At 34.8% G+C, this 72,089-nt stretch overlaps 1 protein-coding gene across 34 annotated transcripts; it reads left to right on the forward strand.

Moving 5' to 3' along the window:
* The first annotated feature begins 15,450 nt into the window (after positions 1–15,450).
* On the forward strand, positions 15,451–40,223 carry LOC131076247 (disease resistance protein RPV1). 34 transcript variants are annotated; one of them, XM_059213357.1, is made up of 20 exons: positions 15,451–16,189; positions 27,023–29,646; positions 29,778–29,837; positions 32,490–32,584; positions 34,763–34,859; positions 35,114–35,208; positions 35,474–35,541; positions 36,139–36,223; positions 36,330–36,464; positions 36,582–36,645; positions 36,901–37,012; positions 37,275–37,380; positions 37,691–37,822; positions 37,925–38,016; positions 38,133–38,237; positions 38,377–38,433; positions 38,682–38,756; positions 39,049–39,296; positions 39,440–39,643; positions 39,742–40,223. In XM_059213357.1, the coding sequence occupies exons 1-2, from the start codon at positions 15,678–15,680 to the stop codon at positions 29,511–29,513; spliced, it is 3,003 nt and encodes a 1,000-aa protein (XP_059069340.1). In that variant the 5' UTR covers positions 15,451–15,677; the 3' UTR covers positions 29,514–29,646; positions 29,778–29,837; positions 32,490–32,584; positions 34,763–34,859; positions 35,114–35,208; positions 35,474–35,541; positions 36,139–36,223; positions 36,330–36,464; positions 36,582–36,645; positions 36,901–37,012; positions 37,275–37,380; positions 37,691–37,822; positions 37,925–38,016; positions 38,133–38,237; positions 38,377–38,433; positions 38,682–38,756; positions 39,049–39,296; positions 39,440–39,643; positions 39,742–40,223. The 34 variants fall into 34 exon arrangements, with proteins under 34 accessions (XP_059069340.1, XP_059069343.1, XP_059069338.1 ...); XM_059213360.1 differs by having other exon boundaries at positions 34,781–34,859; XM_059213355.1 differs by having other exon boundaries at positions 32,490–32,579; positions 34,781–34,859.
* Positions 40,224–72,089: the final 31,866 nt, after the last annotated feature.

The following is a 72,089-nucleotide window of genomic DNA, read 5'->3' on the forward strand; positions in this document are numbered from 1 at the left end:
TTGAATGTAAAGTTCCTGAGTGAAAATTAAGCTTAGCTAATTCCCTCTTTCTTCAAGTAGTGAATTGGCTAAAGCCTTCCAATTTTCCACTTTACAACTAGCCTAACAGTATTGTGCATTTCCTTCATATGTATAAGAAGAATGAAAAGCATGTTTACGTGTTAGTGCATGATCCATGGAAAGATTCTTTAAAAAAGGTGGCAGAATACCATACTTATAGGTGTGTTTAATTTTAATAATTGCACAACTTTCCCCATACAATGACAATGTTATTTCCACAATAAACATTGAAAAAAACCACAAAAACGTACAAAAGTATGCAGAGGAGCTACATCCGGAGTCCTTTCAAACCCTGGGCTAGCCCACATTGGAAGTAATTTTTTTGCAGAGTACGTAAATTGCTTCGCGTGTGCAAATTGGAAGGATGCAACCTCTAATAACATTTTTTTCCCCACAAATAACAAAGATCATTATGTTTTTTTCCCCACAGTCTTGAAATCAAAACTTTGAGTAAGAAGGTATGCAACATTTGCAACATTTGTGGACCATCTAGGAAACACAAGTAGGGAAAAAAATAGTTTTCCATTGTATCATGGTGATATCAATGGCAAACACACTAAAACATGCACATCAGAATTCTAGAAACTAAATAACACAACACATTAAAATCAATATAATTGATCTCTAAAAACTTGACCTGCAAACTTAACATGCATACATGTTCAAAATAAACATAGGAAATTATATATATGCAAATACATACATACATGTGAATCTCCCACGTAGCTTACAACTAGACTGACATAAACTATACATACATCATATTCTTTTTCATAGTTTGAAATCAAAAGTTTGTGCAAGAAGGTACGCAACAATTGCAACATCAACAGAGCATATAGGAAATAGAACTAGGGAAGACAACAATTTTCCAGCGTAACATGGTGGCATTAATGGCAATCATAGTAAAACATGCACATCAGATTTGTAGCAAGCAAATAACAGAAAGCACACAAAAAATTAATAAAGTTGGGCAATACAAACCTAACCTTGCAAACTTAGCAACCATACATACAGAGTAGACAGACAACATTAATTCATTTTTTTTTGCAGACTTCATGTGTGGGCACGTGCTGTAAATGCATATAAACATTGTTCATTTTACAAGCCATTAACTCAACCTACATAGAATCAATGCAATAATGTGGCAGTAACAAGCTGAACACAACACACACATGTATGTATGTATGTATGTATTTATGTATGTATGTATGTATGTATGTGTGTGTGTGTGTGTGTATGTGCACACACACACACACACACACACACATATATATATACATCTGCAGTGTATGTATGCACCTATATCTATACACATATATACATGCACACACACACACACACACACACACACACACACACACACACACACATGTGTGTGTGTGTGTGTGTGTGTGTGTGTGTGTTGTGTTCAACTTGTTACTGCCACATTATTGCATTGATTCTATGTAGGTTGAGTTAATGGCTTGTAAAATGAACAATGTTAATATGCATTTACAGCACGTGCCCACACATGAAGTCTGCAAAAAAAAAAGAGTTAATGTTGTTTGTCTACTTTGTATGTATGGTTTCTAAGTTTGCAAGGTTAGGTTTGTATTGCCCAACTTTATTAATTTTTTATGTTAGGCCCAATATGGAAAGCTAATGTACTGAGAGGGGAGGGGTGAATCAGTACTCCAAAACTTTTCTTTAATAATAACCTTACTGTTATGCATAAATAAAATAGTGCAGTAACATAAAATAAAGTTAAAACAAATAAGTAACAATCATACATGATTCACTCCATAACACATATATTTTGGTTACGCAGAAACTCTTGGTTAGAGAGAAAAACTGCAGTGGGGATGACACCCACAACTTCACTACTGCAATAATAAAGATTGCTCGGTTAGAGCTACATTTAGCTATTTTTGATAGCTTACCCTGTTAGGAGTAACAAGATCTGTTAGATCTACCTTGCTAAAGGATTTTACAACATTAATCTGAATGTTGCACCTGGTTAGAGGATTTACAATTTATAGACTTGGTTAGAGTCTTTTACCCTGTTAAAGGTTTCTCTTTCAACTTCACAATATTACAATAAGATCATTACAAATATCTGCAACTTTACATCTGAAATGTTATAGCAGATTCTATGTGCTCAGAATAAGATTACCTTGCTTATAGCATACCTCGGTAACCCGTATTGTAACTCGGTAAACCCATCTGTTTACTCTGTTCTTCAACTGTTCTCTGATAACCTTCTCGGTGACCTCTCAATGTCTCTGTAACAGTCTTCCTTCACACACATATATTTTACTCTCTTCTCATGCTGTATAAATAGATCTCTTAAAGCGGCGATCTAATTCATTGCTTCGATCTTACAAACAAGATTCCTCGAATGAATAACTAAACAAAATATTTCATTGGTTAGATTGACCTTGCAATCATACACAATCTTCTAGTGCAATTTCCAATGTAATAACAGTTAGATGTGCCTCGATCTTGTAACACGTTTTCATGTGCATGTCTAGGTTCAATGTATCTAGTAACACGTTTCACTCGGTGAATATCAACTCGGTGTGTTAACTTTACTGCTCGGCAGCCGTAAAAAGATACTCGGTAAACAGCTCGGTGAATACTGCGTTCTGTGACTGCTTTCTTCTGTAACCGACTAGACTGTTCATACTGACTTCTCTGTGTACCGACTGCATGATTCGGTAATGCTAACCAACTAGAATATATAGTATGACTTTGAATATAAAAACTAATGGCAATTTGATAAGTAGTAACAATCTCCCCTTTTGACATTAGTTGAGATGTTTGACAAAAACTACTTTCAAAGTCATAACTCAAAAATCTAAATACTTTGCAAAATGACTACACTTGACAATATATACAATAGTCAATGAAATAGTATATGCAGATATACTCCCCTTATCATTATTCTATACATAACACTAAATTTTGTATGCTCGGTTCTGTTCTGTTCTTGTGTGCTCTGATTGCTCTGTATATTCTGCTCGGTATACTCCCCTTGTATACAATACTCAAAACTGTGTTACCAAAACTGTGTCACTCTCCAAATGTAGTATTACTCCCCCTTTGTCTGGTATTACTCCCTCTATGTAGTATTATAGTATTACTCCCCCTTTTTGACAAACATCAAAAAACTTAATTTCCATCCGGGGGCGGTAACTGATCAAAAATAGATTTATACTTGTTCCGGGCGTCAGTGAGGGCGACTGAGAGTGAATCCTTTACACTTTCCATTAATGAATTTTGTGCTTGAATATCAACTAATAGTGATATTAAGCCATCAAGAGTGCTTCCCTCTTGTGTAGTTGATAGGCGTGTAGCTCTATTGATCTGTTCCTATACTGATGAGAGATGAGGAAGGAATAATGTCTGAAGGGTCATTATATCCATCTTGATTTTATGCTCTTCATTCCTGAGTTCTAACTGTTGAGCCATGAGCTGTTGAAGCTTGGTATAAAAATGCTGAATTGAATTAGGCTCGGTGGTCAACTTAGTGGAGAGATTGGTGATCTCCTTCTTAATTGCATCAGTTTTATTCTTGATATCTTTAATGAATAAGGAAAATGTACAAAGTTTATGAAATAAATAAAGAATATGCTTGAGTTGAGGGGACAACTCAGCAATGAATTTGACAAGCTTTACTTTCCCTATAGCTAGAGCTTTTTGTACCTCTTCAATCATTTTTGTTGTAAGCTCTTTATCTTTTAGCTTGCTTAAGTACTCATATGCGTCAACTCCAAATGTTTCTATTTGAGTAAGGAGTTCATCCAGTTGAATGTAGATGGTTGCATCGGTTGACACTATTGCTGAAGTAGCATTTTTGTTAATAGTGTCTTGACCTTCTGAAGTACTTTATTCTTCTTTTGAATAGCCAATTGTTTTTCCTGTTCGGCCTTTGCTTTGCATAGTTCACCGAAATCAATAAGTGCTTGCCCTTTTAATTTTGAGATATCAACATTGGGCAACACTATCGGTTTAGTCAAATCAATTTTGTGACTATGCTTTCTCACCTTCTCTTTTCCTTTGGTCGATTGCACTAAGACAAGTGCTTGTGAGGCTTGCTAACCCTCGGTAGGTTGCTCGGTAGATGCAACACTTTGGTCGGTTCCTGTAGCTGTTGTAGTGTCCTTGGGTGTCTCGGTGCTAGGGGTCTCAGCTGTGACATTTGCAGTGCTTGACGATGCTTGAGACGCCTGATCTTTGGTTGTATCTTCTGCTGCTTCAGACTTGTGACCTTCGGTGCCTTGATCTGTGTCCTTAGGAGCTTTGATTGAGACAGGTGGCTTCAATTGCGGATAAGGCTGAACTTGTTCTAAAACAGATTCACTAGATACAAGTTTTGCATATGCAGTGCCTTCAATCATTTCCTGCTCCGGTGCTTCTTCATCCATAACATCTTCATCAATTTGAATAGTGTCAGTCGAGTCTGGACCTTGCTCAATGACATCAGGATCTTGCTCGGTGACATCAACAATTTCAACTTGAGATTGTTCACCGACATCCTTTAGTTTGAAGATCTCCTGCCACTTGGCTTTTGTCTCATTTTCCACATCAATGTATAGCCCATTCATCAATTTTAAGGCTCTTTGTTTGACAATAAATTTAGAATTGTATGTGGTCAAATGCTCCTTGATTTCTGCTATAGACATATTAGGGAATAGATGGACTAGACTTCTTTCTCTTATTTGTTTCTCTGAGTCCATTGCATATTTCCATCTGTTATCAATATGTAAGTATAATTCACTCGGAAGTGACTTTACTAGTTCTAATGGAGCTAACCGAAACTTTAGAAGTGTGCAGATGACAACTTCTTCAATTTGTCGCTTCTCATCATTATTCCTAGTCTCATATTTAACATATCTAAATCCTGCAAATCCACCATATTCTTTAAGATTGGCACAAAAAATTTCAACACTATGAATATTTACCTTTTTGCTTTTTACAATCTGAAATTTGTTCGCATCATCAGATTCTATATCACTAGAATCTTTTGCCAAAATGAGTCTTCGAGTAGATTTCTTATAGGTCTTGGTTACCTTGGGTACAATAACACTCTTTTGTTTCTTACTTGGTGATGCAGCTGATGCTCTAGTGTCAGGTCTCTTTGTTGTTGGTGTCGGTAGGGCCTTTGAAATGTCCTGTTTCTTTCTTTTCAAAACTTTACCCTTAGGCAACTTGGTACTTAATGTTATTGCTGCCTCTTGAGCTTTTGATTCCTCTTCGGTAATGTCAAGATTGCCTTTGACAGGTGTAGAGGAGGATTCTTCTCCGAATTTATCAGATAAAACCTTATCATTTTTGTAGCTTTTCTTGTAGCCTTAGGTACTACAATGCTCATTTTTACTTTTTCCTTCACCTCTTCATATGTTCCATATCTTAGTTCGGTAGCATGCCTTGGCAACAATAGATAGGCATCAATTTGTTGTTGTGTTATATTATAGTCAATCTCATAACCCATTGGTGGCAAAGATTGAGTCCTCGATTCAACAACATTCATATAACAATAATCGGTGTCTACCTCAAAACATATATCATCTTTATATTTTTCTACCAGCTGTGGTGGAATCCGGTACCTGATGTGCATCTTCTCTTGAAATTTGCTAAAATAGTCATCCATGATATCATTAAAGTTATCTCCCAATTTCTTGATAAAATCATTGATTTGATGGGTGATAGGTTAGTGTAGCTCTGAAACTACTTTACCGACTGAGGGAAATAACTTCTCAAAGTAGAAAAACATGCATACAAGAAGTGAACCAAACTTCAGTGTATTTGCTGAGTTGTTCTTCTTTGGCTTCCTTATTGTGTTCAGGTTCTCAAACAAGTTCTTCAGTAGCACTTCACATAAATCTACTTTCATTCCCTTCTTCACTATTTTGTAGGCCAAGTCAACTGCGGCACATGGTACACTGTTTTCTCTTGCAAATTGGAAGAAACAGTAACCAATTACTCTAATTGCAAACTTGAGTTCTGCATCAGTGACATTGTTCAATTTCAGTCCTCGGTAATCAGATTCTACTCTAGTTAGACTAATTAGCTCCTTCTGTGATATCATTTTCTGTGCTTGTGCATGATCATAGATAGGATACCCAGTGATTACATGAATGATTTCCTTGGTGATTTTGAATGGTTGCTCCTCTAGCCACATAAAATCATCATGTACTCTGCTCAAGAAAAACTTAACCCACTGGGGTTTGAACACACGAGGATAGGCTAGGGCTTCAGTAAATCCCTTGATTTTGATATGCTCGAATTTGCTATCCATTTCGCCATTAGTGCAAAGTTCATCATATGTGTCACTAATCTCAACATGACCGAGTTCCTCAACATGACATTTTGTGAAGAATCTAACATCTTCAACTAACAAGACTCGATCCAGAATGAGTGAAAATGTAGTTTTGTCATCCGGCTCAGAGGCGACTTTGGGAGTCAAAGAATAATTCAGTGAGGGCTTCTCCACATTTTTGACAACTACGGGATCTTGGATCTTGGGCGCCATTGTAGGTTTCAGGTAAAATTTAGCAAACTAGCCTTAGGGTTTACAAACTATTGACACTTCACACTCGGTAGATAATAGCAATTTGACTAGATCAGAAACCAGCTTAATAGTGTGAATAGATTGATGTAAATACCTTGAAATTCGCTTTGAATGAAGTTTGATCACCTTGATTCGCTCTGCTCTGATCTCTTGAAAACTTGGTGAATGAAAATGACCACAAAAATACCTTTTAGTACTCAAAAATACCTTATCGGGCTTCGTGCAAGTTAGGTCAAAACATTAAATGCACTCGGTTCACCTTTTATTGATTTACTCCTTTTTCGTTTTTAACCGAGTAACCAAATTTCCTTCATTAACTGACTTGACAGGCTTCCTGTATACACTGACTTGACAGGTTTCCTGTAAAGTACTTTTGATAGAATTTCAAATTGACGAATTGCATCTTAACTATGCAGATTTTGAATTTTGTACATAATAGAATATGAATTGTTATGATTTAACCTTTAGAGAATGCAGTCCCTTCATACCTTTTTTGACTAATTTGGAATAGGTGCACCTAACTCGGTAGGTAAGGTGCTTTCTTCATCTGACATGATTTCCTTCTTTTTCCAAATCATCTTGAATTTTTCTTTTATCTCTTCAGTGTCTCTTCTAGGTTGATCTCTGCAATCTCCAGCTAAATGTCCAACTTTATGACAATGAAAACATGCCCTGCCAGGATTTCTCCATGATCTTCGGTTGTTCATTCCAAACCTTATAAAACAGTTGGCACTAATATGTCCACTTCTTCCACAACATTCATACCATATCCTTGTATTGTAATCCCATGGTATTGCTGCATATTGTCGGTAAGGATCTGTGTGAGTTCGGTAACCTCTAGTGTTTGCTCGGTGTGGATACCGCATGTAGTTCTTTTGCTCAGACCAACACTTCTCGGTATTATGTCCATATCTATTGTAGTTTCTACAAAACCTTTTGAATTTTGCCTTCTGATAGTTGTTAACAGACTTTGTCCTACATTGATTAGATGTGTGACCATATTTATTGCAATTGTAACAATATCCATTGGACTTAGTGATATTCGGTTGCTTACCTTTTTCTAATCTGGCATATGTTGGCAATATGACCTTGATTTCCACAGTAGTAGCAAATAGGCTTCTTCCTTTTGATGTCATTCCTGTTTCTAGCTTGTTTTGATGATTCTCCTCTTTCAGTAGTATGAATTCCTTTCTCGGTTGATTCTTTTCCTTTGTAACCGAATCCTGCATCTTTGTTGGGTCTTCTTGCATTCAGTTGCTCATCCAACATCTTTGATGCTTCATAACTCTTCTTCAATGTTTCTTTGGATTTCTTCTATGTTTCAAGTTCACCAATCAACCTCGATACTTCAAGTTTCAATGCTTGATTTTCATCATTCTTTAGAATTGCTTCATGATGTGCATAACCTAGCTGATTTGTCATATTTTGTTGAATACCAGTTAGTCTTGTGATTTCATCATTCTTATCAGATACTAAGACTTCAAGTTGTTGTTTCTCTCTTTGTAGATCTCTTGCTTTATCCTCAACTATCCTTAATGCATCTAGATTTTCAGTCATTTGTGTACTAAAATGTTCATGTTCTCTTTTTATTGCTTTTAGTTGATCAGCCAATGCTTTGTTCTTTTCTTTCAACATTCCAATCATTTCTTCAGTCTCTTCAAATATACTATTCTAAGATGATGTCTCAATTTGTTCCACTAACTTTTGAGAATCCTGCAAGTCATCAGATAATCTTCTTCTTACTTTCAGAGATTTTTGCATTTGCCTTTGCATGTCTGCAATCACTTGATTTGCATGATCAAGCTCTTCTTGTAGATATACAATCCTCCGAAATTGTTTATAGCCTTCCATTGATAAGATCTTTCTCTTCAGGTAGTTAAACCTTTTTCTAAGATTCAAGCTCTGATACCAATTGTTAGGCCCAATATGGAAAGCTAATGTACTGAGAGGGGAGGGGTGAATCAGTACTCCAAAACTTTTCTTTAATAATAACCTTACTGTTATGCATAAACAGAATAGTGCAGTAACATAAAATAAAGTTAAAACAAATAAGTAACAATCATACATGATTCACTCCATAACGCATATATTTTGGCTACGTAGAAACTCTTGGTTAGAGAGAAAAACTGCGGTGGGGATGGCACCCACAATTTCACTACTGCAATAATAAAGATTGCTCGGTTAGAGCTACATTTAGCTATTTCTGATAGCTTACCCTGTTAGGAGTAACAAGATCTGTTAGATCTACCTTGCTAAAGGATTTTACAACATTAATCTGAATGTTGCACCTGGTTAGAGGATTTACAATTTATAGACTTGGTTAGAGTCTTTTACCCTGTTAAAGGTTTCTCTTTCAACTTCACAATATTACAATAAGATCATTACAAATATCTGCAACTTTACATCTGAAATGTTATAGCAGATTCTATGTGCTCAGAATAAGATTACCTTGCTTATAGCATACCTCGGTAACCCGTATTGTAACTCGGTAAACCCATCTGTTTACTCTGTTCTTCGACTGTTCTCTGATAACCTTCTCGGTGACCTCTTAGTGTCTCTGTAACAATCTTCCTTCACACACATATATTTTACTCTCTTCTCATGTTGTATAAATAGATCTCTTAAAGCGGCGATCTAATTCATTGCTTCGATCTTACAAACAAGATTCCTCGAATGAATAACTAAACAAAATATTTCATTGGTTAGATTGACCTTGCAATCATACACAATCTTCTAGTGCAATTTCCAATGTAATAACAGTTAGATGTGCCTCAATCTTGTAACACGTTTTCATGTGCATGTCTAGGTTCAACGTATCTAGTAACACGTTTCACTCGGTGAATATCAACTCGGTGTGTTAACTTTACTGTTCGGTAGCCATAAAAAGATACTTAGTAAACAGCTCGGTGAATACTGCGTTCTATGACTGCTTTCTTCTATAACCGACTAGATTGTTCATACCGACTTCTCTGTGTGTACTAACTGCATGATTCGGTAATGCTAACCGACTAGAATATATAGTATGACTTTGAATATAAAAACTAATGGCAATTTGATAAGTAGTAACATATATATATATAAACTAATGGCAATTTGATAAGTAGTAACATATTATACATACATACACGTGTGTGTGTGTGTGTGTGTGTACATGTATATATATGTATATATACATATAATATATATGTATACATATATATATGTATACATGTATGTATGTATGTATGTATGTATGTATGTATATATATGTATGTATATATATGTATATATATATATATCTATATCTACATGTATATACATATACATGTATATATATGTGTGTGTGTATATATATATATATATATATATATGTATATACATATATGTATATATACATATATATACATATATGTATATATACATATATATATACATATATATGTATATATACATATATATACATATATATATATATGTGTGTGTGTGTATATATACATATACATATTTATGTGTGTGTGTATATATACATACATATATATGTGTACATATATGTACATATATGTGTACATGTATATGTATATATGTATATGTATATATATACATGTATATGTATATATGTATATGTATATATATACATGTATGTATATGTGTATATGTATATGTATATATATACATATATGTATATACAGATATATATGTATATATATACATATACATATACACATATAAATATACATATACATATATACACACATTTGTGGATAGAGACATGCACATACTCCTATGTCTGTGGTCATAGATTTGTATATATTCACACACATGTATATTGCCACAATGTACATATTAAAATATGCGCATTTTAAGATAACTTCCACCACATCGTCTACTCGGAACCCGATGACAAGACAACCACAACCACATCATCTTCTGCGGTTCCTAGAGGAAAGACCATACATAAATGAGCATGCATACATATGTACGTATAAATTTACATGTATACACAAATGTTTTATATGTATACAGATGCATCTACTACATACACATTGACATTGATATATATAGGTGTGTACACACACATATATAAATGTGGGCCTCTACAAAAAGAATTACAATATATTTATATAAGTATATACATACAGATACACATGCTAACATGTATGTGTGTATATATATGCATATAGATATACGTACATACATATAGAGACACACACATGGGCAAAAACATGGAGCTGTGTCACACTTTGGGCCAACTGAGGGTAGTCTGACTGAACTACCCTTGGGTCGCGTGGCACCTGCGTGGTGCTAAAATGGCACAGACAGTCTGGCTGGACTGAGTTTGGCTGGACTTAGTTCGACGAACTCCCTTAGTTCAAATGTTGTCATTAAAAAAGAATTCAATTTTTTTTTATAGGTAGAACTAAGGTTAGTCTAGTCGGACTGAATTCGATCGGACTAAGTCCAGTTGAACTCAGTTCGACTAGACTAGCCTATGTGTCATGTGATGTGGCACAAAAAAGGTGAAAAACTCTGTATTTTTGAAAATTTTTGCTTTTGCTCAAATTTTCTTCAAGTAGAATATTTTTTTACAAAAATTAAAAAAACCCTTTCGTAGACCTCGAAGTCACGAAACTAGACATAATTTTTTTAGTATTTTGATTAATTTTAATATTTTTTATTAATCAAACATTGCGAGTAGATTTTTAAAGTTAAAAAAGATGCTGATTAGAAATCTAAAAAAATATATTAAATGATCATAAAAAACAAAAAAATATTTTTCACTAGATGAGAGAATCTTCTTGAAAATGGTATTTTTTGTTTCTAGTAAATGATAAATTTAGTAGTCAAAAGGTGACGCCAAATGAAAACTGTCAAATTTAGCTATGTTGGACTTCAAAATATTACAACGAGAAAAATATAAATTAAAATTAATTTATTTTTTTAACGTTGCATATATATGCTCTCTATTTGGAAAAATAAAGTCCGTTTTCAATTTTCTCTGTTGTGTTTTTACTTGAGAAGCATATGAACGGTACGTATAAATTTTGAATAGCTCTTATAGTCATCCATGTTGTGTTTCAATATAAAAAGAATACAACTTAACACATATATTAACTGCTCGTATAAATATTGAATAACTCTTACAGTAATCCAACCTGAAATTTCCAGTCAAAAGTTTGTGCTGACCAGAGATGGTTAGTGCCTTTTTTCACACGAAAGGAGGGAACAATCTTCTTTCCTAGTCAGTTCACACTTTCTGTCAGTGTCTTCATAGCATCACATACATGCTTGTACAACAAACACTTCCCAAAGCTTTTTGTTGATAGAAAATGCTGAGTGCTTTCTACGGTGGAAAGTGAATACAATAAATGTATAAAGATGGGAGGATAAAAAGGTGTATCATTATCAACTATGAAAATTGCCATCAACCCTAAAAAACGTAGGGAAAAGTTTCCGACGACTTTGAATTTTCTCGGCCCACCATGTCGTAACATTGTCGTTGCATACACACACATGTTATATCAACGATATATATATTTCAATTCATACATATTTCTTTTATCATAGCTATATTGGAATGAGAAACTATAATTGAAAGAAGAAATATAGGCTGCAACACATGGTAACAAGGCCTAAGAATTGGATAGAACTCGATATCCGCATTATATATATATATATATATATATATATATATATATATATATATATATATATATATATTTCAATTCATATACATTTCTTATATCAATTATATTGGAATGAGAGTTGTATTTCTTAAAACTATAAGTGAAAGAAGAAAGTTACGCTGCAACACATGGTATCAAGGCCTAAGGATTGGATAGAACTCGATATCTCATTTCATTAACCAAAGAAGCATATAATATAACAGAGAGAACCAGAAATAAACATTCATAAACTACAATGAACATAGCAAAGGTCAAACCCTAAATAGGTTGCACAAGTAAAATAAAAACCCTCACATTGGAACCAAAGGTATATTTCTGGAAACTATAACTGAAAGAACAAAGATACGCCTCAACACATGCTAACAGGGTCTAAGAATTGCATAGAAATTGATATCTCATTTGACTAACCAAAGAAGCATAGAATATAAGAGAGAGAATTAGAAATACACGTTCATAAAAAACAATGAACATGGCATGGGGCAAACCCTAAATAGGTTGCACAAGTAAAATAAAAATCGTGGAATCGTAGAGGAGCTGCCGAATTGCATAAAACTCGAAATCTCATAAACCCTAAATATGCTGCCGAAGTAAAATAAAAGCCCTCACATGTAAAAAAAAAACCTTGAAATAGTAGAACATTTGAAAAACCTTTATACATTTTCAGCTAAATAAAAGAGATGGACTCATAATGTACCTGTTTTAGGCGGTTGAAATGAATTACCTCCCTTTGTGAAAAAACGAGCATTTAATCCAAACAGACCAAACAATGAATAGTTGAACGAAAACAATGAAAACCCTCAGGAAGGCCATACACCCTGAAAACAAAATGTCCAGACAAAAAAACCCCAAAATTAATTGTGAATTGCGTCTGCGAACATAAGTAAGCTAAATCGCAGAGAATGTAACCCTAAATTAATTAAACTATGCCCTTCGACATGATCGAAAAGACTAATGAGTTGCCCAAGCACACAAGTAATCCCTCACGACAACCACATTTGAAATATTATTCAATGCAGGTTGTTTGCGTGACCACCAAAGCAATGAATACGAGACGTGCTAACTGAGATACAACTGCATCGCCACGTTCCTCTTCACTTCCTCTCTGTGAACCGTGTGGTTGTTCTTGTCGTGTCATCAGGCTCTGAGGCCATGGCGTGGTAATAGATATAATCATCGTGGACGACGTGGCAGGGCGGGAAAATTCGACATCATCGAAAACTTGCCGGAAATCACACCTTGTTCGAAGGCTGACACTTTGGCGGGCAAAAGCCAACACTAAGAGCCTATCAACTAATGAGTAGAGTTTATAAGAAAAAATTATGAAACCCTACCCCAGTATAATTTTTTGAAAGTAAGATGAACCAAAATCAATTTCCATATAGCTATTGCTTTAATCTATTAACAATAAACAAAGTGTGGATATAAAATACCAGGGTTTTAGGTTTGTTTAAGATTTCATGTGTGTGACTAAAATCTGATTTGATTAGATATTTAAACATTAAATGTGAAAGGCGAGGAACAGTTTAATTTTAGAGATAACTGTCATATATTTGTAAACAACCGCCTCAAAATTGTTTAAGGACAACCTATTTTTGATGGGAGACTTGTTTTTAGTCGAAACCCAACCCATTATGAGTGTGAGATGAGGAATGTTCCAATCGATCGGACACAATTATCACATAAAGTAAACAATGACTTAAAAATTATTAAAGATAACCTATTTCCAAAATGAACCCTCTTTTCAATCAAAATTCTGACCCATTGTATTTAGAGAATGACCACTCTTATTTTCCCTATTTAAATGTGTATTGTGATATCTCCTCCTACATTTTGATAAATTGTGATCATTTATTAACTTTAATCCGATTAAAAAACCAAACATAGAAGCACTACCTACTGCTTGGAATTTTACACCCCACGTGAAATTGATAGACATAAAAGAAGATAAAAATTATTAGAAAAGACAGATAATGGAGAAGAAAATTCAATAAAAGTGGCCCCGCTTGTCGTGAGTCTCACTCAATGTTGGTAAAAGTAGTCGTTGAACATGTGAAGGATAAAAAAATTATTAGAAAAGACAGATAATGGAGAAGAAAATTCAATAAAAGTGGCCCCGCTTGTCGTGAGTCTCACTCAATGTTGGTAAAAGTAGTCGTTGAACATGTGAAGGATAAAAAAATTATTAGAAAAGACAGATAATGGAGAAGAAAATTCAATAAAAGTGGCCCCGCTTGTCGTGAGTCTCACTCAATGTTGGTAAAAGTAGTCGTTGAACATGTGAAGGATAAAAAAATTATTAGAAAAGACAGATAATGGAGAAGAAAATTCAATAAAAGTGGCCCCGCTTGTCGTGAGTCTCACTCAATGTTGGTAAAAGTAGTCGTTGAACATGTGAAGGATAAAAAAATTATTAGAAAAGACAGATAATGGAGAAGAAAATTCAATAAAAGTGGCCCCGCTTGTCGTGAGTCTCACTCAATGTTGGTAAAAGTAGTCGTTGAACATGTGAAGGATAAAAAAATTATTAGAAAAGACAGATAATGGAGAAGAAAATTCAATAAAAGTGGCCCCGCTTGTCGTGAGTCTCACTCAATGTTGGTAAAAGTAGTCGTTGAACATGTGAAGGATAAAAAAATTATTAGAAAAGACAGATAATGGAGAAGAAAATTCAATAAAAGTGGCCCCGCTTGTCGTGAGTCTCACTCAATGTTGGTAAAAGTAGTCGTTGAACATGTGAAGGATAAAAAAATTATTAGAAAAGACAGATAATGGAGAAGAAAATTCAATAAAAGTGGCCCCGCTTGTCGTGAGTCTCACTCAATGTTGGTAAAAGTAGTCGTTGAACATGTGAAGGATAAAAAAATTATTAGAAAAGACAGATAATGGAGAAGAAAATTCAATAAAAGTGGCCCCGCTTGTCGTGAGTCTCACTCAATGTTGGTAAAAGTAGTCGTTGAACATGTGAAGAGATCCTTTTTAAGATTTTGCCGTCAATTCCAACACTCCACTGTACTCGCACTACTTGAGTATGAATAGAAGTTGACATGACTGGTGGGTTTAAAAAACTAATAAAACTTGGCTGTCATTGAACATGACATGACTGGGCGAAGAAAAAATGAACAAAACTGGGTCCACGGCGAACACACATTGCATCATTGCCGCTAATCGCTTCGGTAGTGGGGAATCTCTTGCAGAGATGTACAGCTTGACACCCAACCACAGACGCTTTCCACATCTTATTGGAAATAGCTTGACCTTAAGGGGGGTTTTCCCTTATATCCAGCTAAAGCTTCACTTAGCATTATACAAAGTAGCACCGGATTGCCTGCTAGGACTTCAATTTCTATATAGCTGTTTCGGTTCAATCCTCTCTGCCATTCTTTTCAGTTACAACTCTTAACATGGAAGATATCAAGATGGAACAATACATGCCTTCCACATCTAAAATTCCTTTCCACAGCGGTAAGGAATATCATGTGTTTTTGAGTTTCAGGGGAGAATTGAGAGAGACTCTGGTTCATCATCTCTATGAAGCTCTCACTGCTGCCGGACTAGATGTCTTCGTAGACAGCCACAAATTGGAAAAGGGAGAAATAATTGAGTCGAGCTTGGAAAGGGCACTGAAGGGCAGTGCCATACGCATTCCTATATTTTCACAAGGCTATGCACAGTCTGCATGGTGTCTCAGGGAGGCCGCAACAATGGTGAACACCAAGGGCTTGATCATTCCTCTGTTTTATGATGTGCTTCCAACCGATGTCAGATTTCCTCTCAAGGAATCCAGTCCGTACAAGGCTGCATTTCTAAATCACTATGCCCAATCATACCATAAAGGAGCAGATATTGATGGATGGAAGGATGCCCTTCACCAGATCTGTTCTCGGTCAGGGTGGTCCATGGATTTAAGTGGAGGGTAAGTAACAAAACCTACCTTCTATCTCTAACTGCTTGCTTTTCTATACAAAGTAGCATTTATTTTAGGATAGGACAGTTATTTTAGTAATAGGATTTTATGGAATGGATTTTTATTAGTTGAACCCAAAGGATGTTCAACAAAAAAATCAGTTATTTAAGTTAAAATTTTTAGTCGAACTATTACAACAAAGAAAATTAATTTTTCAAAAAAAAAAATATTAGAAGTTTAAACTTGATTCAATTATATCTTAAAAGATAGGGTTTCTTATTTTATTTTTAATTAAAAATATTTATTAGAATTAAATAAACTCACAAATATCTTCATAAGATTGAGGTTGAAGTAACATGTTATATGTACATACTTAGATCTCTAGTTGTATGTGTAGGAGAAACATGCGTGAGGGTATCTATTGTGAAAATTTTCATAATAGTGAACAAAACAAGTTATAATGTAAATTCAAAAGGCTAATGATACTAAACTTGCTATAAACATTGCAGTAAATCAACACATATACATGATTAACCAAATATATGATAGTCAAAATATTTAATAAGAGAATCAAACAACTAATTTTTTTTTTAGTTTAAATTGATTTATGCTGAATTCATAGATCAATAGAAATCGTACACATAAATAATTTTGGATACATGTGCAGTTGTGTATATACATAAATATGCTTATGTAGACCATATTGTTTACAAATCCTTAGCTTTGGCAAATATATTGAGAGTCTATATAGTTGTTTGTGCATTTTTTGAAGCTTTGTGTGCATTTTAGTTTACATCTAAAATATAAAATTTCAAAGATTTTTAAGGTTGGAGATATAAATATGCATAAATGCATTTTTAGTTGCATTTTAACATATTCTAGTTTATTCCTACTTTTGTTTATTATTATTTTTCAATAGATGTAAATAAAATTCATTAGTAGTATATAAGATTCTTTGTTCATTTATGGATGACTAAGGAATGTTGTAAAGTTTCTTGATTCTTAGAATTACATTCAAGTAAAATTAAAACTAGATTGGTGGGATCTTATATGGAAGAATTATTATGTTTTTTTAGTTGTTTCGTATTTAACTTTCAAATTTATAGTTGCATTTGCTAATCTATTTAATTCTTCACTATGTCACCAATAGAGCAAGGCATTGATACTCTTTTGATAATTAATCATACTCTTTTGATAATTAATCATATTTTACAATGAATACACCCTTTATTCTTTTTAAATTATTGGAAGCTATGTCCTATTAGTATGCATATACTCATTAGTACTTATGCCAAATATTTTATAGATTATTCTAAATTATAAATTATTAAAAGCTACATCCTACTAGTATACATATACTCATTAGTACTTACATATGCCAAATAGTAATTAAGCTTCAATTTGATACCTATCTTTAGATAGTTATGCATATTTTGGATTTTTACAAGTTAGACATGAGTAATAGGCTATAAATGATATTACAATTTATTGACCTAAATTTCCATTTCAGTTGTATTGTAATCTAATAGTAATTTGTTGTTTAGAAACTTGTGGTCTACAAGATCAATTAGCTAGTTTAAGGGGGTATATAATGATAATATTTAGAGAATCCTTATACATAGGGTATGGTAATATGTGTGGTCATATTATTTTCATTTCTCTTTAATTATTCCTAAAAAATTCTAGGAACACCTTTCCTGGTCTAGTAGAGCCAAAAGTGTAAAATAGTTGCTCACTCTCATTAATTGACCAAAGTTACTTATAGTTCGATCATGAGTTGCACCTTATCTTATTATACTTTGTTGCTTATGTTTAGAGTACTATAGGATATAATTTAAATTACAAATAGGATAAAGATGTATATTGTCACCAAAAGGATTGTGGAATATCTTGGTATGCTAAAAATGTCATTGGTGATGTGCGAAAGAATAATTTATTTTTCGACACTTTAGGAGGACATGTGCAAGATTGATACACCAAATATGACCAAGATGGTCTCAAGATTAATCAAGATAGAGTTTAGTAGAAATTCTTATAGGTGTTTTGAGTATCCAAAAGATGAAGACATAAACTTGGTTGCATGAAAAGAGGAAAAGTAAGAATTAGGAGAATCATTAGAAAGTATGGCCAATGGTTCGGGTTTGATAGCAAAGATCGCAAAAATTATCAATATTGTATTCCAACATAAATGGTTCATTAGAAGTTTGAGGGCACAAATAATATGAGTTAGTCTAGTGCATATTTATGACACAAAATGGGGCATATGATATTGCTTTGTGTTTTGAAGTTTTTGGCGAACACAAATTTTAGAGTGATAACGTGATCGAAGGAGAAGATGGGCCAAATGATTATATACATGAAATAATTAGTGGGTGCACATGAATTTCAATGAGGATTGTGATGTATTCATTTGGAGGGCATACATTGATTGTTCGTTTAATTGTGAGAGCTAGTAACATTTCAAGACAATATGAGGAGGATTCTTAATCATTAAGGACAAATTACCTTAGGTCTCCAAGGAAGCTTTAGAGTCACATGACAACATATGAGAATGTTTAGTGTCCCATAATATTATTTTTAAATTCAAATGTCGTTCGTTTTATGCTTCAATTAAAACGTTCATCCAATAAATACTCCTTGGCTTTGCTTATGTGCCAAGGTTGTTGTGGTAGATAAGATACTTTATACTTTTCCTACATTTATACCTTCTTCCTACACACTCACTCATCCATCTCACTTGATAAACTTTTCATTTGCTCTTTCAAATTTTGTCTGTTTATTGTTTCCATTTTGCCTAGGTTCCTGCCTGAATATCACATGGTATTAGAGCTTTGCTAGTGCAAAGGGAGATGCAAAGGATTACCAGGAAAGTTCAGCATGAAGATTGCAAAATTGACGCAAATCATGGCAAAGTTGTTTAATTCAATTAAAAAATATTCAAAATATTATGAAATTTATAATTGATCTTTGCAAATTATTCCATAATTTGGTCAGTATTTGTAAGTCTTCTTGTATTTTGGATAATCTGCAAAATTTCACTTCATTTTGCATAGATCTGTGCAAAGGCGGCTCAAATTTGTGTCTATTTATGGTTAGAATCAAAGGTGCAGGCCTATATTTGCTTGCGTTTGCTGTGAGCAAATTAGCTAATATTTGGTCAAAGCTTGCTGCAAGGAATGGCAATTTGTGCAAGTTTACATTTTCAGGCATTTAAATGTACAAAGCGTTTAAATATTTGCAATATTTTTAGAAATATTTGATTATTTGCGATTTGCAAACCAATATTTGCACGAGTGTAGTCGATTTTGTGTAAAATTTGTATGCAGGCCTATATTTGCTTGCATTCGCTGTGAGCAAATTAGCTAATATTTGGTCAAAGGTTGCTGCAAGGAATGCCAATTTGTGCAAATTTACATTTTCAGGGATTTAAATGTACAAAGCGTTTAAATATTTGCAATATTTTTAGAAATATTTGATTATTTGCAATTTGCAATTTGCAAACCAATATTTGCACGAGTGTAGTCGATTTTGTGTAAAGTTTGTATGCAGGGATTGAGTTTAGCAATCTGAGATCACTCTATTTTTGACACTGAGATTTTCTGTGCAAAGGTGTTGAAATATTTCCAAAGTACTTTTTGGAATCTGCTCTCTGCAGAGAAATATTGACCTGTATTTAGCATTAGAATTTGTCACAGTAGATAATAGCGACCTATTTAGGAGACCTGCAATTTCACTTTGGTTCTGCATTTTGGCATCCAGATCGACCCTCTATTCTGGCGAGCAGGTCAACTTAAGCATTTAAATCTATAAGTCAAAGCACAAACGAGTATTACGAGTGAAGGGTGGCGTCCAACAATGGGGGGTTGGAGCATCGACTTGTTATTTCGATAAATTCATTAAGGCATGAAGCTTGGTCGACTCACTTGCTCGGACATAGACTTGGCGTCTAAATTCCAGCCTTTGATGGTGAATTTGTGGCATTGAAATTTAGTATTTTGATGCTTGAAAAACGACCTTTGCTGGTGCGAGCCTAATAGATGGAGGGCGTCAAGTTACTGCTAGTCTTAATCCACATACACTAAGCAATATATTAAGTCTAAAGAATGTTAGTCAATTTTGAGTGTTTAACACTTTTAAGTCTAGAAGTGATTCTTAATGTGACCACATAAAGTAAGTAACACATTAAGTCTAGAAAATGTCAGTCAACTTTGAATGTTTAACACTTTTAAACCTAGAAATGTAAGCTTAGTGTGTGTGGTTTAAGCTGATCTGAAATTTATAAATTACTTTGATTTTAAATACTTAAATTGCTTGGCATTTCAAATCTTAAGTCTAGACGACAAAGCTTAATGGCAAAAATCAACTTTGCCATTTGTTTGAATTCGGCTTTTGCATCGTGCAACCGGATAACCAACATTTTCTTTTGGCATCTAAATTTGGCCTTAGTTGGATTCTAGTGTGGTGGATCAGATCAGATTTACATTTTTTTCATATTGGTCATGTCGACTCACTTTATTTGAGTGCCAAAACTTGAAATTGGCGAATCAAATTTTTATACTTAGGCTTTTAGCTATGCATTGACACCCAAATCTGATCTGATTTGGTATGCATAAGACGCTTGGCCGTTGGGTTGTGTATGGGCACTAAAGCTATATTTTCAAATTTTGGCTTGAAAGCTTTGCTTTGCATTTGCATATTTGATTGAATTTTATGACACGGCTTTCTTTGGTTCTTCTTGCGTTTGTCTGTCGTCATACCGCATTTACTGTGGGATTTGTGTAGTTTATTATGACCTTAGCTGGCCTCAACTCAGCAGTTGATGCTGTGGTTGGAGTGTTGATGTTTGGCGACCATGGCATCTTTGAACAAGCGGCCTCATAAATTTGTTCCCAAGGTGTTTCACAAGGTATGTCTATCCCTGATGTTGTTTATCTTGTTGAAGACTTTGATAGTGCTTGCAAGTGGCATGAGCAATTTACTTTGATTGGCTATTTTGTTGGGAGGGTCCCCCCTAAAAGCATGCTTCGTGATTGAGACTCTTACGTCTTGGATGATAAAAAACTAAAGTCCCCTTCTGGGTAGAATTCCCTCGTTTACTATTGCCTTATTGGCCTTTTTAGCAAATGATAGCCCAGTCTCTTGGTAAGGTGGTTTGTGTTGAGCTCGACCATTTTTGTCATGCTTGTCCCCAGAAGAGGGTTTGTATTAAGGTTGAGGTTTGTCTCGCGACCTCAAAGATACCATTGATATCTAGATTGATGAAACTTGTTACACTCAAAAGGTTATGTATCTAAACCTCCCGAACACTTGCTTCCTTTGTCAATCTTCGAAACATAATATTAAGGGATTTCCCTCTGGCGGCACCAAAGGCTCACTCTCTTTCAAAGGAGTTAAAATCATCTTCCACCCTTAGGGTTGAGGAAGGATGGATGATTGTCAATCATTGAGGCAAGAATGCTGGGGCTTCTCAGACTACTTCGACTTTTAGCGGTTTAGTCGCGGTCGCAACCTCAGCCACCACCTTAGGCCTAGAAAGAGTAGCCTCCTTGACCCATTTTGTCTTCAGTTTCAAACTCTACAATGTAGGGGAAGGATAAAGCTGGGGATGGTGGTGTTCACTCCGCTTGGGTGCATACTTCTCTCCTCGCTTCTTTAGTTTCAACACAACCGCCATCTCTTTGTTGCTCTTGTAGCCCTCCTGGGTGCGATGAGGATGATGGGTGAACTTTGGAAAAGTGTCAAGCTTCTTTCGTCTTGAGCATCACCTTCTTGCAGAACAGTTTCTCCTCTCTTGAGGATGCATATGCCATGCATGAAGTTTTTCCATGAGTTTTTTGTCATGGAATGTTCGAGGTCTTATAGACCTCTCCAAAAAATATTCTATAAGGAATACTCGTCAAAAGAATTGTTGGATGTGTTATGTTTGCAGGAAGGTAAAATTTATGTGTTTATGTTGCATGTTGCTTGTCATGTTATTTGGCCAGGTGGTCTAGTTTTTGCTTCAGACCATGAGGCTAGTTCCAAAGGTGTTGTCTCTATTGTGGCGCCACGTTGGCATCCTTATGTTGTGACCAACGACTCAGATCACACACATCATTGAGTGGTTTGGGTTCTCTTGTTAGTTGAAAATCACTCTTTTGGGATCATTAATGTTTATGCTTCCAATGATCTTGTTGAAAGATCTTGTCTTTGGCGGTGAGTTGTTGACTTGTTACCACCCGCCACTTGGGTTGTATGTGGGGATTTTAATATGATTGAAGACATGTCTGACAAGGAAAGGATAATTCCTTTTTGTTGGATGACTGGTGAAAGGAAAGAGAAGCGTGGTTTTACATGTGCAATAAATTGGGCCTTTATGATCCTAACATTTCCTAGCGTCACCCTTCTAGAATTTGGCATGCGTGGTGCAATTTTCATGAGGGTACACATAGAGTCTTTAAGAGACTTGATTGTGTTGTGATTAAAACTTAGTCCTTTTCCTTTGGGAGCTGTCATAAACCCCCGATTAGGTGGTTGTTGGATGTGACCTTGTTAGATCATTAACCTATTCAATTCTCTATTGAGTGGCAAGTGGGCCACCCCTGTTCGTCTTGTACTCAATTATTTTTAAATATTTCTTTGTTGAGTCACACTCCTTCTGTGGCCCACATTCATAAAATATAGAATTTGGAGGGTTGGCCTACTTAGCAACACAGATGTTCATTGATTGGTGGAACTTTGCCATCTAGCGCACGACGAGATATCTCAAAATCTACAATCGACAACTTGCTAACTTTTGTCAACAATCCTATGAAGCGACCACATTGGCTTTATGACATGCCACAAAGGATCTTGCAGCAAACCCTTTCTCACTTGTGTTACAGGTTAAGGTTACATTGCTTTGGCACCAGAATTAGATTGCTAATAATCATACTGCTCTAGGAGCTCAAATCAAAGAAAGGTTGCATTGGCTTAAGATGGGAGATCATGCTTCTAAAGAATCTTTTCTTGCCCCCGGGGCTTGCCATTTTCACTTGGTATTAAGCACATCAAGGAAGGTCAAATAGTGTTGTTTGAGCTACCAGATGTTCTCTAGGATTTTATTTGCCACTATGAGAAGGTCTTCATTGCTCAAGTTACTTCTTCTAAGTGTGGTACCGCCCTTCAGGAATGCCTTTCGGTAGTCCCTAGTCGACTCTCTAAAGCCCACCAGGCTTTTTGTGATCAGATGCTCTCTCTTGAAGACCTCAGGGAAGTAGTTTTATCCATGGTCAATGATAAAGCTCTTGGCTATGATGGTTTTCTTTGTGAATTTTACAAAGCCCTTTGGCCTTGTATGGGACTTGACTTACTCAAGGTCTACCAAGAAGCTTTTCATTCTCAATTTTTAGGTAACATTATAAATCAAGGAAACATTAAATCCATACCTAAAGCTGGGGACCCTGAAGACATTTGCAATTGGCATCCCATTACGCTCCTCAATGTCTCTTATAAGATCATTGCCAAGGCTTTGTCTTTGAAGATTAGGCTTCTCCTTCATCAGATTGTGTGTCTCGAGTAAACATGGTTCATCAAATCCAGATTCATTCTGGATAATACTATTGTTGTGTGGGAGGGTATGGAGTGGGCCCATTGCAGCAAACATAATGCGATTGTTCTCAAGATTGATTTTGCAAAGGCCTATGATAGAATTGAGTGGCCCTTAATTCTTGCCATGCTTCAAGCTCTTGGTTTTGGTCCTTGTTTTATTCAATCTGTGCAGATGCCTCTACGTGTATCACCATCAATGGTTGCCAATCTCCTACCTTTGGTTTGTTCAGATCTATTCGGCAGGTTTTCCCTCTCGTGCCTTCCTTATATATGCTCACGACTGAGCGGTTTGGGTATTTTCTTGCCAATGCCATTGCGGTTGGTAGAGTCAGGGGTATTGCCTCGCCTGAGTCACCTTCTTTAGGGACTCCTGGTCCTCTTGCTCAATTAACCAATGGTCACTTTGTGGATGACTCTTCTCACACTCATTGAGGACGAGTAGAATATTCGGGAATACTTTCGTTGCCTTAACTTTTTTCGTCTGGCTTTTGGGTCTGCTATTCAATATATGCAATAAATCTCTGTAATAACATAATGTGATGATCAAATAAGATATATCAAGTGATCATAAAAAGATAAGAATTTGAGCACACAAAGTAAAAGGTTATACGTGATGCACCCCGATGTCATCCTAAATGGTGAAGTAAGACAAGCTGCAACCTATACAAACATCTCATGCAAGCACAAAAAATGTCATATGATATATAAACATGTGTTAGTACTAACATGTAAAACAACCATAGATAAACATATCCACTAATATATGGTAGTGAATGTTAGATATGCAAGGGATAAGGTCACCTAGTGTGATGTCGAGGAATAATATATAGATGGAAATGGGAATTAGATAATAAGATAATGAGCTAAAGAATTTAGATAGAGAGACTAAAAACACTTGGAAATGCCATGGTAACACAGTTACACCATTGTGACATGTAATTAAGATCCATTGAAAGTGTGCACCAACTAAAAATATTTATACTAAAGTATTCAATAGTAATAAAGTATTTAACTTCAAATAATGTAGACTTGTAATTAGTCTATATATCTAGAATCTATTCTGATTAAATTAGGCTTTGTTCCTCTTAAACAAATTAGATTCTATTCTAGATGATTTGGTTTTATTCAAAATAAAGCAAGTTAATCTTATTATTTTAAATACGGGAAACTTAAATTTCTTGTGCAAATATTAAAACTATGTGAAATTAAGTTGACGCAAAACAAATAAACTAGACTAATAATATTAGATTACTTAAGTAGATATAGAAAATATTTAAAATTTAATTAAACCATAAATCGATTTGAAATAAAATTAACTCAATCCAAATAAACTAGATATATTCTAAACCAATTGAATAAATATTTTTATTTCAAATAATTTAGAGTTAAATTATTTATGTAGATATAAAATATATATTAAATTAAATTAACACATTTGAATGTGAAATTTTATAAATTATGTAAAATAAATTGGACAAATTTAAAATAAGTAGACAAATTTCAACAAGGAACACACCCATAATTTAATTTATATAATAAAGAGGATTCCATTTGGATAATTTACTTAATTGAATTTTCTAAGAAATGATGTTTAAAATGCATGAAATTGTATTATTGAAGTGCTAAAATTTTAGGGTCTAATTAGACAAGTGTTTTATTATTTGTAAATTAGTTATCATTTTATTTGGTTCAAATATATGCATGTATATTTTAGACACAACACTAAGATGCATGAAATTGTTTCAAGAGATCAAAAAATGATGCTTAAGGTGTAAGAACTATATTCACTGCAATGTCAGAGTTTAGGGTCCGATTATAAAAGTGTCTCAATATTTGCAAACTAGTTGGGTTTTACTCTGGTTGAAATATGCACTTGTAGATTTGATCTTCCAATGTGAACTTGAACTTGTATTCACGCAATTAATTGAAAATTGTTTGTCTTGGTCATTTAATATCTAAATTCAGTAATGATTGGTGATGTTGTACACACATTCAAGGAAATTGTTGAATTTTGAATATCATGTTCCCCTTTGTTAGAGCCCTTGTGTATGGATTCAACAATTTTGGAACAATGATTGACACCAACAATATCACATGCAATGGACCAATATGCTGATATAATGTCGCATGGATATTCTCATTAATTATCCGATGATTTGTAGGTCATCCTTGTGATTCTAAATAAACAAATATCTCTTTAAAAATAATAATGTAAGACAAATATATATTAGGTCAGTTCACAATAGCTAGTAAAAAGGTTGTCAAATAGGTCAACAATATCTAAATTTCAGTTTTCAATTTTAAAAGGTTAAGGGTCAACTTTGGACATGAACAAGGACTTGGATGAATTCCCTATTTGCATATCCAATCTAAAGTATATCTTAATGATTTGTAGGCCATCCTTATGATTCTAAAGAAACAAATATCTCTTTAAAAATAATGACACAAGACAATGTAAACACAAATATATATTAGGTCAGCTCACAATAGTTAGTATAAAGGTTATCGAATAGCTTTAACAATATCTAAATTTCAATTTTGAATTTTAAAAGTTTAAGGGCCAACTCTCAACATGAAAAAGGACTTGGGTGAATTCCCTACTCGCATATCTAATCCAAAGTATATCTTTAAGATTCGTAGGTCATCCTTGTGATTCTAAATAAACAAATATCTCTTTAAAAATATTAACATAAGATACATATGAACACAACATATATATTGGGTAAGGTCACAATAGCTAGTAAAATGGTTCTCCAATAGTTCAACAATATCTAAATTTTAATTTTAAATTTTAAAAGTTCAATGGTCAACTTTGGACATGAAAAAAGACTTATATCGAGTCCTTACTTGCATATGTAATCCAAAATAATAAATGATATATTTAAAAATCAAACTAGTCATGAACCAAATTTATATTAGAATATTTGGAAAAATTGTCAATAGACCTTTCATTTGATGAGTACCAAGGAAAAAATAAATATATTATTTTTATTGTTACAACTCTATAACTCCCATAACATATGTTCTAATAAATTTATTATAATTAGTATAAATCTATTATTGAATGTTAAATTATTTTTAACATTAACTTGTATTTCTCGCTTGCGCTTTCATAATTTATATAATAATGTTTTTTTATTTTCCAACTTTTCTCTTCGACTTGATATGTTTTCAGACTTTTGCTACCTTTATCTCTTTTACTGCTTTTGCGTTTTGTAGCTGTTTTGAGAACATTAATTTAAATCTCCTTTGAATTAAATCGGCCATGTGCAGCTCTGAAGCGCAGCTAATAAAGACTGTAGTGAATGACGTGATCAAGACATTCGACAGAGTGCACTTACAGGTTGCCAAGCACCCTGTGGGACTTGAAAGCCTGACCCACGATCTCATTCACAAATTTAAACTCAATTCAGAGGGAGGTGTGAATAAAGCTGGATTATGGGGTATTGGTGGTATTGGCAAGACCACTCTTGCCAAGGCTCTCTATAATCAAGTTTCTGCTAAATTTGACGCTGCGTCTTTTGTGTTTAATGTCCGCGCTACTGCTGCAGAATTCATGGGCCTCACAAAATTGCAGAAAAAAATTCTAAAAGATTTAGCCAATCATGATGAAGAAGTGGACAGCGTTGAGAAGGGCATATCTTTGTTCAGGCATCGTTTGAGACAAAAACGTGTGCTTCTCATTTTAGATGATGTGGATGGTGTTGAGCAATTAAATGCTTTGGATGGGGATTGGCTGGCCCCTGGTAGCGGAGTTATCATTACTTCCAGAGATAGGCACATTCTCCGTCATGCTGGGGTCTTATCTGAATGCATTCATGAGATGAGTGGATTATTGATAAATGAAGGTCTCCAACTATTTTGTTGGCACGCCTTTCTCAGAGAACATCCAACTCCCACTCACAAAGATCTGTCAGAAAGAATAGTGGAGGCTTGTCAGGGGCATCCTCTTTCGCTGGAAGTCATTGGATCCTTGTTGTATGATAAGCAGAATGACCCAGATTGCTGGACAGAAGCCTTTCACAACATTACTCTCCACCCAGACATTCATGAAAGACTCAAAATCAGTTACAATGCTCTTACTGAAGAGGAGAAAGAGATATTTCTCGACATCGCTTGCTTCTTCATTGGTGAACACAAAATGCTTCCCATTGTTTTCTGGAAATCTTTGTATAAGACGGTACACACAGCTGTACATAATCTTTCCCTGAAGTTACTAATAAAGATTGATGACAAAGGTGTGTTTGATATGCATGACCATTTGCGAGATATGGGGCGAAGCATAGCAGCTGAAAGAGAGAGAGAATGTACCCGGCTATGGAATGCAGATCATTTAAGCAGGGGAGTATCCAATAACAACAATTTCTCTCGCCTTCGACTCAACGGAGGTAATTCACAACGATTTGAGACGTTGTACGGATCTGGTCTTAGATTACTTCACTTGGAGAATGTGCCCATTGCCGGTATCACGCGAGCCATGCTTCCTCCAAGTTTGATATGGCTACAGTTGCAAGATTGCGAGAAGCCATCTCACTTCAGTCTTATGCGTAACATGTGGCGCTTTGCAATACAGCGGCCATTTCACTTCAGACTTATGGATTTGAGAATACTGCAAACAGACGGGAATATTTCCAACCTCCAATATTCTCTTTCTTACATTCTTGGCAACCTCTCACAGTTACAGCATTTACAGTTGAGAAACTGCAGAAAATTAAATAAGCTCCCTCGTACCATTGGCAACTTGTCAAAGCTGCAGAGTTTAGATCTGAGTTATTGTATAAAGTTAAAGAAGCTCTCTCGTACTATTGGCAATTTATCACAGCTGCAGCATTTAGATTTGGGAGTGTGTACAAATTTAAATAACCTCCCTGATACCATTGGCAACCTATCACATTTGCAGCATTTAGATTTGGGAGGGTGTACAAATTTAAATAACCTCCCCGATACCATTGGCAACCTATCACAGCTGCAGCATTTATACTTGGGAGGGTGTACAAATTTAAATAACCTCCCCGATACCATTGGCAACCTATCACAGCTGCAGCATTTATACTTGGGAGGGTGTACAAATTTAAATAACCTCCCCGATACCATTGGCAACCTATCACAGCTGCAGCATTTATACTTGGGAGGGTGTACAAATTTAAATAACCTCCCCGATACCATTGGCAACCTATCACAGCTGCAGCATTTATGCTTGGGAGGGTGTACAAATTTAAATAACCTCCCCGATACCATTGGCAACCTATCACAGCTGCAGCATTTATTCTTGGGATGGTGTACAAATTTAAATAACCTCCCCGATACCATTGGCAACCTATCACAGCTGCAGCATTTATTCTTGGGATGGTGTACAAATTTAAATAACTTCCCCGATACCATTGGCAACCTATCACAGCTGCAGCATTTATACTTGGGACGGTTTACAAATTTAAATAACCTCCCCGATACCATTGGCAACCTATCACAGCTGCAGCATTTAGAATTGGGAGAGTGTACAAATTTAAATAACCTCCCCGATACCATTGGCAACCTATCACAGCTGCAGCATTTAGACTTGCGAGGGTGTACAAATTTAAATAACCTCCCCGATACCATTGGCAACCTATCACAGCTGCAGCGTTTAGACTTGGGAGGGTGTACAAATTTAAATAACCTCCCCGATACCATTGGCAACCTATCACAGCTGCAGGATTTAGACTTGGGAAGGTGTACAAATTTAAATAACCTCCCCGATACCATTGGCAACCTATCACAGCTGTAGCATTTAGACTTGGGAGGGTGTACAAATTTAAATAACCTCCCCGATATCACAGCTGAATTTTGGCATCAACTACAAATAATAGAGTGAGTGATGAAGACTTTTATTGTTGGGTGGAAAAGAGATTGAAGGTGAGGTGGGTACACTTCAAATACGTGATAAGATATAAGTGGTGTTATTTTCTTTTATTTAGAGTAGGAGAATATTAATACAAACTTTTTTCGTTTTCCTAATTTGACGCATTAGTGTTTGGTGATGACTTTGCAGAGATGCGGTCAAGGTTGGAAGTTGGGAGATTAAAGCTAACCACTTTTATGATGACCAATGGTAAGCTATTTTTTCAGTTTATTTCTATGGGAGAGTAAATGTTAGGGTATATTTTAGATTTATTCTAGTTAGATTGTTATTTTTTTTCATATTCATTAATAATAAAAATTATATGGTTTTTAAGAAATATAATAAAAGTGTTATATATATAGAATATCTAAAAATTTTAAATGAAGTATAATTATAAATTTTTTAACTTAACATTTTTATAAAATTTAATAATTTATATCAACATTTTTTTTAATATTTATTTAAATTATTATTTATTTTTTATTATTTTATTTTTTGTTAATTTTTTTAATATTATATATTTTTGTTCTTTATTGAAGATGAATAGTAGTAGAGAAATCATATCTTAAAAAAAAAAATTATTTATTTTAATTTTTATATAATTATGTTCTAAATATATGTATAGATAAATGGGTTTGAGAGTTATAAAAGTTTTAAAACCACTTTATTTATAATTCAATAGTTATTAATATAGAGAAACATTCTACAATGGTAACAAGGGGCATAATGTAATGGTACGAGTGTATTAACAAACACTTTTATCTTTAAAATCTTAAATGTGATAGTCATTCTCATTCAAAATATCATTATTTTTAATAGACATTATATTTCTAAAATAAACAATTAATAAAATTTATCATAAATAAAATAGTTTGAAAGTTAAATAAAATGACCATAATTGAATATATCATAGATTGTTTTAGAGAGATTTATTCAAGATGTCTATAGTAGTTTATTTTTTAGTACTTTATTCTTATGGAAATTAAAAAATACAACACATGAAAGTAATTATAAAACAGTTAAACTGGGAAAGTGTGACTTTAATGAGGTGTGGACCTTGGAGATGTTGCTATTTGCAATTGGTTGAATGTTCCTCTTTAGGGAGATGACCCTTCTCTTGAAGGGAGGAGTGGTAGGCAGGTCATGTAGAATAGATGCAAACATCCTTTGTGGAATATAAATCGGGAGGGTTGGTGGATCCCTCCTCAACAGTTTTGAAAATTAATATTGATGGCTCTTCTTGGGGCAATCTTGGTCATTTTAGAATACGCCAAAAGAAAATTAATTTCTACTATTCTTGATAGAAGGGCTAGCAGGCTTATCAATTTCAAATTAACTACTACTATTTTAAGGGCTAGCAAGCGAATTAATTACTGATTAATAAGGGGGGCTTGACTAGGGCTAGGAGGCTGATTAATTTACTAATTAATTAGAGGTAGATTAATTGTTATTGTGTGCATGTATAGGGAATTCTAGTTGATGGGTGGGGGGTGGTGGTTCTCCGAAGTTCTCACCACCCCACAACCCCGCCCCCCCCCCCCCCCCCCACCCCCCCCCTGCCCCTTCCCAGGGGCAAAATCATTGAAAATCTTGGAAAAATAATATACACATGGTGCGACTGATGACTGGTATTACGTATATAAAGGATAGATAGATGGGTGATGTCGTGCCCTAGGCCACCGAGCCTCTTCTTTCTTCTATTATAAGGTTCTTCATATGAATAATTATATGGAGGAGGCTCTTTTAATTTTCTATTCTGTAGAGTGATGTTGTATTCTTGGTTGGAAAATGATTATTTGTGAATTCAATTCTCAAGTGGTGGTGACTCTATTGCACGAGTAGGGGCTAGATGATGTCAATTGGCATTTAGCTTTGGGTATTAGATGGATTCTCAGGTTGCGTGGCTCTTTGAAATCTTTTACTTTTATTCGCATTCCTAGGGAGTGGAATAGAGTAGTAGATTGTCTAGCCAAATGGGCTTGTGATCAAATGTACAGTTCGAATATTGTAGATAGGGGCCAATTATCTTCAGAACTATTTCACCCGTTGGATCAGTTAGTGGATAAAGACAAGGTTGTATAGTGCTCTTTTCTTTGTTGGACGGTTTGCCCTTCTTGCTTTCTACTTCTCTTATTTTGATCCAAAGCTTGTTTGTCAAAGTTGTTACCTCACAAAATAATTAAAGTTAAAAAATATTATTTAAAAAAGCATTCAATCCGATGTGATTTGGAAGCTTCAGTTAACACAAAGTCATTTCAAACATTATAGGCATTCAGATCAATGGTAAAGAGAATAGATTGAGTGGTGGAAGCATGCCGTTCAAGAGATCTATTCATTGAACAAATCTGTTTTCACTCAAATTGATCTTATTAACCTTGTTATCTGTTTATTTTTCTTACAATTTTGAGAAAAAAAAAATTAATTTTGAAAATTTGAAAATATTATATAACTACTTTCACAAGTGTCACTAGAATCTATAAAATAAAATTTTTAAAATGTTTTATACAAACTCACCATCATAGAAATCAAAGAAAGCCATAAACATGCATACAACCAAAATACAGAGAAGAATTGTTAGCAGGGCACCTACATTTGTTCAATTCTCCAAAGCAGTGAACTAGCCCAACATTGCTTTGTTGATTATTGTGATGATGTTGTTTTGTTGATTATTGTGATGTCCTTAACTCACTAGAATAAACTACATTCAATATACTACTATAATTACTTAAGCCAGAATTGTTCTGACCAACATTTAGAAACATAAATTTATTATTATATTTTTCAGCCATAGACAGACATTATATTACTTGCAAACCCTAAACTAATTAACTGACAAGTTTGAGGATTTCGGCTCTTGACAAGTTTGAGGATTTGGGAGTCCACGATAACGATGCTGGTGTTATGAGTATCACATGGTCCGACGCCTAGTATAATAATCTACTGGTTTCCTTTGTAAGGTACGCACTCCCTTGCAATTGTACTTCTTAAACTAGTATACATTTATCTATACATTTAGGTGAATTTTGATATCCACTTAAATGATTAATGAATGTTCATGGAGGATTATCATGTTTATTTGAGGACGGCTTAAATCACATAAATTAAGCTTTGATTTTTAGGTTAAAAAGTGTTAAACACTCAGAGTTGACTGATTCTCTAGACTTAATATGTTGTTTAGTGTGTGTGGTTTAAGGCTGGTTGTTCATTTGACATCATGAATAAATGTTCAATGAGGTTTATTTCTAGTTTTAAGGGTGAAATGGTGTTTTTCATGGCTGTTTTATTTATGTTGTAGTGTTTTATTATTAAGCTGGTGGACTCTTTGTTGTGAGTTCAAGTGTGGTTTATTTACACGACCCCCTCTTAAATGGAAATGGCTATTCAGCCCTTAGAATGTACCAATGCATAATTTATCTTAAGTTATGGTGTATGAGGATAACCTATGCATTAGTGCATCCTAGGGGCTAGATAGTCATTTCCCTCTAATACCACGCTATAGATGCTTGGGGTTCTTAACTTGAATCGACTCTAATATTATGTTGAGTTCTTTTAAAGATCAAGTAGGACTCAAATCTATGACATTCCATTTATTGCCAAAGTGTTCTATCATTGACCTACTATCTTCTTTATGGCCAATCCATCTTTGACCTTCATATAGATTATTTTCAACATTTTAGACGTCAATTCTCTTTAAATTAAAATCAATAAACAATAATTGAATTATTTAACTTTAGACAATTTTAAAAAAAAATTATTCATAAAAGCATGCTTTGAAAGTTGCTAAACGAATGGAATTATAATTCATTATTAAGAAAATTTATTTTAAAAGAAAATTAAAAGGTTTATTATTTTAAAAGATAAGAAATAAGAAAAAATATTAAAAAAATAGTAAAGATTTGTGAGAGATGTACAAGCATTACTAAGGTTTGAATTTTGTCCTTATCTGTAATCCTTACTCAGGTTTGTGAGAGGTGTACAAGCATTTCTAAGGTTTGTGAGAGCTTTTTTAACAGTGCCACTAGTATTGAAATGAGGGGTGGCATGTTTTGTTAACTTTCTAAAAAGTGTCTTCTCTTCTACCTCATATGTTGTTTTGTAATCCCAACATTTTAATTATTGGCAATCAATCCTCAATTGGTGGCAGATGACTGATAAGTTATTCACTCTGACCTCAATCAATAACAGTTAATTGAGTCACTTCCTCCTTAGTCAGTGGCAGTTTCAAACAGTTAACATTTCTTAATTGATGGTAGTCCAATTAGTTGACTAACCATACATCCATCTGTAACTAAACAGAAAAGTGTTGTGGATAGGTGCTATGGCAAGACTCTATTATGTAACTATCTTACTGATAGACCTAGTCATTGCTCAATTTGGGATACAAAAAGATAGGTAAAATAAATTTCATATTCCATTGTGTTCTTGAATTTGATATATACAGGATAAACATAAATTTTATTTTCAATTTTATTTTAGTTTTCATGAATCTTTTGAGGTGTTGAATTAAATTTATTCGAATGTATTTGGTTTCATTGATGTTATTTCAATTTCTATCTTTGTATTATGTATCTTTGTATTATCATTCTATGCGTAGAGTGCGAATTGGGGATCAGCATTGCCTTGATGAAAAATTTAATGCTTGTAAGAAAGTAGGAAACTGTGTCTCATTTAGTTTACCATATATCCACTATTTTCTTCGGCTTGGCTATATCAAATGGTGTCTAATTGCTTAACAAAGATTTTGTAGAATTACGAATCCCATTAATTTCTTAGAGTTCCTTTCAAGCTTTAATCTGACTATATGAGACTCCAACTAATTTGCATTCTAATCTAACACTTATCATTAACAAAAACATATTATTCAATTATCAATATGGTCTTCCATTTCTGTATCTTTGTGGTTATCATGTTCAAATGTCTGTGTAGCATAGGTCGCTGTGTTTATGTTATCGTGCACGTTTCTTGGCTGATATATTCGGTTTGAGTATACTTCCCAATTTCGTAAGCCTTGAAATCATGCAATATCTCATTTTTTTTGGTTGTTGCTTTCATTTTTTTCGATAATGCTATTCATGAGGAGACCATATTCAGATGGCTTAACTTCTAATGAATTGGATGTATTTTAAATGAACCAGGTTCTGAATTTTCTGCAGATGAATGCTTCAAGGATGAAAACTTAGCTCTTCCTATAACTGTGCTCTGTATGAACTACATGCATAAATTATTTGGAAGGTATAATTATTTGATTGTTCGTGTGAACTACTTAGGACTTCAATTATTCTTCTTGTGCCTCATAATATATTTTGCCTAAATAAATGTGTTTTGAGTTTTGAAGTTTGGTAAACGAGTGGATACTCTTGCTGAATGTTGTACATTGTGATCAACACTGTTTCTGTATGCAATTTTGTAGTGCGTGGCTGCAAGTGCTTATGATATGATGAGAAAATGGTTTAAATCTTGTCGTTGACCAAATAATTTTATTGCAGTGATGAATCTGTTTTTCCAAATTCCAAGATACAGTGTTGTAATTGCTCCTCCATTAGGAATAGCTGGGAGTCTTGCTTGTCAACTAAGCTCTGAGGTTTGTTACTAAATCTGCATCCTTCTTATTATTTTGCCAAATAGTATGTCTGTCAAACTTATGAGTGTCAAACTTATGGGTGCGGGACTCTGAGGTTTGAAAGATAACGCCATTTAGAATCTTCTCTCTTGAAGTCGCTTTGTTTCTTTGATCAAATGCTCGCATGTACTTGGTAGTGAATGATTATGTAGATGCTATATTTAGAATATAGAATTGCATTACCTCATTTTAAGTTTGGCCTGATTACTTTGCTCCACGTAAGCAGATACCAATTGGAATCCTATTGCCGCATTTATGGGAGATACTGCGACTCTAGCCACAACACAATGATTGGTTCGTAACATTTGCCTCATTTTGCTATTCTTTTTGTCAAATAGACAGTCTATCACTCTTATGAGTGCGGAACTTTAAGGTTTGAAGAATGACCCCATTCAGAATCTTCTCTCTTGAAGTTGCTTTATTTCTTTGATCAAATGCACTCATATACTAAGTACTTGGGACTGGATGGTTGTGTAGATGCTATGCTTTGAGTATAGAATTGCATGACATCATATTAAGCTTGACCTGATTACTCTGCTCCACAGAAGCAAACACCAAGTGGCATCAATCCTGTTCTATGCAAGTTCTAATTCCGCTGGAAACTTTAAAGTTTACCACCTGACATTTGGACCTTAGTCTAGTCAAGTCTTCAACGCGAGAATGTCTTATTTTAGCAGCTAATGGATGATGTTTACAACAAATTAGCACGATTATGATAGATGTGTATTAAGTGATTTGATTTCCTAGCTATTAATGTTGTAATCTATTGGAAAATAGAAAGTATAGGTTCTGTGGATAAATGGTCACCTATCTATGAACATATATTAGGATGGAATGTTTTTATCTTTCTAGTTACCTTTGCCTACATGATTTTTGTTTTACTTTACGTAGGCAAAAATGAAACTTGCTCGGATGACTATATGGGAAACTCTCTGAGGGTATTTGGGACAAACCATTCCACCAGATTGTTGAAGCGGTAACTAGAACCAAATGTTTATCCTAATGATGCTTAATGTTGCAAGCAAAAACCATAAGATCATATTTATAGTAAGCTGCATCTAATAGTTGTTCTTCCTGTACAGATAGAGACCGCGTCAAGTTTGGCAACTACACTGCCTGTCCCATTGCCTACTCCAAAACTGGCTGTGCAGTTATCAGCAGTTAAAAATATTCTTGCTGAATGGTGTATTTTATGATCAGTTATCAGCAGTTATATGGTAAACTGAATGAGATCAGTTTATTACTGTGTTGCATTTTGACAAGAATATTATGTGCAGTTATCAGCAGTTTAACCATAGAACTGATACTTTACAATATGAATCTGCTTTTTCAAGATACAGTGTTTTAATTGCTTCTTCATTACGAATAGCGAGGCTTATTTGTCAGCTAAGCTCTGAGGTTGGTTGTTTGCCTCATTGGTTGTATTAAGTTTGCATCCTTCTTATTCTTTTTGTCAAATAGTTAGTCTGTCACTCTAATGAGTGTAGGACTTTAAGGTTTAAAGGATAACCCCATTTAGAATCTTTCCTCTTAAAGTGGCTTTGTTTCTCCGATCAAATGCACGCATACACTTGGGACAGAATGATTATGCTTTGAATATATAGAATTCATGACCTCGTTTTAAGCTTGACCTACTTACTCTTCTCCACACAGGCTGACACCAAGTGGCATCAATCCTGTTCTATGCAAGTTCTAACTCCATTGGGACCTGCCTCAATGGTTGTTGTATTTATGGGAGATATTGGGACTCTAGTGACAACACAATGTATTGGTTTGTACTTTGTAGTACTGGTTTGTAACATTTCTTTTTGTCAAATAATTAGTCTGTCACTCTTTATGAGTGTAGGATTTTGAGGTTTGAAGGATAACCACATTTAGAATCTTCTCTCTTGAAGTTGCTTTGTTGTCTTTGATCAAATGCACACGTATACTTGGGACTGAATGATTATGTAGATGCTATTCTTTGAATATAGAATTGCATGACCTCATTTTAAGTTTGACCTGCTTACTATGCTCCACGGAAGCAGACACCAAGTGGCATCAATACTGTTCTATGCTACACCGGCCCTTCTGTCTCCATGGTTGCTGCATATATGGGAGACATCTCGACTCTAGTGCCAACAGAATGTATTGGTTTGTAACATTTCCTCTTGTAACAATATTTTCTTGCATGAACTTTGTTGCTACAAACTTTAAACTTGAAAGTCTTCAAAGTGAGAATGTCTTATTTTTGCAACTAATAGATGCATGTTCCCAACAACTTAGCACATTATTATAGACGTGTATTAAGTGATATGATTTGTTGGCTACTAAAGTTATAATCAATTGTAAAGTATCAGTTCTATGGCTAAATGCTCATCTATCTCTGAACATATATTATGATGGAATATTTTTTCCTTTCTAGTTACCTTTACCTGCATGTTTTTTCTTTTACTTTTTGTAGGTAAAGATGAAACTTGCATGGATGAAAATAGCAGGGACTATATAGAAACTCTCTGATGGTCTTCGGGGCAAACCATTCCACAAGATTGTCAGCGGTACTTTGGAAATTTCATGGTTAAGAAACTAGTCTCTGGTGAAGCGTCTAATGACCTCTTTGATAAATTAACTTTCTTGCTGGTAGTGGGAATAATGATAAGTTTGATAAGATCACTTTTAATTGTTAAGTGTTCTGCAGATTCACACAACACCAAAGAAAATATTCTGAGAGCTGTACAGAAACCTTGCATCAATTGTCTCCATAAATTTTTTGAAGATTTGAATGTGCAAGTATGTTTTGGGTTATTTTTCAACACCTTTTTTTAAGTGTTTGGGTTATTTTAACACCTTTTTTTTAAGTGTTTGGAACCTGTAGTCTGATTTTGATACAACATGTTGAATTACAGCTCATATAGAGCAGCTAAGATCGAATCTAGATCCTTTTATTTGCTATTGAAGAACTCTATCAACTAAATTATTGGCCCTCTTTGATCAGCCCATCATTAATCTAGGTATGACTTATTTTCAACCGAAATTTAGAACTTTAAAACTTTTACTCTTATATACTTTATTCCAAGCTAGTGAATCCCAACAAAATGTCCTTGATTTGATTTATAAAAAATAATTATGTTTGCTTTTGTAAGTTCACAGGTATAGTCAAGCCTGATAATCATTTCTGGTTCTGTAGAGGCTGAAGAAAGTTCACAGGTATAGTGAAGCCTGGTTTTCATTTGATATATAATTTTTTATTTTTTTTGAAAAATTGAATTAATGTTCACTGCTGTGCGATTCAATTTAATATTGAAGAGGATAAACTGTAGAATATCAGTTCAATTTATTTTTAGTTATTTTAACTTTAGAATTTTACTCCTATACACTTTATTAGAAGCTAGCGAATCCCAATAAAATGTTCTTGATTTGGTTTTATAAACTATAATTATGGTTTGCTTTTGTAGAGGCTGAAGAAAGTTCACAGGTGTAGTCAAGCCTATAACCATTTCTGCTTCTGTAGAGGCTGAAGAAAGTTACAGGTATAGTCAAGCCCCTGGCGTTCATTTAACATATAATTCCTTCAGGATTTATTTATTTTTGTTTAGAAGAAAAAATTGAATTATAATGTTCATTGTGCTATTCAATTTAATATTGAAGAGGATAAATTGTAGAATATCAGTTCAATTTATTTTTAGTTCATATGGATCAGTTAGGACTTGAATTTCTATCGAGTTATTGTCCCTTCTTTAGCCAGTCTATCATTGGTCCAGGTGTACATTGCAGATGCTTAGGACTCCTAGTTAGATTCTGATACAATATTTTGAGTTGCAGCTCATGTGGACCAGCTATGACTCAAACTTAGAACCTTCTATTTACTACTGGACTGCTCTACCAATTGAGCTATTGGCTCCTCATTAGCCACATTGTTGGTGTTTGGGACTCTTAACCCAGCTCTGATATGACATACTGAACTATAGCTCATGAATCAGCCAAGACCCAAACCTAGGAGTTTCCATTTGTTGCTGGAGCGCTCTACCAGCTGAACTTCTATGTTCTCTTTAATTCAAATTTTAATACAGGTACTGATGAAGCGACAAATTTCTTTTTCAGATTTTCAATTGAAATATAAAGTTACAATAAAGAAACGTGATTAGCTTATTTTGTTCTCTTTGAATTCTGCTTTAATTTGTCTTTTTCTGAGACATGTTAGTTATATTTGCAGATTAGTTCAAGTGGCTTATTTCCAACACCATCCTTAATTCATTGTTCAGGTGTTTGGGAATCCTAGCCTGACTTTGATATCACACGTTGAGCTACAGCTCACATAAACCAGTTAAGACTCAAACCTAAGATCTTCCAATTTATTGCTGGAGTGCTTTATCAATTGAACTACTTACCCTCTTTGATCAGCCCATCAGTGATCAAGGTGTGACTTATTTTAATTTTAGAACTTCTACTCCATACACTTTATTAGAAGCTAGCGAATACCACAAGCTGCATCTAATAGTTGTTTTTCCTGTGCAGATAGAGACCACCTCAAGTTTGGCAACTACTCTGCCTGCTCCAAGGCTGACAGTGCAGTCATCAGCAGTTAAAATAGATGTAAACTCTGATGACGGGCTGCAGAATGTAGAAGGTGATGATTGAGAAGATTTTTATCGTTTTCCAGTCTCCACCACTATAATTTCTGAAGACACGTATCAATTTCAGAAGATTCATCCAAAGAGGGAATTGATTTCCCAGCTGAAGGCTAGGCTGATGATTTTCAAGACATTGTGATTAATACTACTTGTAGCTAAGAAGTCAAATTAATCATAGCGATGGCCATTCTTTGATCAAACAAATTCTAGACCAAAAAAATCCAAAGCCAAATGTAAATTGTGTACATGAATTCAAGGACGGATGGTATCATTCTGTAATTCTATCAACAAAATACAACATATGCAATTGTAATTCTGGTATTGTGGGGTATCATTATGAAATGACATGTGAGGACATGTTTGACAGAGTACTCGTAAAATGAAGAGCTGTAACAAATGCTCAGCAAGATTCAAGGATCCATGTCGAGGTCACGTCTAAATTTTATAATCGTAGGGTTTTTTTGGTCTACCTATGGATTAAGTTACATTTTAAATTTCTGAATCCCTTGACATGACCAAACCGGATGATTTACATTCTCATAGGAGATGGTGCTGTATTTTGTAAAAGATATTCATTCTAAAGTATGTTTTGTGATTCTTAATTGACACTTGAAAGGAGTTAAAATTTATTGAAACACAAAATAAATATAAAGCACGACAATAAACAATTCTCTTAATCTCAATTAAGTGGTACAATCTGCAGCTGCGTTCCATTTGTCTGGGATATGACAAAAAGTCACATATTCCAAGGAAATACACAAATGAAGAATCTATTTAATAACCAAAGCTAGATGTCGGCAAATATAATCTAAGCTCTACTTGCTCAACCAAGTCATTACCACCTGAGAGTCAGATTTATTGATGATCTTTCGCCACTCAAGATCGCAACTATGCTTCACAGCATAAAAAATGGCAAGAGCCCCCATCAAATTGTTAAAAACGCAGCCCCCTGTAGGCAGAAAAAATAAACTGGACAATATCGGAGCTATCTCGCCCAACTCCACCAATACCAGCATGACAAGGATTTCCAAAGATGAATCATCAATGTTGATTTTTAGAACTGAGTCCTGTTTATCTTCCAAAGAGGATGTTGACGTCTATTTCGCATGACTTGTCCAACAACCCTCGGAACATTTCCTTGAAGAGGAAGATTGAGGCAATTACAAAAAACATCTCTCGAATCCACACGCTCAGCCAAATTACACTTTGTTGAGACAGTTTCACTAAGAGAATGAAGAATTTTCCACTACAAATGTTGGACAACCATCTTTGCATCTTGAAAAATCTTGAGATCTCTCTCCAACCAAATATGCCAGATAATGTCTTAATACATGCATATAATTGTTGGAAGTGGATTGACTCTGAGAGGGGGGGGGTGAATCAGAGTCAATAATCAATTTAACTCTCTTTAATTTTTTCTTACTTTGGAAAACTCTTTTAACACACATATGACACCCTAACTTGTATCGAAGCATGCATTTTTGATTAAACAATATATATAATTGAGTAATCTTGATATGCTTCTTATTGAACTTGTCAAAGCATCAAATTATGACTGGTAGAATTAATTAAAAAAACAAAGTGACCAACATAAAGAATTAAAATTTTGTAGAACAACAATGAAGCATAAATAAATGTATCAGAGCATTCATCTAATGGAACACATAAAGTGGATTAGCACACAACACAGATTTTCATGAGTGGAAAACCCTCTTGGGGTAGAAAAACCACTCGATAAAAGAATATTTTATTATCTCAAGAAGCACCCACTCCTTACACTGTATTTAGAAGTCTCAAACTTCAAGGAGCACCGACCCCTATGTCACAAATGATATCAAGAAAATATCTCCAATTACGAGCACTGATAAATTCAGAAGTGCATCATATTATGCAACTCTCAACTTGTCAATCACTGAACAAGTTAATACAAAAGATGGTCTATCACCGCCATCTCTGTTTTTTTTTTTTTTTGTTACACCCTGTTATATTCAAGAGATCTATCCTTCATCAAGCAAAACCAACTAACAAAACTTCTTCCTTGACCACGCTCCAAAATCAGGTTCCCAAACTGTAATACGGGTTTCATAGAACTGAATCACAACCGGAATAAAACTGTTTTGTGTGTTCATCCTTGAGTAGGGTTACCAAACCCTAACTTAGGTTGGAGTTAATAAAAATTTATCACCAAAATAAATGTACTGCATAGGATCTCTTTAGAAATACTTCTTTCCTTTTCCCAATTTTTGTTTCAAAAAAAAATTACTTGTGATTATTTCTTTGGAAGAATATAGTAGCAAGAAAGATATTTTTAATCTTTGCATTTTTGATAACTGGAAAAATACTCGGGACCATCTTTTTCATTTTTTTTAAAAATATAAGAGTAAACACTTTTATCTTTCTATTTTTTTTCTTCTTTCACTTCCATTTTACTTTTTACCCTTCATGGTTTGACAAGAGAAAACACTTTTATCTTTCTTTCTTTTTTCTTTCACTTCCTTTTTTACTTTTTACCCCTCACGGTTTCACAAAACATACTGCAAAAATAACAATTTGACAATTTGATGTTAAAACAATTGCGAGAAATCCCCACAAAATTAGCCATAAAATATTACCATCTGAAGCATTCATACCTGTAGATTATTAAATCAAAAAATACCACAATGCGAATTTGAAGAACCACTGGTCACTGAACCTACCTTCTTCTCTTCCACAAAAAGTTTCACTATCAATGAATACCAAAAATTAATCTGCTTACACTTGTCCACTATTCATAGAGATAAAGCTATATAGTCACCAAAACCTTTTTGTCATCAAGGACAATGCAACATAACAAAGGTAACAAACTCCCCCTTTGTCCTTGATGGCAAAAACTGAACCATCATAAAACTGAACCATCATTAACTGCTAGAAACAACATCATGATACCATAAATACCACCTGAGTAAACTGCCAATTAATTTGTGAAACCTTAGAACAACCTGTAATTCCAACTATCTGTGAAACTCAGAATAACCTCTAATTCCAACTGTGAAACTTTAGAATAACCTGTAAGAACAACTGAGACCATAAATACCACCTGAGTAAACTGCCAATTAATTTGTGAAACCTTAGAACAACCTGTAATTCCAACTATCTGTGAAACTCAGAATAACCTGTAATTCCAACTGCGAAACTTTAGAATAACCTGTAAGAACAATTGTCTTCTCCCCCTTTTTGTCTCAAGGACAAAGGGAAAAACTTGGGGAGAGTGATGCTCCCCCTCATAGAATTCAAGATATTAAGCAAGAATAGATTGAGAGATAACTCCCAACCTGTCTCTGAAATGTTCAAATACTTCTTTAGATAGAGCCTTTGTGAAAATGTCAGCCACTTGTGCTTGGGAAGGCACATATAAAAGTTGAAATTCATTAGCTAACACCTGTTCACGTAGAAAATGTAACTTTATTGCAACATGTTTAGTGCGTGAGTGCATAATAGGATTTTTAGAAAGATTTATGGCACTAGTGTTATCACAAAAAATAGAGATTGGCTTGTTTATTGTAATACCCATATCAGCAAGTTGATAAGACATCCAGATTAATTGGGTACAACAAGCTGTTGCGGCAATATACTCAGATTCTGCAGTTGATAAAGTGACACATTCTTGGTTTTTGTTATGCCAGGCAACAAGACGATCTCCTAGGAAGAAAGCTGCACCACTGGTGCTTTTTCTATCATCTACACAACCAGCCCAGTCAGCATCCATAAAACCAACAAGAGTAAAATCATTATTTCGTGGATACCATAAACCATAGTCTAAAGTACCTTGAATGTACTTTAAAATTCTTTTCACAGCTATCAAATGAGATTGTTTAGGGGCAGATTGAAATCGTGAAACCAAAGAGACTGCATGCATTAAATCAGGCCTAGATGCAGTTAAATAAAGTAAGCTGCCTATCATTGATCTGTACTCAGATTGATTGACTTCAGGTGAGTCATCTGCCTTGGTTAATTTACAGCTAGTCTCCATTGGAGTACTAACAGGTTTGCAATCTATCATATTAAACTTCTTTAGCATTTCTTTTGCATATTTGGTTTGTGATAAAAAAATGCCTTGTTCAAGCTGCATTACTTGAAGACCAAGAAAGAAGGTTAATTCACCCAACATGGACATTTCAAATTCAGATTCCATGGGTTTTGAAATTTTTTTGGATAAAGAATCATTATTGCAGCCAAAAATGATATCATCCACATAGACCTCAACAAGTAAAATATCATTACCTTCAACTTTGACATATAAGTTACTGTCAACTCCACCTCTAGTAAATCCATTTGCTGTAAGGTGAACATCTAACCTGGAGTACCAAGCTCTTGGAGCTTGTTTAAGACCATATAGAGCCTTTTTCAACCTGTATACATAATCAGGTTTATTTGCAGAGACAAACCCTTCTGACTGTTCCATATATATCTCTTCATCAAGATAACCATTTAGGAATGCTGTTTTAACATCCATTTGATAAATTTTAAAATTTTTATAACAGGAGTATGCCAGAAATATTCGTATTGACTCTAGCCTAGCAACAGGTGCAAATGTTTCACCAAAATCTACACCTTCTTGCTGTGCATAGCCTTTACACACAAAGCGTGCTTTATTCCTAACAACTTTACCAGATTCATCAAGTTTATTTCTGAAAATCCATTTACCCCCATAACATTTTTATCATCTGGTCTAGGCACTAGTTCCCAGGTTTTATTCTTTTCTATTTGATTGATTTCATCTTGCATTGCATTCAGCCAACAATCATTAATAAGAGCTTCAGAAACAGACTTAGGTTCAAAATCAGTTACCAGACAGTAATGCTCAGCCATTTGAGCTTGTTCACCAATTCTTGCTCTTCTCCTAGTCAAGATTCCTGCATCTATTTCACCAATAATTTGACTTTGAGGATGTCTTTTAGTAATGATTCTAGAGGGTGTATGTAAAAGATTTTCTACTTTAGGACTTGATGGAGGACTCTTCTCATTTGTAATTTCTGCTTCAGCAGATTTAGAAACTTGTTCCAGTCTTATTGGTATATCCTCTTCAACATCCTGCATACCATCACTTAGAAAGAATTGCTCATCAAATCTTACATTAATAGTTTCAACAATTTTGTTTAATCTATTATTGAAACACCTATAAGCTTTGCTATGAGTAGAATATCCAAGAAATATACCCTCATCAGTCTTAGCATCAAAGCTTCCTAGATTCTCTTCATCTCTTTTTATATAACACTTGCACCCAAAAATCTTGAAATACTTAATTGAAGCAGCTTTACCATACCAGAGTTCATAAGGAGTAAAAGTAGATTTTACCCTAATTTGCACACGATTCAGAATATAAACAGCTGTGTGAACAGCTTCTTTCCAATATATGTCTGGCAGATTTGCCTCATTAAGCATTGTGCGAGCCATCTCTTTGACTGTTCTGTTTTTCCTCTCAACCACCCCATTTTGTTGAGGTGTTCGAGCAGCAGCATACTGTCTTTTAATGCCATGTTTTTCACAATAATCAACAAATTCCTGTGATGTAAATTCACCACCCTTGTCTGATCTTAAACATTTAAGTTTTAAATCAGTTTCACGTTCAACCATTTTCCTAAAAATTTTAAATCTGTCAAATGCTTCAGATTTATGTTTGAGAAAAGTGACCCATACCATTCTTGTATAATCATCCACAAAGAGCATGAAGTATTTTTCACCATTGATGGATTGTGTCCTTGTTGGACCACATAAATCTGTATGAACAAGTTGTAAAGGACTAGTAGAAGAGTGTTCTTTAGATTTAAAAGATACTTTTGTTTGTTTACCTTTCAAACACTCTTTGCACACAATATTTAATGGTTTGCTCAAGATGGGTAAACCTCTGACATTCTGGTTCTTGCTGATTCGAACTAGATTATCAAAGTTTACATGTCCCAAGCGCTTGTGCCATAACCAGTTTTCTTCTACTTGACCCATAAGACACATACCTACATTATTTTCATAATCTGTGGAGTCAAGTAAATTGTAAACATTCCCAATAGTCCTCAAACCAGTAGCAACAATTTTACCAGATTTATTTTTGATAGCACAACCTTGAGAACTAAAAGATACATTATAACCACTGTCACAAATTTGACTGACACTCAACAAATTGTGTTTTAATCCTTCAACAAAATAAACATCATGAATAGGAGTGTCATCATTTAGCAGTAATGTGCCTTTACCTCTGACAAAGGCTCCTGAATTATCACCAAATCTTACAAAACCTCCATCAAAGTTTTCAAAATGAAGGAATTTATTTCTGTCTCCTGTCATATGGTGTGAATAGCCACTGTCCAACACCCACAATGACTTTTTACTTGAAAGAAATGCAGTTTGCACTATCATAGACTGTTCAGAACTAGGGACAAACTTGGGTTTCCACACCTTATGAATTTTTTCCTTTGACTTGCATTGAGAAGAAGTATGTCCAAAGAAGTTACACTTAATGCACTTCATAGTATTTGGAAAACCAGAGGCTTGATTATGTCCAAACATAGAAGTTCTATGTTGCAAAAATCTGCAAGTGTTAACCTTATGGCCAAACTTGTTGCAGTAAAAACAGTAACCATGAAAGAACCCAAACCTAAAAGGAGTCATTCTGTTGTAGGCCTGAAATTGTTTTTTGTTTGCAAGTTTAGTAATTTGTTTTGATGATTCAACACTATCAAAACCTATACCTGTCAAATTCTTGCATTGTTTTTGTTTGCTTAAGATTTCATTCAAATGCAAGGTACTTTCATACTGCTCAATCTGCTTATGTAAAGAACTACTTTGCTGTTCCAAAATGTTAACTTTCAATTCACTATCAGCAAGTAAGACTTTCAGATCCTCAACTGTTTGCTTTGAATCTTTTAATTCAATTTGTAAAATCTGTTTTTCACTTTCATGAGAAGCTACAAGTTTCTTAAACCTTTTGATTTCTTTGAGAGCACACAGTAACTCTCCTTCAAGATCAATTTCACCTTGATCTAAATCATCAGATTGATCTACTGATATGTTATTTAAATCTTTCTTTGAGGAAGTTTCTATTGCAGCCATAAACAAAGTTTCATTACCTTCACAAGGTGAGTCATCTGAATCATTTTCAAAATCTTCTTTAATAAAAAGACTCTTCTTTTTCTGAAAAGGATTGAATTTCTTTTTAGAGTTCCATTTTTTCATTTTGAATACTTTTTCTAGTTTTTCTTCTTCATTATTTTGATCACTCAGGGGACATTGAGCAGCAAAGTGCCCAGCTTTGCCGCAATTAAAACATTTGAAGGGTAATTTTCCCTTATACTTCTTTTTTAACTTTCTAACTAGCAAAGCTTCTATAGCCTCTGAAAGTTCAGACTCACTATCTAGTTCCTCCTTCTTTTCTACTTTAAATGCAGTTTCTTTAGAACTAGAAGGATTACTACCTATCCTCATTTCATAGGCTGTGAGTATGCTTTGTAGGCTGTTAAGAGACATAGTTGAAAAGCTTTTCTTTTCTTCTAAAGTTGACACCTTAGTTTCAAATTTAGGAAGTAAAGTTCTAATAACCTTTCTGACAACATCTTTTTCATCAACATTTTCACCAAGACCCCATCTTGAATTCACAACTTCATCAATTTTAAGAAAATAATTTGCAATAGTCTCATCTTCTTTCATTCTCAATGACTCAAACTGATTCTTGAGTGTGAGAATTTTAGATTCTTTGACCTTTGCATCACCTTGATAAATAGTTTCAAGCTTGCTCCATATTTCATGAGCAAATGCACAATGCATAACTTTAACAAACACATCCTTGGTAAGACCACACAAGAGAGCATGTTTTGCTCTAGCTTTTAACTCATACTGAGATTTAGCATCAGGATATGAAGGAATAGCATTAGGAACAACATATTTTGTGATAACAATGTTCCACACATTTACATCAACAGAGATCAAGTACGTTTCCATTCTGATCTTCCAAAACACATAATCTGTGCCATCAAAGATGGGAGCTCTTGAAAGAGAGGCACCTTCTTGTGAATAAGCCATGACAAGACTTCCAAAAGACCAGGAACAATCCCTAGGATAGACCTAAATGATGGGACCCTATGCTCTAATACCACTTGTTGGAAGTGGATTGACTCTGAGAGGGGGGGGTGAATCAGAATCAATAATCAATTTAACTCTCTTTAATTTTTTCTTACTTTGGAAAACTCTTTTAACACACATATGACACCCTAACTTGTATCGAAGCATGCATTTCTGATTAAACAATATATATAATTGAGTAATCTTGATATGCTTCTTATTGAACTTGTCAAAGCATCAAATTATGACAGGTAGAATTAATTAAAAAAACAAAGTGACCAGCATAAAGAATTAAAATTTTGTAGAACAACAATGAAGCATAAATAAATGTATCAGAGCATTCATCTAATGGAACACATAAAGTGGATTAGCACACAACACAGATTTTCATGAGTGGAAAACCCTCTTGGGGTAGAAAAACCACTCGATAAAAGAATATTTTATTATCTCAAGAAGCACCCACTCCTTACACTGTATTTAGAAGTCTCAAACTTCAAGGAGCACCGACCCCTATGTCACAAATGATATCAAGAAAATATCTCCAATTACGAGCACTGATAAATTCAGAAGTGCATCATATTATGCAACTCTCAACTTGTCAATCACTGAACAAGATTAATACAAAAGATGGTCTATCACCGCCATCTCTGTTTTTTTTTTTTTTTTTTGTTACACCCTGTTATATTCAAGAGATCTATCCTTCATCAAGCAAAACCAACTAACAAAACTTCTTCCTTGACCACGCTCCAAAATCAGGTTCCCAAACTGTAATATGGGTTTCATAGAACTGAATCACAACCGGAATAAAACTGTTTTGTGTGTTCATCCTTGAGTAGGGTTACCAAACCCTAACTTAGGTTGGAGTTAATAAAAATTTATCACCAAAATAAATGTACTGCATAGGATCTCTTTAGAAATACTTCTTTCCTTTTCCCAATTTTTGTTTCAAAAAAAAATTACTTGTGATTATTTCTTTGGAAGAATATAGTAGCAAGAAAGATATTTTTAATCTTTGCATTTTTGATAACTGGAAAAATACTCGGGACCATCTTTTTCATTTTTTTTAAAAATAGAAGAGTAAACACTTTTATCTTTCTATTTTTTTTCTTCTTTCACTTCCATTTTACTTTTTACCCTTCATGGTTTGACAAGAGAAAACACTTTTATCTTTCTTTCTTTTTTCTTTCACTTCCTTTTTTACTTTTTACCCCTCACGGTTTCACAAAACATACTGCAAAAATAACAATTTGACAATTTGATGTTAAAATAATTGCGAGAAATCCCCACAAAATTAGCCATAAAATATTACCATCTGAAGCATTCATACCTGTAGATTATTAAATCAAAAAATACCACAATGCGAATTTGAAGAACCACTGGTCACTGAACCTACCTTCTTCTCTTCCACAAAAAGTTTCACTATCAATGAATACCAAAAATTAATCTGCTTACACCTGTCCACTATTCATAGAGATAAAGCTATATAGTCACCAAAACCTTTTTGTCATCAAGGACAATGCAGCATAACAAAGGTAACAATAATGACAAATGATATGACATTGTTAGGGTCATTGTTGTTGCTTGTTTATTTACTCACATACACATATCTCTAGACATTTACCTCTACCCTATCCATTTATGCACTCTTGTATAGTCATCCTATATGTTTCTCTTATCACAACTATCTACATACCTACCTCCATGTCACAACCCTCCTTTATCACTTTTTTATTTAAATACAATTCTATTATATTTTTGGTTAAACTATTTAAATGATTGAATAAATATTATAAAAAAAAAAAAAATGAAAATAATAATACACACACACACACTTGGAGAATATACATTATTTATATTTAATTAATTTCCACTCCCAATTATGGCACATGTTGTAGGAAGAATAAGAAGCTTCTAGAGGAATCTCCACCACCTTGCATGTAACTCCCCCACTAAGTTTAATCAATTTGCATGAGTCTAATATTGGAAAAAAATCTCTTTTTTAATTAAATTTTCTAGATAGTGGAATGGAAGAGAATTTTCTTATAAAATTGTATGCAAGTTTCAAAGAAGGGAGTTGATTATGTTTTGAAATTTTTTTCCCAAGTTTGAGAAATAGATCTTCTTTTGTAGTCTCATTTTCGTTGCAGGAATTTTAAGTTGTTGTTTGAAGGATTTCTCTCAAGTTGCAAGGAAGGATCAAAAGGATAACCAGTGGATTCAACATCAAGCTCGATAAACCAGGTTCTCCCCTTGTTATTTCACATTCACTTATGAGGACTTCATATTATCAAAAATATAGTTATAGATCTTCCTTTATATAAAGAAATTTTTATATTAGATTGTAAATCTTTTGTTTAGGGATGAATAATAATGATAATGCTTTCATATAGTGCATGAAAAAGATAGTTATTTATTTATTTTATTTCCTTTAAAGAAAATATGCACATGATCTTGCTTTTTGTTTTTTTTTCCCTTTTCCAAAGATTTTAGCAAAAGAAATCATATTCATTTATTTGTTTAAAATCTCTTTTCCTAAGATCATAATTCTTCCCTGTGTGATTTGAATCCTAATCTTTATTTCTTCCCTCTAATTCTTTTCTCTGGTTCTTTGAATGGAAATCTGAATCTCATTCTTTAATCTCTCTGTGATTATTAGTTAAATATATCTTTATGTGATTTTTAATAAATCTCCCTGTGAGTTGAATAAGATCTCTCTATGGATATTAGTCGAATAAAATCTTCCTGTGAATACTGGAAATGAATACTGTAAATAAACAATCTTCCCAGGAATACTGGAAATAAACTCTCAATCCCCCTGTGTGAGCTTTGTATATACATCTGCCTACTTCTTAATAATCTGGAGCAAATTATTCTCTGTTTATTTTATTTTTCTGTTACACTTTCATCCCTGGAATTGAATTGTTATTCTCACTCTTACATTAATATTTTTTTTATGTACACATACCTGTTTATGTATTCTCCTTTTATACAATTTAATATTCTGGAATGAACTATAAAAATATAAATAAATAAATAAATAAAAAAATAAAAAATAAAAAAATAAAAAATATATATATATATATAAGGTATTAATAAATTTATGCGAAGTGATTAATATTTATTTTGGCACGATATAGTACCCTATGCGTACCGGCTCGCAGGTGGGGAACAGAGTTAATACTCCGCAGGGGAGTGGTACCGTAACGGTACCCCCCACTAGCCTGCGGTCACTGCTGCGGTGGTGGCCGCAGGGTAGTGGAGGGGACCCGTGGGGTCCCACTCCCATTGACCCTTGTTAATGCCAATCAAACTTAAATCGAAGGGCAATGTTAATTTCTAAAAATTCTTTTTTTATATATGTTTAAAATTTTAGTTTATTTAAATTCCTTCTTTTATATATATAAATTTTAGTTAATAAAATTTTTAAACTTAGGTAATTTTTAGATTTATAACTAGTTTTAACAAATTTATATTAAATGATACTTAGATCCTCTTAAGATCCATGTAGCAATTAATCCATATTAAATGACTTGAAGCTAAATTCTATTTTGGGATTAGTGGCTTTATAAGCGATATTCTCGCATGTAACTTACCCTACCTTCGCTTCATGCAAATTACACGTTTAATTGTTATTATGCAAGTTACCTAACTGTCATTATTATGCAAGTTATATTCAAGTTGAATAATAAATAATTTTAGTTATGGTTTTTATTCCATGCCATTCATCAAGTAGTTATTTCAATTAATTGAGCTTTGCAATGTCTAATTATATGCGTTCAATTCATAATTATTTTCCAAGCATGATGTTTATCATAAGTTAGAAAATTAAATAAAGGAAGTTGGAAAACCAAAACCAAGTAGCATTTAGTATATATAGTGCCTCTAGGTCATGCTTACAGGTCATGTCGTCGTGTTGAACTACTGCACTTAACGCCTAATAAAGCTACATCAACGACGTCTGTGGCATCGTCCCTATAAATTGTCGGGGAGTAATAAGGGACACTTGGAAGTTAAAATCCAAGGGGCAGGTAATCCCCCTTGGATCGATAATTTAATAAGATAATTCTAAAACGATCTTTCATCCGCTGAGTTAAACTATAGTAAACCCCTATAGGGATGATGAGTGAAATGCTTTTATAAAATTGATTTAATCTCAAAGAATTGTTGTTGATTGGCAATTGGTCAAGGGTGATGCTTATGATAAGAATTAGGATCTAGTTGTTTTAGGCCACAAGCAATAGGCCATCTTGAGCCTTTGCTTAAGCGCTACCATCGTGGGTAGCAACTGCAGAGAAACTGTCTGGGACATTGACCCTAGAAAGGGTTGCATACCCACTAATCAGTTTACATCAAACCATAGAGTAGAAAATAGAACTACATACTTTACGCCTTGATCCCGTGCCGAAGTGGGTATGTAGGCAGTCTTGGGACGGAGTTGTCCCTCGTACTCAAGCGTTCGTGGGTGGGGTCTAGGCTTGGTAAGAAGAAGGATTGAATAGAATCCTAATTTGAAAGATAATTAAAATGGAAAAGGTAATTCAATGCATAGTCGGAAGGAATCCCGTATGGATTCGCTTGACTTCCCAAATATGCCAGATAATGAAGGTAGGTCTAAGAGCCCAAACAACTTGAAGAAAAGAAGTCTTAACTCTTGCACTTAGCCAAAGAAGTACATATATGTCATTATTGATTAATATTAATTTATAATGGTGAAATTTGTATACATTTGTAATTTTTATTTTAGTTATGTGTCTATTTTGAGATAATGTCTTAATACATGCATATAATGACAAATGATATGACATTGTTAGGGTCATTCTTGTTGCTTGTTTATTTACTCACACACACATATCTCTAGACATTTACCTCTACCCTATCCATTTATGCACTCTTGTACAGTCATCCTATATGTTTCTCTTATCACAACTATCTACATACCTACCTCCATTTATCCATTTACCACCCGATTCTAACCATGGTTTCATTCTAGGACAAGTTTGTGGATATGGAGGTGATCTCACTGTTGTGAACTTGTACCTTTCTTTAATTTTAAATTTTGTTGACTAGTGCCCCTTTACCCTTCTACCTCGAATCCACTAAACATACTTTTTGTGTAATTTGATGCTAAATGTTAGTATCTAGGGACATTCAATGAAATCATTCTAATTCTCTCTCTCACATTCTCCAATCATTTTAGAGAGTGATTAATAGCAACACATTTCAATTTGGTGCAGTAAAAAGAGTAAAAATTTTACATCTCAAGTGGTTGTAAATTTTATGTCATTCAATTTGAATGGGGTTGGTCATGGCTTAGTCATATGTCAATCTAATTAAGTATTTTAACGCCGCTAGTCCCCATTTCTAAAACATGTAAGAGCAATGGAGTAAATATTAAATAAAATTATAGATGGAGATCTATAAAATACCACAACAAATTTGAAACAGAAGTAAAATTTGCAATCACAAAGTAGTCACAAGCCTATAATCTATCATTTGATAAGAAAAGATTTAACTTGAGATTCTAGTTAGTTTCGATTAATAAAAAGCTGAATAGACTCGTATCTTTACAGTTTTGCTAAATGATATAAGATTCTAGGTAGTTATATTGAAAAAGGTGCATTATTTTCTAGGGTCTTAGAGCAACAAAGGATCTAGAACCGTACCTACTTGGTGTTCATAACTTATTGTTACAAATTACTAGCATATCAATATTGAGATAAACATAGGATCTAGAAGCATTTATTTATTTATTGTATATTATTAGAACATTAATATTGACCTCATCATTGTTTATTTAACTTAAATCATGTCTATATATATGCATTTTATCAGATTACCTTAAATTAAAGCCAAGGAAACATTATTTTCCTCCACATTTTCGGTGAGCACAATTAATCCTTAACACAACTTATGTTTACTTTGTGATTTGTAAACTAACATTTGATGCTATTGGGCTTTATTGACCCATCTTTGTACACCATCAAAGTTGAGTTTCCTTAATAAATTTTAGTAATTTTTTAAAACTTAATTTCATAGAATCAATGAGTAATGTTTTATTTGAATTTGATTAGTTTTAAATATAATAATTTACTATGTGGATGTTTAAAATTATTAAGCTAAAATTAGAAATATTAATGTTTTTATCTTATTAAATGATATTAAGTATTAGTTGAAGTTGAAATTAAAAAATGTGATTAATTTATAAACTTTTATAAATTTATATTTTGAGGAGATTAGTAAATTAAATTAATTGAATTATTGTATTGAATGAATTCATATAGTAAGTAGCTACTAAATAACAAAAGTTTAGAATTAAAGATTTTGTTTATGTATAAGTCTTATTATGTAGTTTGGACCCATTTTAATTTTTGTTATATTAAAAAAGAGAGTATTCTATAATGACATGTTGAACATGAGTGTGATACTAGTCAAAGTTGTTTTTAAAAAAAATAGGGTACTGTCATTGTTCACTAGTATAAAAGTGGGCATGACACAAACATATATAGACCTTGTAAAATGATAGTTAGAAGTACAAGTTGTCTCCATTTAAATGATAAAGGTGTGGAGATAGAAACAACCATGAGGAATAAATTCTAATAGGAGTTAAAAGTGTATATGTCTAGTTCTCATGGAAAAACAAGTAAAACTTGATGCCATGCATAGTATAAAAAAGGAGGCATTGTGTGGATTAGAGGGGCTTCAAGAAATAAAAAATGTTGTGTCAAAGGATATACTTTATGTTTTACCACTATTGTATAAAATTAGTCATGTTATGGCTCTAAATCATAGATCCAATTTACTGAATAAGGTGGCATGTAGGATGAAATTGATAGAGAACAAGTGAGGAGGCAAGTAGAGGAGATACTTGTGAATTGGTTGATCAAACAAAGTTTTGTCCCATATTCAATTCATGTAATGTTAGTCTTTAATAAGTATGGAAAGTTTGCCAACATTGGCATGCTATGATGGTTAAGTTGTGGTGTTGATGTTCTTTCCATCAAGGTTCAAACCCCATTGGGGTGCTATTGTTGAATAATTAATGGTAATGAGGTCACCCCTTTATGACTTCACCAATTCATAGCTTTAGGTCAAAGTGTTTACCCCTCTTCTTTAAAAAAGATAAAAGAAAAAAGAAAAAAAAATGGAAAGTTAAGGATACACTCTAATTTTAGGGTCATAAAAGATATTATTAGTAAGTATAGATTTTCATTTCCATTTAAGCATAAGTTAATGGATTACTTTAGTGAAGAATTATGTTTCATTATGATGGAAAAATAAAGAGATTCTATGGCCATATTAGGATCAGAGAAGGAAAGGAGTAGAAGGAAATGTTCAAGATGAAGATAGATTGCACTAATGGCTAGTGATTTTATTTAACCTAATTAATGCACTATATAGAAACAAATTTGAATGTATTCGTACAAAAAAAAACCTAAATAGAAAATTCAAACATTGAGTATTTCAACAAGAAACAAAATTAAGAAACTTCACAATCTTTTCTAGACACTTGGTGCTAGCAAACTTCAAGTCTTCATGCCTTCACACCTTTTTGGCTTCACTCATATTTTGAAGTTTGATTTTTTTCATCATTCTACAGCCCTTATGGCTAACTTGAACACCACAAACACACCTACAAATTATTCTTTCTCTTCTTCTATCTTTCTTCTCTTCCTTATGCAATTCTCTAGAGAAAACTGCAAGTTCTTTCTCCAAAATTCTTGTTGTTGATTGATTCTTCTTAATAGAATTTAAGACTACATTTTATAGAGATTAGAACCCTTTAGAGGCATCACAAAGAGGCACCTAAATATTCCCTTTCATTTCCCTCCAATTGTCTTTTAAAATTTCTATGTATATGCTTCAAATTTGTCATTAAATGCTTCCAATTATGGCACCCAATCTTGCTAAACTATATCCAACAATTTGTTATTGTAAATTTCTTTGAAAAACAAACAAAAATGTAAATAAATTCATATGCTCATTTAGGAAATGATGACTCTTTAATAATTTTCTCAAAAACCACTAGCTCTTCTCTCTGTTTTAGGCTCCTGAAATGAAATAATACAATAAGAATGGAATGTCAAAGGTCACTTGCCCTATGTACACTTCCCTAGGCATCCAAATTGGTAAAATTAATTTATTTTTAATTTATAATATGCCAATGAATCCCTTCAACCCTTAATCCTTTAAATTGTGCAATATTATACTTTGAAAATTGTATAAAACACCCAATATGCCTTTGATTTTTGAAATGAAAGCCAAGTATTGATAAAATAAATATCTTATCCTTCAACACTCCAAAGTATGCTCTTGAAACTTGAACCTACACCAAGAAATACAAAACATGAACATAAAAATAAAATATATTTTTGGTGATGCAATATTACTTGTGAGCTTGAATGCTTTTACATCATACACACCGAATAAGACATTTATGACCATATCTCACAAACGGAGTTGAGTAGTAGCACTAACCTTTCAAGTTAAAAACAAATTACAACATACTCCTATGCTGTTATATGTACTTGTTAAATTACTTTGTTTTCCTCATTTTCGAGCATTTACTTGGAACCCTCTATTTGCTTCATATGTGGGCCTTTTTTTCCACCTTGTACCTATTAGGAAATAGTGTTTCAATACCTAGTTCATTTAATCTATTTTCTACATAGCTCATGAGATAAAAGCATGCATACAATCTTACAAAATAGTCATTATTGATAGGCCTAGTTTCTAGAACCACCAAATAGTTCTGTAGTTAGAGTGCTCTCACCTTTTAATACCATATTGGGAAGCCAAGATCCATGAGACAATCAAATAATCATCAACAATGTTATACCCAAAAATGAGCTAAATAACTATCATAAACATTAAATAAGTCAGGATCTAAAATGTGCATTACATAAACAAATGAGAATACTTAGATATATACAAGTTGGGTGTGAGGTGAGATGGTACAAACTAACTATGTCTAACCCTCGAATGTGAATGACAAGTGTGCACATGTGGAAGGTGATGGAAAAATATCTCTAACCTCCCATAATGTTAGGAGAGAACATCTCCAACTTCTAATGAGTTGAGATGTGCACATGTGGTGAGACAAAAAGTGTCTAACCTATAAAGTGAAATTTAACCTTCAAGTCAAGGTTAAGCTCGATGTAGCCGCCAAGTGTTACTTAAGCCTAATAGTAGGTTAGGTAAACCCTACATTAAATCATGTTGGAGGGGAGGTTTTTTAGAGATAAAACATGTGTCCTTACACATTAATAGGAGAAATATAGAAGGATGGGATGTTTGAAATTGTAGCATCATAAATTGTACACCCCTAATTAGGGTTGTCCAATTTGACGCTTAGGTTAACACCCGCATTAGTGTGTCTCATTTGCATTTTGCATTTTCAAGGCTCCTTTATGCATTTAATTATTAATTTAATTAAATCTAAGGTCCCCTTTCTCATCAATTTATATATTATAAAATTGGGCCCTTAACCCTAATTGTGCCCCTTTTTATTTCGTTTCCCTTCATTAATTAATTAAACCTAATAAAGTCCTATTTTGATCTTCAAGGCACATTTTTGCACATCGAAACACCTTGTACTGATGCACTGTGTTGGAATTATCCTTATAATCACCATATCTTTCATCCCTAGAAATTTGGGAAAAAGTCAGTTGGACCATGGTGGTACCATCATGGTCCCAACTTTTTCTCCCTGAATTTTGGGAGCTTAATTTGGTGGTATTCTAATGTTTAAATCCCACTTTGTGTGTAATTTAATCAACTCTAAGTTGGCCTAAAGGTGATTTTAATTATGAAATCCCCATATAAGGCATCCCTCTCAATTAATTTTCATAATCTTATCATATGCAAATGTTATCATCAATTCAAGAGTAGATCTGATTCAAGGAGCAACAAGCTACATCAAGACATCTTCAGATTATGTTTAGATTATGATTTCATGATGTATTTTATGTGATTTATCATGTTATTGCATCAACACATGAAGGAGTTATTCTAAGAACATTGCATCACCTATTGAAGATATAATTGTTTACATTCAAGCATTTCAGCCTTGCACTCAAAAGGCAATCTTTTCTAATATAATTCAAGATCAGTCTCTATTTCAATTAGGGTTAATTCCAAACTAAGGGTTTTACCTAAGGAAAACCCTATCCACAACCCCCTTTCTTTCCTCCTTGTGTGTAGTTACAGGTATCTAGTGGAGTCAGGAAGATCAGGATAACATCAAGGCCCAATGATAGAGGATTTGGCCAAATTTTAGCAGGAAGTGCCTAGACCAGAGTGCCAAGCGCATTAGTCCACTGGAACTAGGGCCCAAAGCCCTACTCTCCTAGGACGAGGGCACCCAATTCCCCAATCCTCCCCAATGAGCCTCATATTCAACTAGAAGGTCTTAGACAGTCTCATAATTCATTCTTTCGATTTGCAGTTCAACTCAATCTCTAGGACCAGGGTGCCCAACAATCTGGCCCTGACAATTTTTCTCAATTTTTTTAGGTAGAGACCCTAATTCTCTTCTTCTGCTTACATCCCAATTTATAGCTCTGTTTGACTTTTGCAAAATTTTGTTTCCATCATTTCATTTCAATTCCTCATTATTTGTTATAGATTTAGCATTTGCAATTCAAAACCTAATTCAAACACAATTTCAACTCAAACAAAAGGGGAAATAGGACCTCAATCAGAATTTAACCCTCTTTAAATAGAATTGAGGTTGGATCTATTGGATTCATCCTCCTTTTAATGTATAGGTTAATTTGGCTAATTAGTGGTCTTATCCTACTTGGTGAAGTCCTAGTTCCAAATTTATTCATCATTTTGGTGAACCTAACATCCTGCACCTTAATTTTTATGTGTTCTCAAATTTTATTTGCATGCATTTATAAATTCAAATTTATGCTTATAATTTCATTTTCAATTAAAAATTACATAAATTTAGAGGTTAAATTCACACAAACCCTAATTTATAATTCTAAAATTGAGCTTGCGGGTTGTCTAATTGGGATTAATTATTTCAAATCTGATTATTTATCAAATTTCAAATTCAAATTTGCACTCATAGATTGAATTTCCAATTGAATTGCATAAAATTTTTAGGTTAAATTCACAAAAACCCTAATTTATAATTCTAAAATGAACTTGTGGGTTGCATAATTTTTCAAGTGTGTTTTTAGATTTAGAGACATTCATTTAACAATTTTATTTAAAATAAAATTACAAAAAAATCTTGTTTTATGCATTTTGTGTGTTTGCATGCTTTAGCTCATTTCATTGCAATACTTAGCATTTCTTTTCAAAAATGGTAAATTACTCTTTGCAAGAATATCATGTCTTTGACAATCTATTTGCTTATAATGACCATCCTTTTGAAGAAGTATATAGTAGAGAATAACTTGAGGAGGCTCTTGATGGTTTCCTTTATCATAAGCCTTCTAAACCATCCTTTTGCCAAAGGTTAATCAACATAATGCATAAGCCATTTAGTACTGATGACCTTGAGGTGATGAATGAAACTCTTGATGATTTCATCCTTCCCTCTAAATCTCCAAAAAATCACAAGGATATTATCATGCACAACAATCTGCTTTATGAACCAAGCCCTTCTATGAATCCTATTTATGAAGAAGCTTTTGTGATGCAATAAGTTGATGTGGTTGTGATGCAATAAATTGATGTGGTTGACCATGATAATTCCTCTCCTAAGTCTTCCTCTTAAGGATGAAGTTTTGAGGATACTTTGGTGCAAGAAAAGATTATTAACACTTCTCTTACAACTCTTCCTCTTAAGGATGAAGTTTTGAAAATTGATGTTGATCATTCTCCTAAAATGTGTCTCTCCCCTAAGAGTATCTTAGAGCAGGAGGATGATATCATCGACACCTTCCTTAATGTCACTTTATCTTCCATACATGGTACCTCTCCTAGAGAAGAATTGTTGATGGACATTGATTTACCATCTCCCAAATTTGGTCCTACCAATGAGGGCACATTGGTGCAAGAAGAGGTTATGATCACTTCTTTCAAATATCTCCCTTCTAAGGATGAATCTTTGAAGAATTATATTTATCCTAACATGTACCTCCCTCATGAGGATCATTTGGTGCAAGCAGATGATATTGTAGCTACCTTTCCTAGTGATACCATATCTTCTTTTCATTTCAAATAATTCCCCACTAGAGATGAGCATTAATGAGTCATGTTTGTCCTTCTCCTAAAGTTTGTCTTACTAATAAAGATACTTTGGCACAAGAGGATGAAATCATTAGCAGTTTTCTTAATGCTCTCTCTTCTAAATATCTATCATTGGAGAAAAAGGAGATTAATCAAGTCAATGCAATTCATGTTTCTAGTTATGAGAAGCCTAAACCCAAAGAACCTACCAATATCCTAAAAGTTAGAAGATACTGTAATATTGGAAAAATTAGGGTTTCCACTATTAGAGGGAGAAAACCACTAATTTTTCATACACAACATACATAAGTCGAAGGAAGGCAAGAATGGTGATTTCAATTCACTATAAGGTCAATGGCCAAACTTACAGTTGAAAAAATGCAAGATAAATACAAGAGAAGTGAAAGAGCATAGAATAGATCAAGCCAGCAAGGAGATAACCCTTTACAATGAGGCTTAACAGGCTTTATATAGAAAACTAGTTACAAGAGTGATCATGACCCTTGTGCGTGCAGGGAAATGTAAGTCTGGGAGTGCAGGGAAGTGCATGAACTTGACTATCTGTACATGTAAGCAACCTAGCCATACCCTGAAAATGCAACCTTGAGAAGGGTGGATTGATTGACATTCCAAAGTCAAAGCATGTAGAAATGACATAAGTTACCACAACAAGCATGGCCTTGTACCTCTCTTGATGGAAATCCTACCAAAATCATTAAATGCACTCCTGTAGCTCCACAAAATAAGGTGCACAAGTCACAAAAGTTGTCGGAGTATTTAAAGATTTGAGTGTTGATCATGCCATCTGGAAGTGTGGGTTCCTAAAGTGGGGAAGACAAGGAAGGAACTTCATAACCTTGGGGTTCCAGAGTTCTGGGAAGGGGAAAGGAGACGCAAAAAGGAACTTCAGAACCTCGAGGTTCTGGAGTTCCAGAGAAAAGAAAGGGAAGGCTAAGGAAGAAAGTTCAGAACCTTGGGGTTTTGGAGTTTCGGGGAAGGGAAGAAGACTAAGAGGGAACTTTGGAACCTTGGGGTTCCAGAGTTCCAGAGAAGGCAAGGGAAAGGAACTTCAGAACCTTGGGGTTATAGAGTTCCAGAGAACAAAAGAGGAGGGGGAAGGAAAGGAAGGAACTTTGGAATCTCAGGGTTTCGGAGTTCCGGGAAGGAGAAAGGAGAGGCAGCAAGGGGAAGGAACTTCGGAACTTCGGAACCTCATGGTTTCAGAGTTCCGGGGAAGGGAAGAAGAAGCTAAGGAAAAGACTTCCTCCAGACAAGACAATAGTTCACAACTCCTAATTCCACTGCCTTTCTCTCTGATCAACTAGGGCAGCGCTGGTGCATGGAACATATCTCTGATCGACTCTCACTGATGGACCAAGGGTGTTATAAAATGAAACAATGACCATTGAAAATTTTTATTCTGTGTTGGTGTGGTCAGAAAACACACGTCAACACTTTGGACCCCAAGCATGCCAGGATTCTTGGAAAGTGAAAAATGGTTAAGTATCAAAGGATTCATCATTGAAGTCTAGAATGCACCTAGGCACTCTCATACTATGGAAATGACAAAATTTCACCAAGTCAGGAAAATCCTTCAAGTCATCTAGAATGCGCCCAAGCTAGGAGAATTCTTCCACTAGAATAGAATTGTTGCCCAAGCACTCAAAATTCCTCTTATACCTCAAGAATGCACCCACCTCTAGGAAGGGAAGAAATGATAATTTTTGCTAAGTGTTAACAAATCCTACTCCAGGATTGATTTGTGCTCAAGGATTCCTCAAAAGTGTGGAAACTCAAAAATTTGACTAAGGAGAAATTCCTTCTCCAAGCTCCAAATGTGCCCATTTGAAAAATGTCAAAAAATGATAAAACATCAAGAATTCATCTATCCAATCCAAAGACAACATTAGGACGTCAAGAGGCACAGAGGTCCAAGATGAGCATATCCAGTTTATAACATCCAAGTTCAAGAAGAAATCTAGTCTCAGGAAGTTTATGGAGGAGGAATTCTAGTTCCAAAGAATGCCAGTTCAAAGACCTCAAGATTCAAGCAAGTACAAATGAGGAGAATTTACAACTATCTTGATTTTCCTTTGAAAAATGAGGATCCTAGTCAAGAAAGAACGAGGAAGAATTCCAGTTCTAGATATTCAAGGAAGACATTCAAAGTTCCTGAGATCTAGTTCAAGTATGAAAGACTTCAGGAATGATAGAATTGTTGACAAGGAAAGATATTCCAAGAAGGTGAATTCCCATGCAGTACATGGAAGGAAGAAGATGATCAAGAAGAGATAATTTTAGAAAATTTAATCAAAGTTAGAACCTTGATCACCGATTCCACATGGTGTCCAACATGCTAAGGTGGCACCTCATCACCTTCTTTGGCCAATCAAGTGTCTCCCAACCGTCATGACCAGATTCATTGCATTTGCCATCAAGGAAGTGGATAGTGGGCGCCCTACTTTGGGCAATGAGCTATTAAATGCATAAAGGAGTGGTAGGTTATTTAATGCATAGTGGCTGTCTCATTTGGAGTGATGGGACATCAAATAAATGATGGGCATGATGCCTTATTAATTGTCAGGCTCACTACTTGGTGCCACATAGTTCATATTTGGTCAAACCCTAATTAGGGTTTGGATGTGTAGCGTCCTAAAATTGCAACACTTGCAATTTCGACTGCATTTCGGTCTTCACGATGGCGAGGCAACACGGAACCTGAATGGAGACCCCGAAACTTGTTCACGACACCAAAAACTGCATTTTCAAGCACCCTGGCCTGAACCTCCTTTGCACCCTGCTGTCCCGGGAGGTGGGACTAGAGCGCCCAGTGCCCTGGTCCCCCAGGACCATGGCGCCCAGCGCCCTGGTCCCTGGCCCTATTTTGGGCCCAGTCTCCTATGGGACTTCGGGTCTTTTTGTTTGCAAATTGGAAAATTATCTTTCCTGGTCGGCCTAAGGTCGAGAAAATCAGTCTATTAACCCTAATTGACAAATATATAAATGACATCTTCCTCTCTCATTTGATATATGATGGAAAAAGCGTGGAAACGATACTCAAATACTCAAGCATTCAAGCATTCAAGCATTCAAACATTCCTTCAAGCAATTGATCATTCCAAGTCTCCAGTCAAGGCTAAGTGTTGCATTCAAGACAAGGATTCAACCATTGAAGAGGAGATCACATACTACAACATACAACATACAACAAACAACAACATCTATACCTTCGCACATAAGGATACAAACATCCTTACAACAAGGTTTTAGTACTTGTTTTACATTACAATCATTTACATTTATAGCATTTCTCATTTCTTGGTTAATTCCAAAACCGGGGTTTGACCTAAAGGCAAACCCCTAATCCCTAACCCCCCAATCGTCTTCGCTTTTCTGTGTGTAGGTTGCAGGTACGCAGCTGAAATTGAAGATTTGGAATCCTTGTGCAGAGACGAACAGATCCCCCTTCGTTTCGCGAATTTTTCGGAGGACCGTGTGCACGCCAGGCGCCATCGTCCCGTCAACTTTTGCTCAAATTTGCAGGACAGCACTGTATCGACATTTTACTGCTAATTCCAGGTCCACAGCTTCATCCTATATCCCTATCTCAGTTTATAAGCGAATCTTTCTCACTTTCTATGCATTCCTAGCTTAATTCTTCTATCAACATTCTTTACAAAAGAGGGTAGCCTTGCTGTTTTAACCCTTGAAACTCATTTAGAATCCAATCTTGCCTTGTGTGGGATTGGATCTTGTGGGTTTCAACCCCTCTTTTGAATGTAAAGTCTCCCTTAAGTGAAAACCATCAACCCTAGCAACCTCCCTTCTCTCTCCTTGGAGTTGGAAGAGGGGAGAGCAACTAGGGTTCGATCGATTTTCCGCTTTACATTTTGGTGAACCCGACGTGAACATCCTTTCTGATTATTCATGGTTAGATTTGAAAATTTGATTCTTTGATTACATTTCCATGTTTGATCTTTTGCAAATTTTAGAGGTTGATAGCATAAAAACCCTAAAATTTCTTTTTAGTAATTGAACTTGTGAAATATTTAATTGTTAATGCTTGTTTCAAATCTGCCCTTCTATTACAAATTATCAATTCATATCTGTGCTTTAATTTTGAAAATTAAGTGGTTAAGTGTCAAAACCCTAATTTTTGAAACCCTCTTGATTCAACCTTTGTCCGACAATTTCACTGATCAAAACATCTCCAAATCAGCTATAACTTTGGATTCCGCAATAAAATCATAATATCTTTCATCCCTGAAAATTTAGAAAAAAGTTGCGAGGACCGTGTGCACTCCGAGCGCCACGGTCCCTGACATTTTTTTCGAAATTTTGGGAGCAAGATCCTACTGTATTTTTCTGCTAAAATCCAGAATTTTGGCTGATTTTATCAATTATAACACTTTCAAAATTACAGTCAAAGTTGGTCTTGTGATTGCTTGGTTTAAGGCTTCTAAACATTCAAAAATTGTTAAAATTGAAATTTTGTGTCAAAATTGTGTTCTTACTGTCCTAAATCTGAAAAGCGTGTGTTTGCATTCATCCGAAATTTCAGTGCTTTATTCAAATTCTTGCAATTTGTGACTTTTGAAATTAAGTGCTTAATTACAACAACTTTGATTTCCGCTTTCAAAATCGAATTTTGCATGAAATTGAGTCAATTTTTAAAATCCAAAACTTGCATTGCTTTTGACATTCCCTCTAAAATCATAAAATTCAAAATTTCAGTTTCCCTCTCTTTTTCAAAATTCAAATTTTGCATTTTTTCGACAATCTTGGTAGTGTTCAATTTTGAAATTACAACTTTAATTTGGCCTATCTACAGATCGTAAAATCACTCAATTTTTTCAGATTAGCTCTAGAATCATCATAACTTTCATCCCTGCAAATTTCGAAAAAAGTTGCGAGGACCGTGTGAACTCCGAGCGCCACGGTCCCGGACATTTTTTCCGAAATTTCGGGAGACTGTCGTGGTTGCATTTAACAGCTTAAATCTAGAAGATTGGCTGATTTTACTGAAAATTGCTACCTCTAAATTCAAAATCTCCTCTCCCTCTCTAGTGCATGAGTTTTACAACAATAAGCCCTACTTACACTATTCCCGTTAGACGAAGCTGTAGAATTAAGTCTTTCCGAGGTTTAATTACCGAGGAGATGGAACCTAATTTGAATAGCCTTTTTAACGAGGACATGGGTAATTCCTATAATCCTCCTAATGATGAAGAAGCTCTCCATGAGGTTTCTGTAGAACAACTTTCGAAATTGGATAATCAATTTGACGATTTTCGACAATGGATGTCTCAAGAATACCCCGATAGTCAAGCTCTTCCTTTAATTGAGGGTCTGAAACATATGCTTCAAAGTGATAAGAATGGAATTGATATTTTGCGTGGTATTGCACACATTGTGGATTCGAATGTGATGCCTATGAAGAGTTGTGCTGAAACTTTAGGTTATACACAACCTCCCACTCAAGTCAATCATTCTATTCCTTTGACAACTTCTATTGCTAGCATACCTACCTTTACATCAAACATAATGACTACTTCTATACAAGACATTCCTCCTGTGATCACCAGTCATGGGGGCAATCCTTCTTCTTCAATTAACCCTTTTCCTTCATTTAATCCAACTTCTTCATTCATTCCTTCAATGAGTGTCCCTATTACATCTCCACAAATGAACATGACACAAGGGGGCAATTCGTTCAACCATTCCATTCCTCCTTGTAGTGTTCCTCCTTTCCAATCCTCTCCTATGACTAACTATCATAGTGTCCCGCCACCTTACTCTTTACCTTCTTTCAATAACATAACACCTCCATCTCAATCCAACACATCTAATATGAATTCTTCGACTGAAGCTACCATTAACAATCTTGCACAAACTGTCTCTTCTTTACAGCAACAAATTGCCTCTATGAATCAATCTAAGTTTAGTGTGCCCACATTTGATGTTGTGAGCCCACTGTCTCTTGACATTGTTCGAGCTATCCCTCCTAAACATGTTGAAATCCCGCATTTGGAGCTTTATAATGGTAAAGGTGATCCTGTAACACATGTTAAGACTTTTCAAACAATATGTACTGATTTTGCTTATGACCAAAGGTTGCTTGCAAAACTGTTTACTAGAACATTAAGAGACAAAGCCCTACAATGGTATTGCTCGTTGCCTTCTTATTCTATTAATTCTTTCGAACAACTTGCAAATGCTTTCATTCAACAATTTCAAAACAATATAAGTCCTAAAGTTACTTTGATTGATTTAATGCATTGTAAACAAGGTGTTAAAGAAAAAGTGACTGATTTCATTGGTAGATATAAGCATTTGTATGCTCAAATTTCTTTTCCAGTGCCTGACAATGATATTCAAAGAATCTTTATTTCTAATTTACAAAAAGATATTCGAGACAAACTTCTGTTTTCTGAGTTTACTTCTTTGCAACAGTTGTGTGCAACTCTTCACAATTATCAACTGACTGTGAGTCAAATGGAACAATCTCATCATATGGCTCCGAGTGATAAGGGTGATAGCAGTCAACAACCATTTGGAAAGTTTAAACCGAACAGAGATTCCATCAAATTCAATGAAAACATCATCAACAACAATGTGAATGCAGCATCAGGTGTGCCTCCTATTTCTAAGTTTTTCAAGAAAGAAAGAAAGTATACTCCTTTGAATGAATCATTGCATAGTATTATGAATAAGTTATTGGAACAAAATGTGCTTACTCTTCCTCCTATAAGGCAAATAGATCCTGCAAAAATTACTTCACCTTATTTTGATAACAAATCTTTTTGTCAATTTCATCGTCAACCTGGGCATGATACTGAAAAATGTTTTTCTTTAAAGGGTAAAATTCAAGATTTGATTGATAATAATACTATCTCTGTTTCCGGAGTGAATGATAAAGGCAATACATCTGTAGCTCCTCCTAACCAAAATCTTCAGATTTTTACTGATCCATTACCTTCTCATACCTCTAATGCGATTGAGACTAATGATTCCTCTTTATCATCTGATGGTCTTGTGTCTATGACTCCGAATGTGATTAACTTTGTAGAGCAGCAAGAAAACCCTAAAGAACCTTCCATCACATTTGATTCTAGTGAAACCATTAGGGCACCTGATGGTCCTTTATACATAGTTGCAAAAGTCAAGAATACACCTTGCCATGGAGTGCTTATTGATCCTTCGTGCATGGTTAATGTTATTACTGAGGAATTTCTTTTTACTTTGCAATTGAATCAAGTGATCTATGACAAAACAGATGTGATTGTGAAATTATTTGATGCATTTTCTTCTCCTGCAATTGGTTCTATTACATTACCTATTGAGGTCCATAACAAATCCCTTGATGTGAACTTTGCTATTATTCCTTCATCTGAACAATTTCGTGTGAAGCTTAGCTATCCTTGGCTATCTTCCATGAAAGCTATTGCTTCTCCTATTCACAAATGTTTGAAATTTCCCCATAATGGTGAAGTTGTTACTGTCAATCATAGTCTCTTTAAACCAGCTGAAAGAACTTCTAGCGTTCCTATTGATTACTTTTGGCCTAAACAATTCCAATCCCTTCCTCCGCGAAGTGATCATCTTTTCAAATCTTATCAAAAGTGGAAAACAGATATGATCCTATCTTTAAGTGAACCTAGAACACCCAAACTTGATATTCCTATTGTTCTTGAGAAGGAAGTTTTTCCTTTGAAAGATAAAACTAATGTCTTTCCTCAAGAAGATTCTCAACCCATCCCTATGGATGTGACTATGTCTATGCCTAATAAACTTTCTAAGAGTAGACCTATACCTCCTCGCCATGATGGACTTGGTCTTCTTCCTAAACCAAAAACTCCTCCTTTATATGGAGCAGTTCCTCCTCCTTCCTTTTATAGAGAGAAGAGACCTTCTTCTTCTCCTATTATCCAGCCGAAGAGACCACAACCTAAACACCCAAATGATAAGGATGAGAACATTCCTCCTCCTCAATCTTCTCCACTTCCTACTAAGACTAGACGAAATCGTTCTGCACGTGAACGCCGACGAAAGCGTCGTCTTAGAGCTCGTAGCTGCTTCTCAAACTTTGCAATCTCCAAAAACACCTTCAATAAGCATTATTCCATTTTCTCCTTAGCCGAGAATTGAGCCAAAATCTCCTAAACATAAGATGCATGATGGTCTTGATCCTGTGCGAGTTAAAGATCCTATTTTTATAAATCTTGATGATGCTATAGATGAAAATGTTATTTATGATGAACATGTTACTCCTCTTGCTTCTGATAGTGAATATGAACTTGTTGATATTGATAACCATTTATCTAAAGAATTTTCTAAAGCACTTATCCTAGCTCCTAGACAAGAACAACGTGGCTTGGAACATGAACATAGCCCTTGTTTGGATCTTGTGATAGCTCCATCTGCTGTGTTGGATGTTCCTCCTCTAGCGTGTTCCCTGCCTTCCCGAAACATTGATCAGCAAGATCGGGGGGTAGATGACATGCTAGACTAGTTACATTAGCATAGCAGATTCTCTCCTCCTCTCTTTTGTTACTTCTTCTATGTGTTATTTTCATTCTTCTATTTGTTGTCCTTAGTGCTGTCTACTTGAGGACGATGCAAAGCATTGAGATCTCTTTTGGTCTCTATCCTGTTGACTCAAAAGACACATGTGTTCCCTTCTTCTAGGTGACCTTCCTTGATTGGGGAATGAAGAACAATTATGCATACATACATATGATATATATACATGAATTATCATACAGCATATTGACCCCGAGGAAAGCGAAGTCACCTCGTGCTTTGTGTTTTGTATCTATTATCCTTAGGTTTATCTCACACTTGTGGGCTAAATCCTTGTGATAACGTGCTCCTTTTCTTTCTCATTTCTTATGTGTATCACTACGTTAAAACAATCACCCCCGTTGAGGCGTGTGCAATCACTTTATCGTAGGGGGGCATACACCCTGTCTATCCCTTCAAGATACTTGAAAATTTCTTGGTGAACTTAGCTTTGCCTTGAAAATTTTCGGTATTTCTCTTGCATGACTCATAGTGAGGGAACCTTACTACTGACAGTCATGGTTCTCCCTCGTGATCTTCCCTTTTACTTTGTCAATCGAAGTCGTAAGATCCCTAGTCCACTGGGGGCTTGGTGTGTCTTGCCTCCTTGACGTGGTGAAAGTCTTTCAATGTTGTTTCCTTGTACTTTACCGGAAGTATGAGCATACATACTCCCGCTAAAGTGGGGGCTAAATGTAGCGTCCTAAAATTGCGACACTTGCAATTTCGACTGCATTTCGGTCTTCACGATGGCGACGCAACACGGAACCTGAATGGAGACCCCGAAACTTGTTCACGACACCAAAAACTGCATTTTCAAGCACCCTGGCCTGAACCTCCTTTGCACCCTGCTGTCCCGGGAGGTGGGACCAGGGCGCCCAGTGCCTTGGTCCCTGGCCCTATTTTGGGCCCGGTCTCCTATGGGACTTCGGGTCTTTTTGTTTGCAAATTGGAAAAGTATCTTTCCTGGTCGGCCTAAGGTCGGGAAAATCAGTCTATTAACCCTAATTGACAAGTATATAAACGACATCTTCCTCTCGCATTTGATATATGATGGAAAAAGCGTGGAAACGATACTCAAATACTCAAGCATTCAAGCATTCAAGCATTCAAACATTCCTTCAAGCAATTGATCATTCCAAGTCTCCATTCAAGGCTAAGTGTTGCATTCAAGACAAGGATTCAACCATTGAAGAGGAGATCACATACTACAACATACAACATACAACAAACAACAACATCTATACCTTCGCACATAAGGATACAAACATCCTTACAACAAGGTATTAGTACTTGTTTTACATTACAATCATTTACATTTACAGCATTTCTCATTTCTTGGTTAATTCCAAAACCGGGGTTTGACCTAAAGGCAAACCCCTAATCCCTAACCCCCCAATCGTCTTTGCTTTTCTGTGTGTAGGTTGCAGGTACGCAGCTGAAATTGAAGATCTGGAATCCTTGTGCAGAGACGAACAGATCCCCCTTCGTTTCGCGGATTTTTCGGAGGACCGTGTGCACGCCGGGTGCCATCGTCCCGTCAACTTTTGCTCAAATTTGCAGGACAGCGCCGTATCGACATTTTACTACTAATTCTAGGTCCGCAGCTTCATCCTATATCCCTATCTCAGTTTATAAGCGAATCTTTCTCACTTTCTATGCATTCCTAGCTTAATTCTTCTATCAACATTCTTTACAAAAGAGGGTAGCCTTGTTGTTTTAACCCTTGAAACTCATTTAGAATCCAATTTTGCCTTGTGTGGGATTAGATCTTGTGGGTTTCAACCCCTCTTTTGAATGTAAAGTCTCCCTTAAGTGAAAACCATCAACCCTAGCAACCTCCCTTCTCTCTCCTTGGAGTTGGAAGAGGGGAGAGCAACTAGGGTTCGATCGATTTTTCGCTTTACATTTTGGTGAACCCGACGTGAACATCCTTTCTGATTATTCAAAGCTTAGTCAAAGCCTTGAACTCTTGCGGGTGAGCAATAATGAAAGACCTTGTACCAACCTCTTCAAACTCAAAGGATCTTTAAAGAAATGCTGAAATTTAGCAATGAGACATAAAGATTGGCACAAACAAGTGAGAAAACATAAATTGAGGGCTCACCATGATAACGAGAGCAAGGAAGAATAATAAGAATGAAGTTGAAAGAAGAACTCAAAGAACAAACTTGACTCAATCAAAGAGGGAATGGATAAGGGTTTGCTGATTATAAGCTACAGTGTATGGTTAGTCCGAACCTATTATTAGTTGAATTATGTATGATTGTTTTGATTGTGCTAGAATTGGGTATCCTAACGAATGTTCATGATTTGAAAATCCTTCACTTTCCTTGAAGATCACACTATTTTTGTGGCATTGTGCGTTGTATCTGGTTAATCAGGAATCAATTTTGTGAAGAACCTATCTATCTGAAGCATCAACCATATTTGTCATTGTCCATAGGATTATATTAGATTCTCTCAACCTATCTTTTGACCTTTATTTGAATAGTTTGAGAAGAAAGCATCATTTAGATTGCCATATCGGATGATAATCAGCTTGTCACATACATAAGTCCCCTCATGATTACCAACAAATCACATCAATCACTGAGTTAGCCCGAATATAGTCAAGACCCGACATCCGAAACGTTGAGGTTGTCTTGTTTGGACAGTTGGTAGGTATACAAGATTTCCTTATTCAAGAGAGGATAGGATATATGGGACTGGCTTAAAGAGCACACTAAGGTTTGACTTCTTGGGTGGCTCGTGGGCCTAGTTGTTACTCTGTTCTGTCAGACTCTTCATCTTATTTCACCTCCGTCCACATTTGGCTTTCCGTTGCGGTCCATTTAACTGTCCTCAGTCACTATCACTGTAGCGGTTAATTTTGAATCTCAATCTCCCGCTCGGATTTCTCCCGCTCAACCAATCATAATTCAATTTTGAGGGGAAAATATTCAATTTAGCGTGAAACTATTCCAATATCCAGCCATGCATGGGAGATGGAGGAATGATTTTCTGAGACATCGCTAACCTATTTAGCAGCGGAGGCATGTGAAGTAGTGATGTGAGTCTCAACTACTTCAACATTTCTAGAAATTTCAATCGTTTTCAAAGGAGAGAGGTGTAAAGATCAAGTGCGAGGGCTAGTGAATGCTTGCAAGCCAATAATCTATGGACGATAGCCATTGCCCAAGTGATGTTCGCTGATAAGGACTGCAGACACAGCACGTTGTGTGTCTCAAAGTCACTTGCAGCAAAGTTAGCAAAGTTGTCCCATGGGTTGAGTGTTGTGGAAGAAGAGTTCTCCTCCATTTCAAATTCCACAGTAAGACCAATTTGTTATGCTTTTCTTCCTCTTTGTTTCTATTTTTGGTCTCAGTTGTTCAACAGTCTTTTGAATGGTCTATT

This window comes from Cryptomeria japonica, chromosome 10 (genome assembly GCF_030272615.1).
Source record: "Cryptomeria japonica chromosome 10, Sugi_1.0, whole genome shotgun sequence".
Classification (NCBI taxonomy): Eukaryota; Viridiplantae; Streptophyta; class Pinopsida; order Cupressales; family Cupressaceae; genus Cryptomeria; species Cryptomeria japonica.

Coding starts and splice junctions, on each gene's coding strand:
- LOC131076247 (XM_059213357.1), top strand. CDS start 15,678: ATGGAAGATATCAAGATGGAACAATACATGCCTTCCACATCTAAAATT. Junction 16,190..27,022: donor TCCATGGATTTAAGTGGAGG/GTAAGTAACAAA, acceptor GGCCATGTGCAG/CTCTGAAGCGCAGCTAATAA.